The sequence below is a fragment of the Dromiciops gliroides genome, chromosome 5 (genome assembly GCF_019393635.1).
Source record: "Dromiciops gliroides isolate mDroGli1 chromosome 5, mDroGli1.pri, whole genome shotgun sequence".
Classification (NCBI taxonomy): domain Eukaryota; kingdom Metazoa; phylum Chordata; class Mammalia; order Microbiotheria; family Microbiotheriidae; genus Dromiciops; species Dromiciops gliroides.
In genome coordinates, this window is record NC_057865.1 from 185,713,568 (window position 1) to 185,785,656 (window position 72,089).

At 36.6% G+C, this 72,089-nt stretch overlaps 1 protein-coding gene across 3 annotated transcripts; it reads right to left on the bottom strand.

Moving 5' to 3' along the window:
• Positions 1–22,659: 22,659 nt before the first annotated feature.
• Positions 22,660–55,790, bottom strand: MGST1 (microsomal glutathione S-transferase 1). Of its 3 annotated transcripts, XM_043969058.1 has the most exons (6): positions 55,710–55,753; positions 55,073–55,171; positions 53,057–53,110; positions 46,211–46,362; positions 40,778–40,872; positions 22,660–23,274 (listed from the first exon to the last, which is right to left on the bottom strand). In XM_043969058.1, exons 4-6 carry the CDS (start codon positions 46,334–46,336, stop codon positions 23,028–23,030), a joined length of 468 nt encoding a protein of 155 aa, XP_043824993.1. In that variant the 5' UTR covers positions 46,337–46,362; positions 53,057–53,110; positions 55,073–55,171; positions 55,710–55,753; the 3' UTR covers positions 22,660–23,027. The 3 variants fall into 3 exon arrangements, with proteins under 3 accessions (XP_043824993.1, XP_043824994.1, XP_043824995.1); XM_043969059.1 differs by lacking the exon at positions 55,073–55,171 and having other exon boundaries at positions 55,710–55,790; XM_043969060.1 differs by lacking the exons at positions 53,057–53,110; positions 55,073–55,171 and having other exon boundaries at positions 55,710–55,784.
• Positions 55,791–72,089: the final 16,299 nt, after the last annotated feature.

Below are 72,089 nucleotides of genomic sequence, written 5' to 3' on the forward strand. Positions count from 1 at the left end.
AATTACCCTTACTTCTTATAATTTTATTGTTTTGTTGTATAAAGGAAATATTTAATGTGTCTGCTTTTCTGTATGTATTTGTGAATTTCCTAGGTGCCAGTATTTGGTCAATTTTTATAAAGTTAACATGAAAAGCCCAGAAATATGTAAGTGTTCTTTATGATTCCCATTCAATAGTTATAAGAGTTCTGGAACAGCTAAGTTTTCTAAAATTCTATTCGGTTATTAACTTTCTTATTAGATTTGTCTAACTCTGAAAAGGATAATATTTAATCATTAATAATAATTAAGATCACCAATATTATTGTATTTCTATCAATTTTTCTCTGTATTTCAATTAGCTTTGACTTTTCATATGTGAATGCTTTGTCATTCAGTATATGTATTTAGTATATTTTTAATCATAAAAGTATTTACTATTTTTCCAGTTACATGTAAAGATAATTTTCAACATTTGTTTGTATAACATTTTGAGTTCCAAATTTTTCTCTTTGAAATGGGGCTTTTCAAGTCTTTTATATCCTCTTCTGTTAATATGGACAATTTATATTTTTGTAAATATTCATCCATTTCATTTAGATTGTCAAATTTATTAGCATACAGTTGGGTAAAATAGTTCCTAATTATTGCTTTAATTTCCAATTCATTAGTATTGAATTCACTCCTTTCATTTTTGACACTGGTAATTTGGTTTTCTTCTTTCTTTATTTTAATCAAATTAACCAAAAGTTTATCTATTTTATTGATGTTTTCATAAAACCAGCTGTTAGTTTTGTTCAATAATACTATAGTTTTCTTACTTTCAATTTTATTAATTTCTCCTTTGATTTTCAGAATTTCTAATTTAGTATTTAATTGCATATTGTAAGCTTAATTAATTGATCTCTTTTTCTATTTTATTCATGTAAGCATTTAAAGATATGAAATTGCCCCTAAGCACTGCTTTGGCTGTATCCCATAGGTTTTGGTATGTTATCTCATTCTTGTCATTCTCTTGGATGAAGTTATTGATCGTTCCTATGATTTGCTGTTTGACCCACTCATTCTTTAGGATGAGATTGTTTAGTTTCCAATTAATTTTCAGTCTATCTTTCCATGGCTCTTTATTGCAAGTAATTTTTATTGCATCATGATCTGAAAAGGATGCATTTACTATTTCTGCCTTTCTACATTTGATTGTCAGGCTTTTGTGCCATAGTGCATGGTCAGAGGCAGCTAGGTGATACAGTGGATAAAGCACCAACCCCGGATTCAGGAGGAACCAAGTTCAAATTTGGCCTCAGACACTTGACACTTACTAGCTATGTGACCCTGGGCAAGTCACTTAACTCCCATTGCCCTGCAAAAACAAAACAAAAAAATAATCATCATAGTACATGGTCAATTTTTGTGTAGGTGCCATGTAGAACTGAGAAAAGTATATTCCTTTCTATCCCCATTCAATTTTCTCCAGAGGTCTATCATATCTAACTTTTCTAAAATTATATTCATCTCTTTAACTTCTTTCTTATTTATTTTGTGGTTAGATTTATCTAGTTCTGAGAGGGGAAGGTTAAGATCCCCCACTAGTATAGTTTTGCTCTATATTTCCTCCTGTAACTCATTTAACTTCTCCTCTAAGAATTTGGATGCTATACCAATTGGTGCATATATATTTAGTATTGATATTGCTTCATTGTCAATGGTACCTTTTAGTAAGATATAGTTTGCTTCCTTATCTCTTTTAATAGAACTATTTTTTCTTTTGCTTTATCTGAGATAAGGACTGCTACCCCTGCTTTTTTTTATTTCAGCTGAAGTAAAAAATATATTCTGCTCCAACCTTTTACCTTCAGTCTGTATGTATCTCTGTGCTTCATATGAGTTTCTTATAACAAATATATTGTAGGATTTTAGTTTTTAATCCACTTTGCTATTCACTTCTGTTTTATGGGAGAGTTCATCCTATTCACATTCACACTTATGATTACTGTCTATTTCCCTCCATCCTTTTTTCCCTTTTGTTTGTACTTTTTTTATACTTTTACCCTATTTCTCCTCACCAGCAATTTGCTTCTGACCACTGTGTCCCTCAATCTGCCCTCCCTTTTATCAGCTGCCCTCTCTTTTCTTCCCCCTTTCCTCCCCCGCTTCTGGCCTTCCTTCTATCAATGCCCCCTCTTTTCCCCTTACCATTTTACTTTTCTAAATGGTAAGCTAAATTTCTTTATCCAAATTAGTGGATATGTTATTCCCTCCTTGAACCAAATCTGATGAGAGTAAGGTTGAAGCAATGCTCACTCCCTCCCTCTTCCCCTCTATTGGAACAGATTTTTTAGCTCCTCTTCATATGATGTAATTAATCTCATTCCACTTCCCCTCTCCTCTTTTCCCTGTTTATTCCCTTTTTCTCACCCCTTAATTTTCTTTATATCATCACATCAAAGGCAATTATACCTATACCTTCTATGTATATTCCTTCTATCTGCCTAAGTAGAGATACAGTTCTCAAGAGTTATAAGTATTACATTCCCATATAGGGATGTAAGCTGTTTAATCTTTTTTTTTCCTTTTCTTTTCTTTCTTTCCCTCTTTTTTTCAGGTCAATGAGGGTTAAGTGACTTGCCTAGCATCACACAGCTAGTAAAGATAAAGTGTCTGAGGCCAGATTTGAACTCAGATTCTCCTGAATCCAGGTAGTACAGTGTTTTATCCACTGTACCACCTAGCTGACCCCAAAATAGTTTAAACTCATTGAATAACTATTTTTCTCCTATTTACCTTTTTATGCTTCTCCTGAGTCTTATATTTGAAGATCAATAATCTGTTCAGTTCTGGTGTTATGAGGAAACCTTGAAAGTCCCCTATTTCATTGAATGTCCATCTTTTACCCTGAAAGATAAAGCTCAGTTTTACTGGGTAGTTGATTCTTGGTTGCAATCCAAGCTCCTTTGCCTCCTGGAATATCATATTCCAAGCCTTCTGATCCTTTAATATTGAAGCTGCCAGGTCTGTGTAATCCTGTCTGTGGCTCCAGGATATTTAAATTGTTTCTTTATGGTTGCTTGCAGTATTTTCTTCTTCACTTTATAATTCCGGAATTTAGCTATAATATTCCTTGGAGTTTTTCTTTTGTGGTCTCTTTCAGGATGTGATCAATGGATTCTTTCAATGACTATTTTATCTACAATATCAGGGAAGTTCTCCTTGTTAATTTTCTGGAGTATAGTAACTAGACTCTTTTTTTTTTTTTTTGATCATGACTTTCAGGTAGTCAAATATTTCTTAGATCATCCATCCTGGATCTATTTTCCAGGTCAGTTTTCTTTCTTATGAAAGGCATTTCAAATTTTCTTCTATTTTTTCATTTTTAAAAAATTGTTTGATGGATTTTTGGCCTAGTAGTGCTTGTTCTTTGGGTGGTTCCATAGTTGACAGTTGGCCTTCTCAGAAAGGGCTGGAGGGTCTCAAAAATGTCCTGTTGCATGATCAGCCTGCTGAGCCAGGAACAAGGTGCTGTGAGGTGGCCAGGAGCCTCCTGCTGACTTGCCCAGACACCCTGTGTGCTGTGCTGAGCTGTGCTGTGCTCTTGTTTCACCCAAGTGAGACTGACCTCTCCTGAAGATTGTGTCTCTGTCTTTTTGTAGGTTCTGTAATTCCAGAATCTGTTTTGAGGCTTGATTTAACGTTGTTTTGAGGGAAACTCAGTTGAGCTCAGCTTGGCTCTGCCCGCCATATATTTAGTATTAATATAATGTTATTACCTATGTTACCTTTAAGCAAAATGTATTTTCCCTGCTTATCTCTTTTATTGTTTTTATTTTGTTTTGTTTTGTTTTGTTTTTGGTGAGGCATTTGGGGTTAAGTGACTTGCCCAGGGTCTCACAGCTAGAAAGTGTTAAGTGTCTGAGGCTGGATTTGAATTCAGGTCCTTCTGAATCCAGGGCTGGTGCTCTATCCGCTCTGCCACCTTGCTGCCCCTGATTATCTCTTTTAATATTATCTATTGGGAGGGGGGAGATAAATAAAGGTGGTAAAATTAAGGAAGTGTGATCAATAATATTAATCTATAATTAAATTGATCTGATCCTACTCTCTTACCCTTCTTCTCTTCCCCCTTCCCAGACTTAACTTGAGGTTCTTGTCTTTTCTGTCTCTCCTTAATCTCCATTTTATTATCTAGCCTCTACTGTTGAAATTTATTTTACTAGTGACAATTCTTTCCCCAATTCTACTCAAATCACCTCTCTGTTGTTAATCTGTATCTCTAAATTATTCTGTATCTCTTTACTAAATTCTTTATTATACCCTTTTTACTTTTAGTATTTTCTATACAAAATTGAGGGTGTGCATGCAAGGGATGGGGTGGTGTTCAACTGTCCTTCTCTGGGGTTAGAAAAGAATGAACTTGGGCAGCTACGTGGTGCAGTGGATAAAGCACTACCCTGAAGTAAGGAGGATCTGAGTTCAAATTTGACCTCAGGCACTTGACACTTACTAGCTGTGTGACCCTGGGCAAGTCACTTAACTCTCATTGCCCTGCAAGGGGGAAAAAAAAAGGAAGGATTGAATAAGAAACTTGTCCTTCCATACATGTTTGTTCAGGCTTATTTTTACACATCTCACTTGTGGGCCTCCATTTTCTTTATCATTTCTTTCCCAATGCATTTCTTTTTTCTATCTGTTCTCTCCTGAGCTAGTTTTTTTTTACTCTCAAATCAAACTGCAAAAATGTAACCCAAAGCTCTGGGTTTGTCTTCTCTTTGTTTCTTCTTTGACACCTAAATTTAGTAGAGTCTCAAAAAACAATTATGTTTTCCCCCCATTAATATGAATGTACTTGATAATTAATTAAGCCCTTTAATTTGCTCAAATATGATTAATTTTTGTTAGGGTCAAGGTGACACCAGAAACCTGTTAGTCTAGGTTCAATTTGGGGATGAAATAAGGCATTCTGAATTATTGAACAGTTATAAAAAAAGATGCTTACTTTGACCTAAACAGTAAGGATATGCAATAAGAACACAGTGGCACTTAACTTCTATATATGTAGCCCCTACTGTCTCCATATTATGTACTTTCTGATCTCCGATTCCTTTTCCTTGTTACCTATACTTAATCCAATTATAGACAGATGAGACCATGAGTTTTATTGTTGGTTTCTTTCTTAAATTTTTGTCTCCTATGAATTTCTGGAGGGTGTCTATAGTTCTTTGTTCTAACTAGAGCCACTCTGTATCATGTTTTGCTTGGTAGATATATGTATCTCTTCATTTTTAGTTTAAAGCTCTTTAAATCAATTTTGCAAGGCTTCAGGCATGTACATTCTAACCAGCTCTTGTTAGACTTATGTCTTCTATTTCTACTACAAACTATGATTCCCAAGAAAAGTGAATTAGAAAGGAGAAACAAACTACATTCCATATTTCATTGGGCCTGGTCTTGTCATCTTTAGGCCCTGGGCAAAAGAGGCCAACACTTGTTTTCATGATTATGATAACTTGTAGTGGAACACGATGCATTTCTTTTAGTAATTCCAAAAGCTACAAAATGTTTTTTATTTATAACTCAATTTTCAAATATTTATAACTTTGGAATAGAAAGATTCTTTATTTGAAATTTCCTGATAGAAGCTAAGGCCAATTTTGATGAAAATTTTAGATGAGATAATTAATGTTATAACCGTCAAAGAATAGTAGAAAGTGCATATAGATTGGGCAAAATTGTGACCAATTTGATAGAGCAGAATGCCTATCCAAATATTTGTTTCTCCCTCCTTCCGCTCTCCTAAGTGAATCATGTAATAAGAAGATATTGCAAGTAATCTGGATAAGGCAAAGTATATATACCCTAGCCAAATTTTGCTGCTATATAACTGAACCTATAATTAACACATTAGTCATGTGAAATAATGATATATTGAAAGAATCACTTTCTTTTAAAAAATTAGTTGCTATGGATGTTTGATCTATCTTAATTAGGGATTAAAAAGTAACATAAAATAATTGTGGTATTAAGCCTGAAGAAAGGAAGCTTTAGAGAGAAGTTAAGAAGAATGTGATTGACAACAGTCTTCAAAAGCTTGAAAGATTATCTCTTATGTGGAAGGATTGGATTTATTTGGCTCAGACTTAGGGGGAGAGCAAAGACCAAGTAACAGAAATTATATGGAGGAAGATGTCAACTTGATATAAGGAAAAAGATTTCTAACAATTAAAGCTGCCCAGAAAAAGAATGACCTGGCTCAAAAGGTTTTCCATTCTTTGAGGGTTTGTTTGTTTTGGGGGTGTTTTTTTGAATTTTTAAACCAAGGAAAGTTGACCATTTGTCAAAGATAACAAAGATAGGTTTCACCATTTGGATAAGAAGGAAGGAAAGAAGAAAGGAAGTATTTATTAAATGTCTATTATTATGCACCTGGTACTGTGCTAAGCAATTTACAATTATTATTTCATTTGTTCTGCACAATAACCCATGGGAGTAGATAGGTCTTATTCTCATTTTTATAGACAAAGCAACTGAGCTAGACAGAGGTTAAATGACTTGCCCAGTCTCACACTGCTGGTAAGTGTCTAAGGCCAGATTTGAATACAGATCTTCCCAACTCTAGGCCCAGTCCTGTATCTGTTACACCATTTAAATAACTTGGGCTAGGCTAGGTTAGGACTACACACCTTCTGAGATCCCTTCTATAAAGAAGATTCTATAAAGAATTTGGTAAATAATATAAAACAGCATAGTACAATGAAAAGATGTTGGATTTGGGGTCAAAAGATGAAGGTTTGAATAAGAAACTCAACTATTTCATACCCATATAATTTGAGGTGAATCATTTCCCAACCCTGGACCTCAGTTACCTTATCTGTAAAAGGAGGGAGTTAGATTTGCAGATCTCAAGGGTCCATTTGAGATTTGAATCCTATGATAATAAGGTCCTACTTCTTATCTCTTGCTTTTCACTTTAATTTTGCCGTAATCTAAAGTATTAGGATCTTTGTTTCCTTAAAAATAGTATGCCCTACTTAGATCCATAGTTCCTCTCCATTTTACTGCTAACATTTTATATGGCACTATCAAGGCTTTCTGAATTATATCTCCCTTAGGGTCTGTGTCTGCTGACTAAGAAGACTCATAGGTCCAATAGCTTATTCACAGTCCTGCACTTGGACTTTCAAACATGGGAGATTGAGGACAAATTCAGCCTAACTTCCTAACTTCCTTCCTAAAGCTACTTTTTTTTTTTCTACTCTGCTTATTATACTCCTTTCTCTGTCAGATTCAACAATTGCAGAAAGTACTTAGGGAATAAAATGCCCTGAGAAGCTGTGAATACAGTGTAAAGATTGGAATGACACCACCTGCTAGAGACTTACTGTAGAAAAGCTCCCCATGAAGTGAAGGTCTTTGAGGGCAAGATCAGGAGTCTTTTCTTTGACGTCAGGAAGTGACGTCTGCTTGTGGGAGGAAGAAGGGGGGAGCCTGGCACTCTGACTGGGGCTATTTTCCTGAGGACACTGGTGGAGAAGGGAGCTAGAAATGTGCTCTCCCTTTAATAAATAGGAATCTAGGCCTTTTCTTCTCTCTTTACCAAATTCTTATTCTCCTTCATAAATGCTTAAAAGTCTAACTCTTGTTAAAGCTTATAATTTATTGGTGACTACTCATTAGATATTTTAGACCGTTTAGCTAGAATTTTAGCCCTTAACAATAGGGAGGGTCAAAGGGTCAGCTGAACATAAAATCAGCCAAATACTTCCCACAATGTTCCCATATTTCTGGAGAGACACAAAAAGGAACTGATAGCAGCAATAGGATTACTTACATTATAATGCACTATAGAGCTTGAACTTATGCCATTGTCTCAAAAGTAATGTGTGCCAGAGAATAAAATTTGAATCTCCCAGAATTATTTCAGTATTTCTTGGCTTGTACCACTTCCTATTTACTAGCCATCCTCACTGAGGCCCTTCAGTCATTATCATCTAAGAACAACTTTTCAACATTTTACAGAGTATGAATAGTTGAATGAAAATGCATTTGGAATCATGTTAAGTGACAAGGATTAAAAAAAAATACAAGTCCTTGCTTTAGAGAAACGTATTTTCTAATAGTGAGAGACAATGTGTGTGTGTGTGTGTGTGTGTGTGTGTGTGTGTGTGTGTGTGTGTGTGTGTGTGTGTATAAGTATTTATGAAGCTAGGTGACAGTGCATAGAGGACCAGGCCTGGAGTCAGGAAAAACCTGAATTCAAATCTAGCCTCAGATACTTTCTAGCCAAGTTATCTGAGCAAATTACTTTAATTCTTATTTCCCTCAGTTTTATCATCTCTAAAATGGGGATAATAGCACCTACCTCTCAGGGTGGTTATGAGGATCACATGAAACAATAATTGTAAAGCACTTAGCACAGTACCTAGTACATAGTAAGTATTATATAAATGTTAGCTATTCTATTTCCTTAAGATACATTAGTAAATAAATAAAAGGAAAACAAAACAAAACACATTTTTAAAAAGATACATTAGTGATTTTACATTTACCAAATTAAAATGACTTTTTAAAAATTAGGTAATAAAATCAACAAATATGAACAGTTTTATATACAAAAAGAAAAGGAAAGAGAATTATATATGAAATGATAAATATACTACATATAACTTTTAATATATATGTTATATGTATGTATGTATATGATATAATTAACATGGTAGTAATACCAATAGTGTTTTCTTACCTCAGGACTTTTGTTCTTCTTTTTTCTTTTATATCACTATCACTATTCCCCTTCTCTTACATCATTCTCCTGTTTACCAGAAAAAGAAATGACAAATACATTTAGTGAAAGAAAACTAATTTGTGTTATATCTGTCTGAAAATGTGTCTCATTCTATACCCCCAATCTACTACTTCTCTACATATGTTCCATCATTTATGTTCTGGAATCATGATTGAATATTACATTAATCAGAGTTCTTAATTCTTTCAAAGCTGTTTATGGCCTTTGCAAAAATAGTTACACTGGTATTGTTCACTTCACTCTGCATCAGTTCACAAAAATATTCCCAGGTTCCTCTGAATTTATCTTCTCATCATTCTGTTTCCACCTTTTGTGGGAGAAGTTTATATGAGAAGGAGCAGGAGAACAATGAAGGATATGAAATAAATGAAAAGGAAAGGGCTATTATGAAAGATGTGGAAGGACATAGTGCAGTGAAATGTCAGTGTTTGAATTTGGGAGAAATTGAAGGAAATTTAAAAGAGAAGAATCTATAAGCTCAGATTCCAGGTCCAGATTCCAAATTTGGAGGGGAAGGTAAATATGGCATTAGAGTTAGTTAGACAAAGGAAATTAATTTAAATGGGATTGATAATTGATTAAAAGGTAATAATTGGTTTTAAAATTTTTAAATCAGTGCTCGGGATTAAGGCACAAACATCTACAAATAGTTCAAAGAAACAAGGCTGAAAATCTCAATGATTAATGATTATAGAAGAAATTGTGCAGTGACTTCCATCTGTATTTATTTATGCTGTATTTAAATTATTGTTATCTGTGTTCCAAGTGTAGGCTGGTCTCCCTTTTTGAAGAGAAGGTCAAGGGACTGAAAGAATGCCTCTCCATATTCCTCTCTATATTCCCTTTCCAAGGGAGAATGAAATGTTCTTAAAGGAAACAGAAACAAAGCTTCAAAGGGAGAAAAAGTGAATCTAAGTGACCATTGTCTGAGTGCTAGAGAATAAAATATTATAAAACAGAGGAGAAAATGAAGGAAAATGATAGCTATACAATTTGAGCTTATAAATAGGTTTGAGGCTCTTCCCAAACAGGGCATTGCCGGATACTCTAAGGAAGAAAAAACTGTTTGTCCTCTAAAGATTGATGTTGTTGAGCCACAAAAACTCTTAGATGATTTTTCTTTAAGAGTCAGAGGAGGGGGCAGCTAGGTGGTGCAGTGGATAAAGCACCAGCCCTGGATTCAGGAGGATCTAGTTCAAATCCGGCCTCACTCAGACACTTGACACTTACTAACTGTGTGGCCCTGGGCAAGTCACTTAACCCTCATCATTCCCCACCCCCACCAAAAAAAAAAGAGTCAGAGGAAGAAGAAAGTAGCAGAACTAATTGGTGATTTCTTCTTTCTCAGTATTGAGGCAACTATTTGTTGATTTAGTAAAACAATAGAGAAGTCTGATGTCTTCCCAGGGTAAGAAATAACAGACAACCTTCCAAGATTAGTCAAAATGAATGACAATTACCAATTTCTGTTGATTTCATATTAGCACAGATGATACTTCCAGAAGAAACCTAAAAACTTATGCCTACATTTATGAATCTTGGGAAAGTTGCTAAAGATCATCAGAGCAAAGTTTGAGTATCCCTCATTATTTTCCATTGAAGGCAAAGTATGCAGAAGAGAAACAAATTAGAAATTAACAACTGGATGAAAGCTGATACCTGAAATTGATTGGAATTTCTATTCTGAACTATGACATAAAAGAAAAAAGAGTTGACTGATTCTCTTCAGAAATGAAGTAAAGGCTGCATGGATTGGCACAGGCCTGTAATCACCAGCACTTGGGAGGCTGAGACTGGCACACTGCTTGAGATAGAGATTTTTCTGAGCTCCAAAGGGCAAGGCTGATTGTGCATCTGCACTAATTTCTAATACACTAAGTGCATTATGGCCACTAGGTTGCATAAGCTGGGTTGAACCGGCAGCAAATTGGAAATTGAGCAGACCAAAGCTCCACAGTTGCCAAAATGGAAGCCAGGCTGTGGACAGCTACTGTACTTCCAACCTGGGTTGAGATAGGAACAACCACTCTGAAAAGTGGTGGGGTATATTAACAAAGCTCAGTCAAAATACATTTTTCCAGGTACCTTCTAAATCTGATTAAGAGGATTATAAGCTTAAAATGGTCAGGAAAGGAGAAGGTGGCCATGTATGTTCCTTAAGGTAGATACATAAGAGTAGCCACAAAGAAGTTTCCAAGAAATCCAGACAGCTAAGATACCCAAATATCCCACAAGAGACAAATCCAAGAAATGAAATTGTAATAAAAACCCATGACCTCAAATGGACTTACATAAACAACAACAAAAAAGTTTTAATTTGGCAAACTAGATTAACTAGAGGTTAATGCAAAGAAGCAGTTTGACCTCTAGTTGTCACTATGACTTGGTAGGTTGAAACTCATGACTGGATCTTGACTACATAGGTATGCATTATTCAAAAGAAGAAAAAGTAGGCAAAGGGGATGTTACAATAATAATTATGACAAAAAGCTCTTCTCTGTTAAGAAAATACAGGAACTACCAGGAGAAAATATGAAAGGGAATATTTGTGCAGAGATGAAAGGAAAAAACAAAAGTGATTTTGACAATGGAATATACAAAGGTCACCTGGCCAAGAAGAAACAAATTGAATTCAGGAAATCCATCACAAGCCTTGCTTAGAGGTATGTTATAGTAGTGATAGGAACTTCAGTTATCTAAAACATCTACTAGAGATCTTTCTGATAATAGCTGAGTAGCTAATAACTACTTAACTTGCTGTATGTCAATTCCATCTTTCAAAAGATAGAGGAAAGTAGAAGCACTAACAGGGAGGAAGTAGCTTTTATAATGGAAAATGATGGGAACTTTGGAGAAATTAATATATCATCCTCAGTTTGTGAAGAAAGGGAAGGGAAGATATGGGTATAATCTGTCATGACACTGAATTTTGGGAAATCAGATTTAAAAGGATTCAAAGGAAAGATAGCTAGGATCTATTGACTAAAATAATTCAAAGAGAAGTCATACAAAGAGTTTGTAGATACTTAACAATAAATTCTAGAGTGCAAAAAATGAAACTATTGTAATGAAAGAGAAAATGGGATTTTTTTTCTGAAAAGACTGATATGGATACAAAGGAAATTCACCAACCAATATAGAATTAAAAAAAATAATGTCTAGAGTTTTGGAACAAAACTCAGTATTTGACAAAAACTGCTGAAAAAAACCTGTAAAACAGCATGGCAGAAACTTGGTATACACCAAACATCTCAAACAGTATACAAAGATAGGATCAAATGAGTACATGATTTACACATAAAAAATGATACCATAAGCAAATAAAGAGACCGTGGAATAGTTTATCTGTCAGTTTATAGAAATGGGAAGAATTAGGACCAACGAAGATATAGAGAGCATTACAAGATATACAATAGATAATTTTGATTATATAAATTAAAAAGCTTTTGCACAAATAAAATTAATGTACCAAGATTATAAGGAAAGCAGAAAACTGGAAAATAATTTTTGCAACAAGTATCTCTGATAAAGGCTTCATTTCTCAAAAATATAGAGACCATGAATCAAATTTATAAAATATAAGTCATTCCCCAATTGATAATTGGTCAAAGGATGTAAACAGGCATTTTTCAGACAACAGTATCAAAACTATAGACATATGAAAAAAATTCTTTAAGTCACTATTAATCAGAGAGATACAAATTAAAACTCTGATGTACCACTTCAAGCCTATCAGAGTAGCAAATATGACAAAAAAAAAAAAGGAAAATACTGAATGTTTGAGGGAATGTGGGAAAACTGGAAATCTACTTTTGGTGGAGTTGTAAACTGATTCAACCATTCTGGAGAATAATTTGGAATTATGCCCAAAGGGCTACAAATCTGTGTATACTCTTTGATCCAGCAATACCACTGTTAGTTTTATATCCCCAAAGACATCTCAAAAAAAGAGAACAATACCTCTTTGTACAAAAATATTTATAGCAGCTCTTTTTGTGGTGGCTAAGAATTGGAAATCAAAGGAATGCTCTTCATTTGGAGAATGGCTAAACAAACTGTGTTATATGATTGTAATGGAATATTATTGTGCTATATAAGGCATATATAATGACAAGCAGGATGATTTCAGAAAGGCATGGAAAGACTTATGAACTGATATGAACTGATGCATAGTGAAATGAATAGAACTAGGAAAACATTGTGCACAGGGACAGTATATTGTTTGATGAAGAACTGTGAATGACAACAATTCTCAGCAATAGAATGATCTAAGAACATCCCAAAGGACTAATGATGAAGCATACTATCCACCACTAAAGAAAGAACTGATTGATATTGATGGAACACAGACTGAAGCATACTATTTTTCACTTTCTTTCATTTTTTCTTTTATTTGTTTTCTTATACAAAATCACTAATATAGTCATGTTTTACATAATTATATATGTATAACCCATATCTGATTACTTATTGCCTCAGGGAGGAGGGATGGAAGAGAGGGAAGGGATAGAATTTGGAAACCAAAATTTAAATAAAATTGTTTATTCCTAATAAAACAAAGAGCTATAAAAATAACGTCTAGATAATGGAAGTAAGGCCAAGTAATATAACCCAGATTCTACCAATAGAGAATGAATGTAAGAAGGTATAGTCTTCAAAATAATGTGAGGTTTGCTAAATTTCAGAATAAACTGAAACTGGTGAGAGAAGCTAAGTACCACAAAAAAAAGAAGTTCCTCCCTAACACATGTACTATATTGAGAGAAAAAGTAGGATAGTACCTTTACTTGAGAAGAATAGAATAATGATAACTGATGACAAAGAAGAACAACTTCTCAACTGTTGCAGCCTGTTATCTTATATAATGCTTGTCTTGAAAATTCAGATTTATTTCAATATTACTGATATGTTAAGGAACAATTAGAGCACATGAATTTTAGGTTTGTCAATGTATAATATTGACTTTGGGAAATGTTAAGAATGAAGAAAACTCGGGGCAGCTAGGTGGCATAGTGGACAGAGCACCAGCCCTGGAGTCAGGAGGACCTGAGTTCAAATCTGGCCTCAGACACTTAACACTTACTAGCTGTGTGACCCTGGGCAAGTCACTTAACCCCAATTGCCTCACACACACACAAAAAAGAATGAAGAAAACTCCACAGCTTCATAATAACTTACAAGCTACAAACTATCCTTTTGATACATTCAAAAACTGACTAGATCTTTTAAATGGCAAAGTGGTATACTTACTGTATCTTTTTTTTGGGGGGGGGGGTTGCAATAGGAGCTAAGGGTGAAGGAGGGCTGGTCCACATCTACATATTCCACCTCCCTTCACTTTCAGTCGCGGTCATAGATCTGGCCCCACCCCATCACAACTTGTGTTAGCTCTGTAGCCATCCAGCTTAGGCCCTCTTGGAACCCAGGTGCAGGCATCAGCTTGAGGCAGTAGTAGCAGCCACTATTTATTCAAGTATGCTTTTTTAAACTATTTGACATGTATAAAATTGTGCTACCATTTTAAAAGGTTTCTATCTTTTAAAATATACCTTACAAAAATGCAAAAGAAAATATAAATAAAAAATCATTTTTTGTCATTGATATGGTTTTGAGTGTTATGCTCCTAACCCCATTTCCCCCATTAACCCTGTGGTTTTAAGGGTGATTTTGCATAGTGCAATGGTATTTACAAATGAATATATTGCTTTATAGCAGAACTGACTGCATATAGTTTTTGTTTTCTCTGTAAAGAATCTTCCTTGCACTGGAAATAATAGAACAAAAATGACTGATAGAGTTGTATGGGGACCAATTTTTAATTGGGGAGTGTTAGCTAAGTGGCTTGCCGCAATATTGGGGCAAGGAAGGAGACCGGCAGCCTTCCTCAAAACAGAACAGGATTCATTTTAACAAGAACGAACTTAAAAAAGAAAACAAAACACAAACATGATCAGTAGGATCAAGGGAAAGGAAAGAAAATGGGGAAAGGGAAATTATACAACCTGAAAAAAATACCACCTCCCAGGAATCAGGTGAGAATAGACAGCAGAGCTCCTGTCGCCTTCCAGTGTCCAGCTAGAATGCCGGAAAAAAATCCCTTCTCCCAGCACCCACACAGAGTCCCCAGTCAATTAGCTGCCTCTCTGACAGTCACATGACTGCCCTCACTAGGCTTCCAATCATTATAATTTTGCCAGGCGCATGTAGGTGTCAGCAAGTGGTGATGACGTGAGCTGCCAGCTCCATGGCAACAGCTACAGCCAGTGGGTGGAGCACCGTGCGGTTTATGGAGCCCCAGGCCAGTGCACACCAAGGTTTTTCTTTCATATTCTAGCCAAAAGATGGGGTCATAAAAACCTCAAATAACAATTAATTCTTTTTTTTAAAATTTTTTTAATGTGTTTCATCAGTTTTCAGATACTATCAGTTCTTTCTCTGCAGATGGGCTGCAATCTTCATAAGTCCCTTAGGGTTACATTGGATCATTGCTTTGCTGAAAACAACCACATGCTTCCCAGCAGATCATCCCCCACTATTGCTGTTATTTTGTATACAGTACATTTCACTCTGCTTCAGCTCATGTAGGTCTCTCCAGGTTTTCCCGATAGCATTCTATTCATCACAACCTCTATATAGTACCTTAAGCTTGACAGAGAATCTTCTTCACAAAAGCCCAGCAAAGTAGGTACCATACATTTTGCCATTATAATCAATCATCATAAATATTTCCCTCCATCACACTCCCTTCCCATGACATTTACTCTGTCTTCTTTTTACCTATTCCTCCTCAGAGGTGCCTTACTTCTGACTATCTTCTCCCTCACTCTGCACACCCTTTTATCACCCTTCCTTCCTTGTCCACTTCTCCTCTTATTTTCCTGCAGATTTCTCCTCCCAATTGGGTATGAAAGCTATTCCCTCTAGGAGCCCACTCCAATGAGATCAGGGTCCCTGAGCTAATTCTGTGTTCTAAATTTTTCTTCCTCCCTCCCTCCTCAACCCTCCCTATGAGATCAAGCAATTCAATATGTCATACTGGTGCAGTCATGCAGAACATCTTCATCTTCCTTGAAAGTGTTTTGCTTTTTACTGCTCTCTCCCCCAATCTGTCCTTTCCTCCTTCCTTCTCCCTCCCCTTTTCTCCCTCCCCCCCCGCAAAAGTATATTACTATACCTACTTGTGTATGTATGTTAGTCCTTCTTTGAGCCAATTCTGAGGATATTAAGGTTCACTCACTCCCCAACTCCTTCCCTCTCTTCTACTCTCCTCCATAAGCTTTCTTCTTGTTTCCTTCATGTGAAATACCTCTCCCAGACCATCTCTCCCTTCTCCCTCCCCCAGTTTATTCCTCCTACACCTCAAACCTATTTTAATGATGTCATCATGGATTAGCTAGGTGGCACAGTGGACAAAGCACCAGCCCTGGACCCAGGAGGCCCCCCAAGCTCAAATCCAGCCCTAGACATAAGACACCCCTCCCCGTCTGCCCTACAAAGAACAAAACATAAATGCTTCACAGATATCATCCCTTCATATTCAGTTCAGCCCTGTCTTCTGTGAATTTCTTGTGAAGAATTTTTGTTTTGTTTTGTTTTGTTTTTTGGTGAGGCAACTGGGACCGAGCAACTTGCCCAGGGTCACACAGATATTAATTGTCAAGTGTCTGAGGTCACACCTGAACTCAGGTTCTCCTGAGTCCAGGGCTGGTGCTCCATCCACTGCACTACCCAGCAGCCCCTGAATTTCTTATTGAGATAGTTCTTATGATTTCAAAGTATTATCTTCCCATGTAGGAATGTAAACTGTTTGATCTTTTAATATCCCTCATGAAGTCTTTTTCCTGTTTATCTTTCTATGCTTCTCCAGGATCTTGTATTTGAAAGTCAAATTTTCTATTCAGTTCAGGTTTTTTCATCACAAATGCTTGAAAGACCTCTTTCTCATTGAAATCCCATTTTTGCCTCTGAAAAATTATACTCAGTTTTGCTGGGTACGTGATTTTTGGCTGAAGTCCCAATTCCTTTGCCCTCTGGAATATCATATTCCATGCCCTTCAGTCCTTTAATGTAGAAGCTGCTAGATCTTGCTTTATCCTTATTGAAGCTCCACAGTATTTTAATTCCTTTTTTCTAGCTGCTTGCAGTATTTTCTCCTTGACCTGGGAGTTCTGGAATTTGGCTATAATATTCCTGGAGGTTTTCCTTTTGGGATCTCTTTCAGGAGGTGATTGGTGGATTCTTTCAATTTCTATTTTAGCTTCTGCTTCTAGAATATCAGGGCAATTTTCCCTCACAATCTCTTGGAGGATGGTGTCTAAGCTTTTGTTTTGGTCATGGTTTTCAGGTAGTCCAATGATTTTCAAATTATCTGTCCTAGATTTATTTTCTAAGCCAGCTGTTTTTCCAAGGAGGTATTTCACACTGCCCTCTATTTTTTCATTCAATTGGAATTGCTTTACTGTGTCTTGGTTTCTCAAAGCCACTAGCTTCCATTTGTTCAATCCTAATTCTTAGGCAGTTATTTTCATCAGACAGTTTTATAATCTCCTTTTCCATTTGGCTTTTCAAACTCTTGACTTTTTTCTCACAACTCTCCTGCATCGCTCTCATTTACCTTTCCATTCTTCCCTCCTTTTCTCTACATCTTCTGTCTATTTCTCCTACTTTCTATTCAAAATCCCTTTTGACAGCTTCCATGACCTGAGACCAGTTCATATTTTTCTTGGAAGCTTTGGATGTTGGAGCTTTGACCCTGTTATTATCTTCTTCTTCTGAGGTTGTATTGTAGTCTACCTTGCCCCCAAAGAAGTTTCCGTTGGTCATCTGCTTTCTCTGCTTACTCATCCTGGCTTACTAATTCTGGGCTTTTAACTCCTTCTTTAAGTGTGGTGCTGCTTCCAGGACAGACCATTCAAGCTACAGCATGGCCTGGGGGATGATTGGGCTTCTTCTCAGCCTGCCTGGCCTCGCTTTCACTTGATTTTAAAGTCTCCACTGGGGGGTGGGTGGGGGGGCTGCTTATCGGTTCCACTCCTGTTCTCAGCTTCAGAGGGTCCCAGGTGTTTTGGGTTGAGGCTGGGCAGGCTTTAATCTCACCTGACCTGTTCTCAGGTCCGGAGATAACCTCAGGCCTATTTACTAAGAAACCAACCAGCAAAGCTTTCTGTGGTGTGGTTCTCAGCTTCCGATGAGACTGCTCCCCTGCTCCCCTCCCCCACCTGGGTCTCCTGCCATTCAGGATTTCTTCCTGTTTGCCCATTGGGGTGGGACAGTCGAATCCTTTCCCCCAAATCCACTGGTACCCCTGCACTTACCACCTTCAGGCCAGCCATTCAGTACAACCGCGCGCTCGGTTCCAGAAGATGCCAGTGCTGCAGCCAATTCAGAGGCACTGGGGCAAATTCCTCTGGTGGGTGTCTGGTGTGTTGGCCTGATTGCGGGGATAGGCTTTATTCGTGGCCCAGCACGGACCCCTGAAATCTATCTATAGCTGTAGAAAACTCTCAGCCCATATTTTTGTGTGTTTTTCTGCCCCAAGGGTTCTTTTATTGCTATTTTGGGGGTTATTGTATCAGGAGCCCTGTGAGCTTAATGTCTTTCCTCCGCCATGTTGGCTCCACCCTCTCTCCTTCACCGACAATTAACTCTTTACAGTTGATACCCATTATAACTAAAGAAATAATAAGAAAACGCTTCCTTCCCTTTGATTCAATTGAAATAAACTCTCCCCGAACTACATTTTTGAGTACTGAAAGAGCTGACACACATGACTGCTGAGCCATTGTCAATAATACTTCAAAGGTCATGAAAACAGGATAGGTACCAGAGGTTTGGAGAAGAGCAAGTGTCTCAATTCTTTTTAAAAAGGAGTTACATGGTTTGGAAGTACTTACAAATCATTGAGATTGACTTTGCTTCCTGAAATCTAGAATGGTTCTTTTTTAACAAATTTGAAGAAAACCCTTACATATTTAGATTTGAGATTTTAATCAGAGAAACATGCTACAAAATCTTTTCCAGTTAACTATCTCCTAATTTGAACTTCATTTTTGCTTTATAATGTAAAAAATATGTAAAATAAGACATATAAATTTTAACTTCTATAATTCACTTTTTATGCATGAACTCTTCTCATACCCATAACCATGAAGGAAATTTTTGCTTATGCATCAAAATTTGTTAACCTTCTTTACCAGTCATGTATCCATTTAAAGCATATATTTCTTCATAATGTTAGGTGCTAGCCTATATCTAACTTCTCTCAGGCTACTTTCCAGTTTTCCTAGTAGTTTTTGTGGAATAGGAAACTTTTATCTAAGTGGCTGGGGTCAAAAACTATACTGCTGGAAGTCATATACTTAAGCTGTTCATTGATTTCTTTGACTTTTCTATATTCCAACCAGTTTCAAATTGTTTGGATGATTACTGGCTGTGGTATAGTGATATCTAGTACTATTAGGATGTGTTCTTTATTCCCCCTGAGATTCTTAACCTTTTGTTATTCCAGATGAAATCCTTTATTATTTTTAATAGCTCTATTAAAATAATTCTCAGGTAGTTTGATTGCCATGACACTGAAGTAAATTGATTTAGGTGATACTGATCAATTAATAGTTTTCTGATTACTTATATCTATCATTACTACCATGATGTTTAAAATGTAATGTGTGGTCACCTCATTCCTGTCCCAAGTGTAGGGAAAACCAGCTAGGGTTTACTTATAAATTATAATCTTAGCACCAAGTTTTTGGCATTAAGCATTTATTAGTAAAAAGAGAACACCTGGGTCAGAAAGTCAAGAAAAACCCTATCTAGCCTAGAGTCCTCAATTCGTTCACCACCAGCATGTTTGAGTAATGAACTTCCCCAGGATCCTTCTTCTGCATCTTGAGGAGAGGCAGTCCTTCCACCCTGCTTCAAGCTAATTGGATAGCATCTCCGAAATCCATTGGTTCACTGGACTTGTGGATGGTCCCATGTTGAGGTCAGAGTCCACAGCTTCTGAGAACAATACCCTCTTGAGGGCCAGGCAGGTGTGGTTTCAAGTGAATTAATTTTAACTATGTTAATCACTGAAGTCAGTCAATCTAATCAATCTGAGGCATTTGGGGGTTGGCAAAGCCCATTATTTTCTTACACTACCATATTCTTTTGAAGTCATAATTGAATAGTTGCTGCATGTACCTTGTTATAAAGGCTCTGAAACATTTATTCATTCTGTAATTCTTTTTTTTCTTTCTTTCTTTTTGTTTTTGCAGGGCAATGGGAGTTAAGTGACTTGCCCAGGGTCACACAGCCAGTAAGTGTCAAGTGTCTGAGGCTGGATTTGAACTCAGGAACTCCTGAATCCAGGGCTGGTGCTTTATCCACTGCGCCACCTAGCTGCCCCCTGTAATTATTTTGAATGAGATTTCTTTCTATGAATTCCTGTTTTCTGTTGTTTGTAATATATAGAAATGTCTGATGTCCTAGGCAGATTTATTTTACATCCTGTTATTTGATGAGATTATTAGGTTTTTTTTTTAATTAATTATACTTCACTCATACATTGTCCATAAGGATCATCAAATCATCCACCAAAAACAAAATAAAGCAAACCAAAAAACAAACATCTGATCCAACCATTTTGGAGAGCAATTTGGAACCCTACCCAAAGAGCAATCAAACTGTGCATACCCTTTGATTCATTAATACCACCTCTTAGTCTATATCCTAAAGAGATCATAAAAAAGTGAAAAGGATCTATAATAACCAAAAATATTTATAGCTGCTCTTTTTGTAGTGAAAAAATTGAGGAGGTGTGCATCAATCGGGGAATGGCTAAACAAGCTGTGGTATATTAATATAATGAAATACTATTGAGCTAAAAGAAATGATGAGTAGGTAGACTCCAGTAAAACCTAGAAAGACTTACAAGAAAAGATACAAAGTAAAACGAGCAGAACCAGGACAACATTGTATACAATAAGAATAACATTGTTATGATCAACTGTGAATGACAGCTTCTCTCAGCAGTATAATCATCGAAGAAAATTGTAAAGGACTCCTGATGGAAAATGCTATCTACATCCAGAGAAAGAACTAATGGAGTCTGAATGCAGATTGAAGCATACTATTTTTACTTTATTTTTGTGTTTTTTTTTTCTTTTTGCTCTCTTCTTTCACAACATGACTAATATAGAAATATGGTTTACATGATTGCATATATATATATATATATATGCATAGTATTCCCAGAAACTTTTCTGAATTTTTTGTTCTCCACTATGCAATTTTTATAAAGTTCCCAAAGATAAGTGAGAAATATGGGAATATGTTTCTGTTCCATTCAGTAATTATTGTAATTCTATCAGTCATCTTTCCTAAAATTTTATTCACGTCTTGGGTTTGTTTCTTATCTCATTATTAGCTTTATTTACAACTAAGGGGAATACATTTATATCCCCGCAATCATATACTTTTACTGTCTATGTCTCCCTTCAATTTGATTAACATTTCCTTTAAGTATTTAAGTTTTCCTTTAAGTATCCTATGCAATTCAACACACTATATAATATATAGGTATTCATATGTATTAAATATTGATATTGACTCATTATCTTAACTTTAAACATATTCAGTTTCTCTTTATGATAGGTCTCTTTTTACTTTCAATTTATCAAAAATAATGATTGTAAATTATTTGAATTTATAAGAAACATTATACATTCCTCTGTGCAACCTTTTATACTTTCTTGTGTTTCTTGTAAACAATGTACTATTAAATTCTTTCTAATCCTTTCTGCTCTCTCTAATATGTTGTTGATACCATCTATGTCAATGGTTATGGTTGATAGTTGTGCATTTCCCTCTTGTACATTTTAATTTCTTTATCTCTCTCTTTTTAACAAAAATTTGAAAAAAGAATTTGCTTAATATGAGGATCTTGATGGAGTGATCGATTTCCATTCCTTTTCCCTTCTTTACTATTGCCTATCTCTTACTCATGGATGATTATCCTTCCTTCCTTCCATCTCTTTCTTTCTTCCTCTTTCTTTTCTCTCACACCTTTATACTACATTTTTGACTGTTAGAATTTTTTTTTTGCTTATAGATTCTGCCTCTTCTATCTTTTCCTTCCCCTTAAGCCTTCTTCTTCCTTTTCCCTATCTCCTCATACTTCCTCAATGAGTTAAATGTATTTTTACACCATGTTCTTTGTGTGTGAGAGCAGAAGTTTGTGTGTGTGTGTGTGTGTGAATGATAGTGTTTGTATTTGACCTTCTTTTGTCATATATGCGTGTGTGTGTGTGTGTGCACACGTGTATGTGTCCTTCAAAAGTTTATCATAACAGAACAAAACCACCCTCCACCCCCAGCCCCATAGGACCTCTGCCTTTCTTATTTAGCCTCATGATTCTTGAGGGCATAAAGATTCTGAGAGAACACTTTTTTTCTCTCTCCCTATTGGAATGTAAACAATTCATCATTATCATTTAATGCCTTCCAATTGAACAAATGTATTTATGTTTCTCTTGACTCTTGTGTTTACAATTAAAAGAGATTTTCCTTGGTTATGGCCTTTTCATTAGGAAGTCTTCTAGTTAATTAAAGGCCTATTTCCCCCACCCCCATCCCCTGCATGGTAATATTTAGTATTGCAAGATATTTTGGGGGGGAATCTTATATTTTAGGTTCTTCTCTTATTTATATTACCTGTAGGTAAGTCTTATATAATCTTTATTGTGGTTCATTGGCACTTTTTTGCCTCTTTAAATTATTTTTCTTTGATGTGTAAGCTCTAAATTTTAGTTATGATATTCCTAGGAGTTTTCATTTTGAGGTTTCTTTTAAGGTTATCTTATTAGATTTTTACCACCATAGTATCAAGAAAAACAAGTTAATCCATTGTTTTAGTCCTTTATTGGCATACATTGGCTTTAACAACCATGGCACTCAAACCAAAACCATTACATTGTAAGTGTAAAAGTTTGAAAAATTGAAAGTCCTGTAAAACATTCAATGTTTTAAATTCTTAATCTGATAATAAGGCAAAATAGAAAAAGAAAAAGGAAAAGAAAAGGTCATTATGGAGAATCTCCAATAAAATGCTAATTTAGAGTCAAAGATGCCATTAATGGTAGCATTCAAAATCATTCTCTCCTCTGTCATTACTTTTAAATCCAAAGTAAAAATGATTCATTTAAGAGTAAGAAGAAACAAAATTCTTATTAAAGTTTAACCTAAAGGTTGAATGTTATGATGTTGTCTGTTACAAGTATAATTTATTCTTCAACAATCTGTATGCCATTGAAAAAGTAACTATAAAGCCAATCATCCAACTTAATCCACGGTTTGGCTGTGGAAGAGGGGTCAAATATGCAATTGAGTGGTAGATTCTAGTTGCAACAAAGATTCTGAAGTGCCATAAGGCTGTAGAAAGATCTGGAGCACTCAGAGAATACAGGAGGCCAATACAAAAGAAGGGGATGATATTTTCAATGTCGTTCAGGTGTGCTCTATGGAGAAAAAAGAGTAAAGCCTTAAAAACCATAATTTTGGGAGGTGGGAATATAGCAAATAGAAAAGAAAGACTCATCATTCTAGACCCAAAGTAGTTAATGTTGCTACTTATGAGATCTATAGATTTCAAATAAGATATGATTTATGCTTTCACATTTCACTGAATCATTATATTCATTTGATTCATTATACTATCTCATTAATTTTAATTTCCTATTTTTGGTTATAACATATAAAAGATGTATTAGTAATTTCTTAGTAATGTGATAATTTTGAAGAGCCACAAAATAACAACATAAAATATTATCTATATGTTTTCTTTCTAAAGTAAGAAAAAAATATTCACCATCCTCTCCAAATTCTGCCCTCAGTGATGCATTTTTACATTTTTCTCTCATCAGGAGATAAACTCATTATAATTTTATTAAAGGGATATGGGGTAATTCATAATCTCTAACCAGAAGTTTACAGTGTTTGGTAAATAAAATAGTGCCATATCAAGAAATTTCAAGTAATAAAACTACATATTGGTTGAGAAGATGAAGGGAAAACAATTGCAAACATAATTTTTAAAAGGACTAGGGGGGCACCTAGGTGGTTCAGTGGATAGAATACTGGCCCTGGATTCAGGAAAACCTGAGTTCAAATCCAGCCTCAGACACTTGACACTTACTACCTGTGTGACCCTGGGCAAGTCACTTAACCCCAATTACCTCACCAAAATAAATAAATAAATAAATAAAATAAAAAGAACTAGAGAGGGGTTTATAAGACCTAGGTAGCCACTGATTTTGTAGTTTTGCTTTTTGAAATGCCAGGGATGATTTGGGAGGGACTCTACTGATAAAAGGATATCATATGAATTAAGAGGAATGTCAGTCTATAACTCAGATAAGAGCTTAGAGATACCAAGAGGAGGAACAGGAAAGAAAGGAATTGAAAAGACATATTAAAACATAAAAGGCCTTCTCAAATTAACTAGCTAAGTCTAGCTATAACATTTGCATTATAAAAGAGCTAAAGATGACCTCTGTAGTTATCAAGCTAAAAACTTGGCAGCCCTCTTTCCAATACCTTATGGTATTTGAAGAGTAAGTATGGTACAATGGAAATGGACCAAACTCTGGATACAGAAAACTTGGATTCAAATACCATCTCTGAAGCTTAAAATCTTGGTTAATTTGGATAAGTCCTTAAGCTCCTTGAATCCCAATTTCTTTATCTGTGAAAAAAGCATGTTGGCCAAGATAGTACATGGGGTTCCTTCTAGTTATAAATCTAGAAACATGTAAAATCAAAAAGATAAAATATTCTTTTTAATAGCTAGACTGTCCATAAGTTGGAGGTGGTAGATAGTCCCAGTGTTACAAGAACCATATTTTTGGGAGAGTCAGGGGAGAAGACATTAACAAACCATAGAGCATCCAGGAGAATAATGAATGGTGTTAAAGAGATTCAAACAATTCCAAATTATTTCTAAAAGATGATTTAGGAAGGGGGTGGTATGATCACTGTCTGTAAATGTAAATGTCTATAAATGTAAATATCAGCATAGAATAGTGGAAAAAAAAACTTTACCCTAAAAGAAGGAAACATGAATTCAAGTCTTGGATTTGTTACTGATTGCTTAAATAACCTTGAGCAACTAACTTAACCCTACTATACCTCCATTTCCTTAACTTAGGTATCAGGATAAAATTCTCCCTAAATTTTCCACTTGGAAATGTCCATGACTCTCTGAATATATGTTAAGTTGTTTCATAGAAGAAAAATTATATTTGTTCAGATTGACCTTAGAAGGCAGAAAGTTGGTACAGTCTCCCTCTCACCCTCTACCACAAATTGAAACCAACTTTAACATAAAGTTGAAAATCAAGAAATAATGTGGAAAATGAACAAAGAACAAAAGAAAAACCTGACCATAAAAATCTACTACTGTGAGAGGGAAAATCAAGACACAAACTCAGAAGACATTTAAATCAAAATAGTTACAAGCAAAGCCTCAAAGAAAAAATACAAATTAGATTCACAACAAGAATTCCTGGAAGAGCTAAAAAATTATTTTCATAATCAAATAAGAGTGGTAGAAGAAAAATTAGGTAAAGAAATGAGAGGAAAGGAAGACAATTATGATAAGATAATTAACAGATTGATAAGAGACACACAAATCAATTGGGTAGAGATAATTTAAGAATTATTGAACTACCTGAAAGTCATGTTCAAAGAAAGATCCTAGACATCATATTTTGGGAAATTATGAAGTTAAACTGCCCCGAATATCCTTGAATCTGAAGGTAAAATAGAAATTGAAAGAGTCCACAGATCACCACATGAAGGAAATTCCAAAATGAAAATTCCTAGGAATTTTTGAGTCAAATTCCAGAGTTCCCACACAAAAAAGAAAATACTTCAAACACAAGCTAGAAAAATCAAGCAGAAAAAAAATATTCAGATATTGTGGAGCCATAGTCAAGTAAAGATCATACAAAATTTAGCAGCTTCCATACTAAAGGAGTAGAGAGTTTGGAATAAAATATTCTTGAAGACAAAAGAGATAGGATTACTACCAAAAATAACCTACCCAGGAAGACTTAATATAATCCTTCAAGGGAAAAAAATGAGTATTTAATGAAATAGAGGAATGTCAAGCATTCCTGATTAAAAGATGGGAGCTGAATAGAAAATCTGACTTTCAGATACAAGAGTCAAGAGAAGCATAGAAAAGTAAAAATGAAAGAGACATCTTAAGGCACCCAATAAGGTTAAACTATTTACATTTCTCTATGGGGAGATGATACATATGACTTTTTTTTTTTGTTGGGCAATCGGGATTAAGTGACGTGCTCTGGGTCATACATCTAGTAAGTGTCAATTGTCTGAGAACTGATTTGAACCAGGTCCTCCTGAATCTAGAGCTGGTGCTTTATCTACTGCACCACTTAGCTGCCCCAATACATATAACTTCTAAGACATTTTTCATTATTAGGGCAGTTAAAATAATTCTACATAGACAGAGGTTGTGGGAGTGAGTGGATTATGTTTTGATGATGTTTTAAAAAATGTGGATGGGCAAGAAGGAAGAATGCCTCAGAATAAGGGAAAGGGGAGAAGAAAGGGGGAAATTATATCCCATAAAAAGGTGCACTAGTAAGAGTTTTTATAGTAAATGGGGAAATGATGGTAAAGTATAAATGGGATGAACTCACTAATAAAATAGAAGTAGGTAATATAATGGATGGGAAATCAGAAATCAACAATATGTTGTTTACAAGAAACATACTTGAAAAAGACAGATACATGTATAGTTTAAAAAGGGTGTCGGTGGGGCCAGGTAAGTGGCACAGTGGATAAAGCACTGGCCCTGGAATCAGGAGGACACTTACTAGCTGTATGAACCTGGCCAAGTGACTTAATCCTCATTGCCCCACAAACAAACAAACAAACAAACAAATAAATAAATAGGGTGTTGGTAGAGCAGAATCTCTTAGGCTTCTGCTGACATAAAAAAGGTAGTGGTAGCAAAATAACCCCAACAACACAAAAACAAAAAATGACCTAATTAAAAGGCATGAGCCAAAAAACTACATCTTTCTAAAAGGCACCACAGAAAGTGAATTAATATCAATAATAAACACATATTCCCCAAATGGAGTAACATACAAATACTTAAAGGAAAAGTTAAATGAAGTATAGGAGGAAACAGAGTAAAACTATACTAGTTGAAAACCTCAACTTTCCCCTCTCAGAACTAGATAAATCTAACCACGAAAAAAATAATAAAAATTTTAAAGATATGAATAGAATCTTAGAAAAGTTAGATATGATAAGCCTCTGGAGAAAACTTGAATGAGAATAGTGTACATGGCACTTTAACAAAATTGACAATTTATTAGTGTATAAGAACATCAAAACCAAATGCAAAAAAGCAGAAATATAAAATGCACCATTTCCACAACATAATGCAATAAAAATTACATTAAGTAAAGGGTTGTGGAATCATAGATTAAAGATAAATAGTAAACTGAATTATCCATTCCTAAAGAATAAGTGCATCAAAGTACAAGTCATTAAAACAATCAGTCTTTTAATTAAAGAAAATAAAGATATCAAGACCACATATTAAAATTTGTGGAATGCCACCAAAGCAGCCTCTTGGGGAAATCTTATGTCTCCAAACATGTACATTAAAAAAAGAGAAAGAACAGATCAATAAATTGGACATGCAACTTAAGAAGTCTAGAAAAATTACAAATTAAAAATCACCAATTGAACATCAAAATGGAAATCCTGAAACTCAAAGAAGAGATCAATAAAACTAAAAGTTAAAAAATAATAAATAAAATAAAATGAAATTAAAAAAATAAATCAATAAATAGAGGCTGTTAAAAATAACAATACAATAAACCATTTAATTTGATTTTTTAAATAATGAAAGAAAATCAAATTACTAGTATCGAAAATGAAAAGAGTGAATGAACTACCAAGAAAGATGAAACTAAACAATTATTAGGAATTATTTTGCCCAATTACAGGGCAATAAAACTGATACCCTAAGTAAATTACATGAGCTAGAAAAAATTTTAAAATTCATCTGGAAGAACAAAAGGTCAAAAATATTCATGGAATCAATGAAAAAAGGTGAATGAAGGAAGTCTAACAATTCCCAGACTTAAAACTATATTACACAGCATTAATCATCAAAACAATTTGGTACTGGCTAAGAAATGGAGTGGGAGATTGGTAGAACAGATTTGGTATGCGATACAAAATAGTAAATGACCATAATAATATAGTGTTTGATCATCTCAAAGACTCAAGATTTTAGGGTAAGAACTTACCCTTTGGCAAAAAAAAAAATTGCTGGAAAAACAGAAAAGCAGTTTGTCAGAAATGAGGCAAAGACAAAGATCTCATTCTGTATACCAAGATAGGTTAAAATGGATAAATGATTAAGACATAAGTAAATTTGGGGAGCATGGTGAAATGAACCTGTCAAGTCTATGGATAAGAGAAGAATTTATGACCAAATAAGAGATAAGAGAAAATATCCAAGAAAAGAATCAAAAATAAAACTGATAGCCTCTGATGTATGTATATAAATGAACATAGAACTCTATAAATCAATAATCCTGTATTAAGATCACAATTCCCGATAACTATTCCAGGTGCTGGGAATGAAAATACAAAAATGAAATATTTCCTACTCTCAAGGACTTCATGTTCTATCTGGGGCATTCATTCATTCATGCATGTATGTGTGTGTATGTTTATATATGTGTATACGCATACACAAATACAGAGTGTCTCCAGATACATACATATTATTGTATGTATGTACATGCATATATATGTGTGTATGTATGTATGTATGTATGTATGTATGTATGTATGTATACACATATACTATGGGGACACTATGTGTATATACATACACGTGTATGTATAAATATGCATTCATGTATACATAAGTATGTAGTGTTCCAATATATACACACGTGTGTATATATGTATACACATGTATGTATACATGTATATGCATGGGGGTATGTATGAATCATATACAAAATAAATTCAAGGTACTTTGTGGAAGGGTGAACATTATGAATTAGGGGCAAGGGAGTCATGAAAGATTTCATGTAGATTTTATTCTTGAGCGTGAAGAGTCTTGAAGTAGACAAAAGAAATCTAAGGTAGAAGTAAGAAGGAAGTGTCTTCCTGAAATAGGGGAAAGCCAGTGAAAAGTCATGGAAACAGAAGATGAAATATCACATGTAAAGAATAGTCCCCCCAAAATGGCTAGTTTAACTGGACCATGGGATATAGGAAGGGCTGTAATACATGAGGTTGGAAAGATAGATTAAGTCTCCATTGTAAAGAGCTCTAAATCCTCAATATAAGAGCTTATATTTTATTCCAGAGGCTAGATAGAGGGATAGATTTTTAAGGGGATTGGCATAAAGTAATATTAAATATGATCTATAATAATGTCACTTTGGCAGCTCTGCGGCCGATTACAGAGGAGAGACACTTGATGCAGAAACATTACTTAGAAGACTATTGTGATAAACCAGCAATTCTAGGTCCAGGTGAGAAGCGATGAGTGTCTGAACTGGAGTGCCCATTTAAGAAGAGAGAAAGGGTGAGATATGTAGAAATTTATTTTGATTTGGGGACCCTACCTTTGGGCTGAGATTAGAAAGCCTTAGGCCCTCAGGTTTTTCTTCTCTTTGTGGGAGGGGCTGGTGACCCTCCCCCTCCGCTTCAGCTGAGCCAAAAAAGCCCCATGAGCTGTACAAGACGCTAGGTCAGACAGCTGGGGGAAAAAGTCCCAGCTCCCTCTGCCCTGAGTGGATCTATCCGAGAGATCCCAGGCTCATCCAGGCCGGCATCTGGTGTAGCACATGCAGAAGTCCCTGGGCAGAGCAGGGGGCATGGGCCCCTGGAACCCTGGGTGTGGTAAGCATGGGATGCTCAAGTGTCCGCCCCCCAGGCGCAGCCCTATTATGGCTGGTGGATTAGCTTGGTGTGTGGCGGAGCACAGGTAGCCCCGAGGTTTGAGTGGAGAGAAGGAAGATATATGTACTGGAGAGTTAGATGCTGAGGGGGCGGCAGACTGATGGAGCAGACAGACAGAATAGGAAATGGTACAGAAGGTTGGAGAAAGCTGAGGAGAGGTGGCAGAGAGCACAGAAGTGGTCAGCACAGAGTACAGGTTGGAGAAAGTGAAGATTAAGAGAACAGAAAGGCTGGAGCACTAAGAGACAGGGGAAGGAGAAAAAGCTAAGAGCAAGAAGGGATGGAGGCCAATATGGAGCAGGGGTCTTTTCAGTGAGAGGAACACTAGAAGAAGGTCCGTTGGTACGCAGATGGCTAAAAATGTTCCAGGCACAGCTGGTGGAAAGAGATGCACTGGAATGCAGTCAGGTTGTACATTTTATTTCCCTGTATTCTTAATCTTAAATTGTATCTCATAAATAAACCCTCTGCTGTTAAAATGGAAGAGACTTCTTAATCTTTTCAATTTTGGGAGTGGAGCAGTGTAGTGGAACTTTATATACAGCCCATATTAAATTAATAGCAGTCAGATAGCCAGTGAGTCAAGAGGCCACAGTTTAGTATCCCAGTCAGATTAGGCCCCCCAAATTAGGCCCAACTAGTTAAAATATTTTTACATTTGAATGGCGATCATGAAGGGACTTAGGACCCAATTATAATTTGTTATAAACTTATAATTTTTCATATAATCATAATTTCTCATATAAGTCCTGTTATATAATTTTTCCAGATTAGATTAGCTAATAATAATAATTATTTTATTTTTTACAGATGCAAGAACTATTATGGAGACAGAAATGGGAGAGAAAAACGCAACTCTATATATAACAGATGAGAGAAAGTAAAGAGTCAAGGATAATGCCATGGTTGCAAACCTGAGAGACTGGAGGATGGTAGCACCTTTAACAGAAAAATAGACTTTAGAGAAGAGATGGGCTTTGAGGAAAATATAATTAGTTTGTTTGGGACATGTTGAGTTTGAGATGTCCATGGGATATCTAATTTGAAATGCCCAAAATGCAGTTGGTGATATAGGAATAAGGTCAGATGAGAGCTGGGGAATATATAGGTGTGAGAAGTATCTTTATAAAAAATGATCATTAAACCCATGTGAGCCGATAAAGTATGTCATCATGTGACAGAGTACAGAAGTTTATCTAAATATAAAGAAGAAAATATAACCTTATAGTTATTACAGAGACTTGATAGGATAAAACTTATGGGAATTTAGCAAAAGGAGGGTGGAACAGAATTGCATTTTGAGAATACATACTTATGAGAAGAAACATAGGATGCTTGGAGTAGAAAAAAATGGAGAGTATTTGTGTGAGTCTCAATATTAGTAGAAAAAGAGGTGATATTATTTCAGAACCACAGTGTACATAGATCACCTGAATAGGTGTAATAAGATGAGGGTATGGGGTCCAAAATTGTCCAATCTACAAGAAAAACCCACTGAGGCAGAGCCCCAAGCCAATAGCAATTTATTAAAGGGTCCATGATGCTCTCTAATGAATTGGACCTCAGATCTTCTTCATGATCTGAGATGCCTCCTTTCCCCAAAGCTTTACTTTTATAGGGCCTGATGTCCAAACACTCAGGAGAGACAAAGTAAAATCCAAAATCTCATTGGTTGATAGACTTGGCTCTTGAGAGCCAAAAAATTATGTATCAACAGATGGGTTGTGGGTTGGGCAAAGTACCAGACACCTCTGTTAACTAAGTAGTCATAAGATGGTCACCTGCTCATGTTGGCCAAGAGGGTGGGATGGAGGTACAAAAATAAGTTGGAAGACTTTCCATATCACATTAGGACATTACACCTTTGCTGGGTTTGGCCATTAGCATTCTTATAGTTAGGTAAGTAAAATTCATAACTGGTAAACGCGTGGTGAAGAGTAGATAATTTGAGGCCCACTACAAGAACCTTGCTTATCTAATGATAACTATATGATCTATATAAAATATGTATTAGTACATGTTTATTCTTGTACTATTGTTAGATAACTGACTGTATATTACTATGTGAGTATATCACTAATAATTGCTAATAATCATTACCCCCTTATGGAATCACACTGAACTGATTAACTGATTGTAATGGATTAGGGATCCAAATGAATCATTTCTCATAAAGGCTTGACAAACTAGATGACTAACTACACATCAATGCCTGATACTATCCCAAATAGACATTCCTAGTATCCAGTCTATCTCAGTTTCTCTGTGTCTCTGTTTCTCTGCCTCTGCCTTTCTTTTTTTCTGTCTCTGTCTCTCTCTGCCAAAGGCAGAATAATTGATAATTTTATAAATTCTCTTAATGATACATTCATCCTTGAAAACTAAGAAGTGACAAGTTGAAGTTATATTTGGGCCTGATTTTGACCAACAAAGAAGAACTGCTTGCTGAAGGAGAGAAAAAAAAAAGAACCTTGAAAAAAAAATGAGAATATCATCTTCCCTGAAAAACTTGCTTCCTATATCACCTCTCTTATTTCCATCAACATCAGTAATATTTTAGTCTCTCAAACTTTCAGCTTCATTTCTGATTCTTCCTTTACCTTCAACTCTTATATCTAACCTATCACCATATTCTATTTCTGCTTTTTTTATAATGTCATTCATAGACTTCTATTCCTTTCTATTCCTACTACTCTTACCACAATGCAGACATTTACTACCTTAATAGTAGTAGTAGTAATAGTAGGCCTCCACCAGTCACAGTCGACCATGGATCAGCACCTTGAAGAGCCACAGGCCACAGTGTGGCTGTGCAGTCTGATGTGGGAGCCGCAGCTCCTGAGTGACTTATAACTACCCCATGAGGAGTAGCTGGAGTGTCCTCTCCAGGGCGCTGGCCTGGGTGGATCAATATCAAAAACAAGCTGTTGCCCATGCAGCAGGTTTTCCTTCTCCACAACATTGGTGGATCCAAAGGAGAGTCAGAGCCAATATAGTCTGGCACAAGTGCCACCACAGGAGTTGCCAAAGGGATGTGATGTCCAATATCCAACTGCCTAAGGGATTCCTGATTTTTCCTTAGGGTTGACTCCGAAGCCTTTCCCATATATGGGTATAGCCGCAAGGCAGCGGAGGTTTAAAATCAGGGTTTCCTTCCTCTAGGCAGGTTGCCTGCCAAGGCTAACAAGCCCCACCTGCCCGAAAACAATTTCCTACCTCCTTTGACTTTAGTCAATCCTAGTCTCAAACTATTATTCATATGCCTCAAAAGTTAATGTCCATTTGTCTATCTATCTATCTATTTGGGGGAAGACTAATATGTAGTAACTCCCTTAACCAATTGAAACTGATAACTTTCCTGTAACATATTCTTATTTGCCTAGGAAAATAAGAGATAAAGTATGTATATTTAGTCACATGGTTGATATGTAGGAATTGAGATCAGGTATTCCTTTCTCCCAGACTGTCCCAGTATTCTCCATATCACATTGCCTCTAGTTAATCTCTACATTCTTCACTCAAACACCCTTTCTCATCCCATTCACCTCAAAAATTCAACAAGATGACTGAGAGGTCACCTCAACCTCTGACAAGAATCCATTAGCTAGAGAAGAAAGTTCAAATTCACTTTCTAGGCACCCTCCTCCACACTAAAACCTATGTTCAATGCTTCTCTCTTTGTTTCAGCCAATAGAGTCTACTAACTATCCCGCAAATCATCATGATCATTATTGACTTCAAGTCTTGGGTTCACGTTGTACCATTTACCTAGAATGCTTTGTGTCTTTCTCTTTATTTGTCCAAAATATCTAAAAGACTAAGCCATTCCATTTTGCTCTTGAATGTCCAACCCAATGATTGTTCTCACACAAGGGCAACATAGATAATATTAATCTGTGGTTTTCTAAGTGAATATGCAACATGTAAGGATCTGTTTCTATTGAAGTTCAACATTACTACTCTAAAACATTCAAGCCTCCAGCCTCCAATAGAAGAAATCTGGTCAACTGAAACCTACTACCTCATCAGACAGCCTATTCCTACTTCTTAAAAAAGCTTTTCCATATATAATTCTTAAATCTGACTATTTGAAACTTCCATACATTGTATCTAAATACTGGCACTTATACTTTCTCCTTGTGCAGCTTTATGCAAGTCACTGTTTCCCTGGACCTCACATTCCTTGTATGTAAAATTATAAGGTTGGACTGGATAGTGTGTCAGATCCCTTCTAGCTCTAGGTCATTGATTCTATGTTTGTTTTTTGTTTTTTAGTTGTTGTTTATCTCAGACATCTCTTAAACCATAATACTTCTTGATAATATTTAGTGTCTTCTGTTTACACATATTTCCAGTTTCCTTTCCTGATTTTGAACTTGGTACCAGGCTCTGCTATTTTCACACCTGTGAATGAGGGGAAGATGAGGAGGTGAGAGACCCTGTTTAATCCAGATCTCAATTTTCTTGGCTCCTGTTTCTGGTTTCTAACTTCTGTGGTATGTCTGTGCTCAGACCATCAGAGTTCAAGACCTATGAATTGCCCAGGTTCAGAATATCATAGTCATCAGGACCTCCTAAAATATCTCATTTTGAAGTGCTGAAAGTGACATCTACCCCTTCCTATAAGATCTCCTTTTTCAAACACTCTGGGCTTCCTAATCCCCCCAGAACAGAGTGCTTTGGGAAACTGCAATCTGAATTGGTTACCCTTTCAGAGAAGGTTACCCTTTTCTGTTATCAATCCAGCCTTTTAATGTTCTTCCTCAAATATGGTATCCATGACAAATTAAACAAGATAATGTGATCAAACCTAGATGGAGAAGAATGGGACTTTTATCTCCTTCACTTTGGATAGTATATACTTCTCTTATTTCAACATCAAATCATATTAAGTTTTCTAAGTGACACATCACATTTTTTCACACATACTGAGCTTGAGCTCCATCAAAACCACTTCTCTGGGGCAGCCAGGTGCCACAGTGGATAGAACACCTTCCCTGGAATCAGGAGGACCTGAGTTCAAATCTGGCCTCAGACACTTAACATTTACTAGCTGTGTGACCCTAGGCAAGTCACTTAACCTCAATTGCCTCACCAAAAACAAACAAACAAAAAATAATAAAAAGAAAAAGAAAAAAGGAAAACAAAACTCTTAAGGGGCAGCTTGGTGGTACAGTGGATAGAGCACTGGCCCTGGATTCAGGAGGACCTGAGTTCAAATCCAGCCTTAGACCCTTGACATTTACTAGCTTCATTAACCTAGGCAAGTCACTTAACCCCAATTGCCTCACCAAAACAACAACAACAACCAAAAAAACCAAAAAAACCATCAACCACTTCTCTGAATATTTCTAACACTCAAACACACCCCTGATGTGTCAACGTGTAATGCTTGATATTATTGCTTAATTGTCTCCTATGTGTCTTTTCCAACCACCAAGATTTTAAATTCAGAGATAATCGGGGTTGTGTTCTGCATTTCTTATATATTCACTTCAGTACTGACACAATATTTTGGACTTGCTGGTGTCCAATAAAAATTTATTGAATGATTAAGTGAATTCCATAATTAAGTGGGTTTAAATTTGAAATTGGGGATTAGGGAAATGCCTTCCAAAATGGTTTCCCAAAAGAAATAGCTAATCAGGACTTTATAAAGGCATATATGCAAATGCCCAGCCTGTTCTAGTATCCTACTATCTGGTGTTTGTGTGTGAGGTGAGTGTGTATGTGTTTGTGTGTGTGTGTGTGTGTTGGAGGGGGGAGGATTGTATGTATATGTATACAACCCCTTCAAATCAGTCTTTAGCTATTATATGTTTACCTTCTTTCCCTTAGATTTTTCTAGATTTCAAAAATCAAAGAAACATACTTTTAGAAGGAAATATTGTAGAAAAAGGATTGGGGAAGGAACTGAAAAGGGCAGTTACCTGCTGTCATACTCATCTCTCTGGCAGGATTTTTAAAAAGCAAGACAAAATACCTTGTCACTGTACCTTTCTTGGGCTTCCAGGTTTCTGGGAGTCCAGGTGCTTAAGTGCCAAACAACAGGTTTTGGCTGGTTTATGGCAGCATAAATAGGAGCATCATGATGGTATGAGGTGACTGCAGTATTAAGTCCACTCCCTTTTGACCTTTCATCCCTCAAATGCTACTCTTCAAATTACCTTTAGGCATATATATTTTCATGGTAAAAATGAGTGTCAAGATAGTGAAAATGGAACCAGATAGTTGGAATTCAAATGTTAAAAGGAGGGCCTAGATAGAGCCACTTAAGAATTTGATATTGCTAATGCTTTACTTTTGTTTTTACTGTAGTAAATGAATTTAGTGTATATGCCAAATGCTATTGTTGGGACTCAATAAATGCACATTGAATGAATGACTAGATGAATGTCCAGTTCAAAGAGAGAGGGAAAAACTGAAGCTTTGAGGGCCACCTGGTGACTCACACAGGTATGACATCATTAGCATCTACTCTAAGACACTCATTACTAACTACACTGTCCACGTGGTACCAAAAATGTTTCCTGTCTGTAGTGTTAGACTCAGATCCTTTTTATTTCTGTAATACTAAAAACAGATTTCTCAGCATCAGAGTACATTATGCATAAAACCAGAAGGCTCTTCACTTACCACCTCCTTGAAAAAGATGGAAAGCAACTGCTGTGTGTATGTGTGTGTGTGTGTGTGTGTGTGTGTGTGTGTGTGTTGAATATTCACTCGACTAAATGATCAGCTGGAATCCTGTCTCTTTTATCAGGAACACAGATAATGGACCTCAAATTCCCATGAGAGGAGAATGACAGTGGTGAATAATATTTATAACATAACTATTATAACATTTTCAGTGTCAATTATTTCAGCTTAGAGAGAAAGAAAGCAGTAGATCTGCTAGGCAGCTACACAAACCTGAGGCTATAGGAGAATAATTTTCTCTTTATTTTATTAATAAATTACTCTATAGGAGAGAAAAGATGATAAGGAGAGGCACAAAAGTATTTTGGTTCCTCAGACGTTCAATTCAGTTTTTAAAAATATTTTGCTCCTGGAATACACAAAAATTAAAACAGTAAAAGATAGAATTGGACCTTCTAAAAATAAAGCAGATTTTCAAGTTCCATGGGAGAATAAAAAAGATATGTATAGTTGTCAACCAAGAGTGGGAACATCTGCTATTGGTCCAAGAAAGAAAAGATATATCATGGTCGAAGGTAATACTTGAAAGAAAGAAAGAAAGAAAGGAAGGAAGAAAGAAAGGAAGAAAGAAAGGAAGAAAGAAAAGAAAAGAAAAAAAGAAAAAAGGAAAGAAAGAAAATAAAGCAGGAAGGTTGTTGGGGGAAACTTACAACTTTCCCCTCTGGATTTAGCTTTTTCTTTATGACTTGATTTTCTCAAATGTGGTAAAAATTATTTGTGGTAAAGATTAATATTCCTGTTTTTAGCTAACTCATTTGGGAAGGGCCACACCTGGCCCACCCCGAGGTTACATATGCTACTAAACTCAGAAGGAGAACACTCCATAGGCAGTTTTTGAAGGACCTCCCCTTTTGGGGAAGGAAAGATTGAACGCTCCCTGAAGGGAGAGGGAAGGCTATTTCCAAGAACACTAGGCTTCTTCTGGAATGCAAGCTCACTCTCGGCTCTCTCTGTCTGGCAACTCCCTTTGTGGTGGCGCGTGTTCATTCTGTCTTGGCGTGGTGTGAGAGACTGTAGACTGTTTGGGATTGGTGAGTTAATTACAGAAAACCCTAAATTCCTTTGAACTAGCTTAATTGGAAATGGTCTGGGGTTGCATAAGTTAAGTTTAGAGTTAAGAGCATTTATCTGTATTTCTATTTTCCTATTTCCTTATCTTTCATTCTTATTAGTTTCACCTTTGTTGTTTAATTAATTCCCAAGTAATAAAATCTGATCCTTTAGTGAACTAAAGCTTAGAGGTTCCTTTCTTATTGGCCTGGGAGAAATATCTAAAAAGGGCAGTTCAGAGGGGAGGGTAAGCCTGAAAGGTCCCTCATATTTCCAGGACCCCAATATTAAGGCGAGTCACACAAATAATGTTCTGTATATCAAATTTTGGCCCTCACACTACCCACCTACTGATATGCATGGAAAGGCAGAAGACTGGGGGATCATGGGATCCTAAGAGACCTAGAAGTTTTGTCAGTAGACTACATTCTAGAGCAGAGGTTAATTTTTTTTTTTTTTTTGGTGAGGCAATTTGGGTTAAGTGACTTGCCCAGGGTCACACAGCTAGTAAGTGTCAAGTGTCTGAGGCCGGATTTGAACTCAGGTCCTCCTGAATCTAGGGCCGGTGCTTTATCCACTGTGCCACTTAGCTGCCTACACAGAGGTTAATTAAATGTAGTCTTGCCATTCAAGCACTGAGAATGCTTATCCTAAGATAGAGTGAGGTTTCCGAGGGAAAATACAAAGTTGGTGACCAATAATTTTTCCTTAAATGAAAAAAAATTAAGACCAAGGGCACTAAATAGACAGCATAGAAGACTTCTGTGCTCTACAGAGCTTTCTAGCCAAGACTATGGAAAAAATAAGACAAAGCTGACCTCATGCGGGAGAAGTGGAAAGGGTTTTGAATTTTGTTCCCCCTTTTTTGGTGCATGAATGAGTGGAAGGGATACTGACCTAAAAGAGCTGTGAAAGCTATGGAGCTTTAAACCAAACCCAGATGGCAAAGCCCATTCTATATGAGAGGAAGAGAAAACACTGAAGTCCAAGCTGAAGCCAAAAGCTGAAAACAGAGAAAATCTCCAAAAACAACCATGCCTGGAATTAGTGAGGAGACATCTTTTACTTCCAGGCATAGACTACATGTCCAGCAGAGACAAAGTATGTGGTTGAGACAAGAAGGTTATACACCCAGGGGAAGTAATACTTTGACTTCACCAGAATTTATTGGAGGGGAGGGCCTGCATCCTCAAAAACTGAGGTAATAATTGTCCCTATATATGTGGCCCCTGGCCACATGTTTTCAACGTATAACTCCAGCTAAAGGGTTCACAACATGTATGCCTCTCCCCATGCATTTTTTATCTGTGTGTCCTCCCACAATATGGCTGGAATGGGTGACATATGTTTTCAAGACATTTACCCTATATATGTGTATATCTTCCATGCATATGCTTTGGCACACGTTTACTATGTTTACACTGCCATGTATGATCTGTGAATGTGTCCACTCTTCCCACTGGTAGTATACTAGGATTGTGTGGCCTACATATGTAGGGAAAATACATTTTTGCTTATATTAATATTTATTAACCATGTTCATTTCAAATGTGTCTAGATATGGATAGGGGCTCATGAACTAATCTTTTGAAGAAATGTATACCACTATTTTCTTTCTTTATTATCTACAAAACTAAATGGGTTTTATTATATTGATGCATATAAAACATCTTAAAAGTCCAAATATGTAAATAAAACAACCACATTAAATTCTAAATGTATCTCAACTACTTTCATAAATGTGTATGAATTAGAAGAAATAAAAGACAGAACAGGAGGAAGAGGAGAAAAAGTTGACTTTGATGTTCCCTAAAGAATAAGAAATTAGGATGTATCCTTACCACTACAATCTGTATGCATTTAAATGTAAAGATTGGAGCCCTTCAAGTAATATTCAATATATTTTTAAAAATAAGAATAGTGATTATATTTTTAATGACTAAAGCACTCTTCCAAAGCCACGGAAGTAATTGCTGTCAGTGTTTTAAGCTTGTATTGAATTAAATAACCAGAGGGGAGGCAGGAGAAGAGTGCATTTCCTTACTCAACTATAAAGCCATTGAATGTGGCAAAATTAGACACTTTTGATTCCCAAGAAAAATATTCTAAATAGCTTCCCTTTTGGTTTGTAAACTGTGGAAAACAAACAAAAAACTCTCTATTCTCCATCTCCTTGCAAAACTTAGTATTTCCACTTCCAACTTGGAATGGAAAAAGCAAGCGGGTTAGAGAAGCTAACTGCATTTTTCCTAATCTGGTTTCCTTCTCATTGCCTTTCATGTATTCCGTATGAAAACCAGCATCTTATAACTCTTAAAAGATTGCCTTTGCAAATTTTGCTGAAATACATACTAACTGTAATTGTACTATGGCACAGAGATAATGGAAAGGTACATGATGGACATGAGTAGGCTACTACACATTACCAGCCAAGAATTCTATGAGACAAATGGTGTAAAGGGTGGTATCAGAGAGATATGTTCAAGTCCAGAGTCTCACTTTCTTCATTAATAAAATTTGAAGGTTTTACCATATGGCCTCTGAAGTCCCTTCAAGCTTTACATCTATATTTTTGAGTCTATGTATTACTGAATTAAAGCTAAGTGGCACAGTAGATCGAATGTCAAGTCTGAAGTCAGAAAGGCCTCAGTTCAAATCTAGCCTCAGACACTTACCAGCTGTTTGACCTTGGGCAAGTCACAACCCTGTTTGCCTCAGTTCCTCATCAGTAAAATGAATTGGAGAAGGAAATGGAAAACCACTTCCGGATCTTTGCCAAGGAAATCCCAAAATGGGGTCACAAAAAGTCAGATATGACCAAAACAATGGAACGAGAACAATTACCGGATAAGAAGGTAGGGTAATTATAAGGCAACAGTGAGTAATAGTTGTGATAGAGAATCTAAATGTTCAATTGATAGCCATATGCTATCAAGAGAACTAGAGGGAGGCCCCAAACATTTTGGATGCATTCCCCATGAAAAGTTTACAGAAGGTCAAAGACAAGAATGAATGGCACAAAATCAAACAGAGTATCCACAGAATTGATATAAGAGATTCATTAAGTTTATAAAAAATATGGAGACTTTCAGGTTTCTAACACCACGATTTACTACTCTGAATTAACAACCTTAAAGTAGGTGATGTACAGTCTCTAGGCTGCAAAGCCTTGCAGGATTCAATTACGATTGTAGTGTTTTTATGACAGTAACAGTTTTCAAGAGAGTAACTTACCTGCGTACACGTTCAACTTTTTCATCTGTCCGAAGATACTTCTTAGCATTCTCCCCTTTGCCTGAACTCAGAGCATCTTCTGGGTTGGAAAAAGCCTATTCCAAATACACATATAAACACATATGATATCAAACATGGAGAAATATTTAATTAAAATGAGAATTTTGATCACTATAAAAAATAAAACACCATCGCATTAGATGAAAAAGGTCAGTGCCGCAAATGTAAGTTTATAAGAAAATATTCAAAGAACAAAAACAAGGAAACAAAAATGTCTAAAAGGATGCAAAAAATTAAGGACTACATTTTAGAGACCTCACAGCTTACATAGAATACTTTATTATATGCATTAGACAAAACTCAAGTTCGAGCAATTCAGTGAAAACTGAATAAAATTCCCCTATATCTCAAATGGAATTTTGTTGTTATTCCGTTGTGTCTAACTCTTCATGACCCTCTTTGGGGTTTTCTTGTCAAAAATAATTTGCCATTTCCTTCTCCAGCTCATTTTATAGATGAGGAAACTGAGGCAAAGAGGGTTAACTGATTTGCCCAGGGTTTCATAGCTACTAAGTATCTGAGGTAAGATTTGAACTCAGGTCTTCCTGACTAAACTTTATCTACTGCACCACAGACAATTACACACTTGCTCCTCCCTGAATGTATAAAGTTACAGCATGAAGTGATATTCCCTATTCCTTGAAATTTGAGAGTGCACAAACATTTTAATAGACATTTACTAATTAACTAGTATGTGAAAGGCATTGTAATAGGGACTGGGAATCTCATGGAGGAGGGTAGACAGTCTCAACCCTCAAGCAATTTATATTCTACTAAGGGATACAGTATCTACACAGAAAAAGGGAAGAGTATGTGGGGGGGGGATGGTTAATAATGGAAACATCAAAAGGCAGAGAAAGATTTAAGAAGAAAGGAAGGATATGAAGAATTGCAGGAATTAGAGAAGGCTTTATGGAGGAGATAGAATATGAAGTGAATGTTGAAGGAAGAAAATGATTATGAAATGTGGAAATGAGGAGGCAAAACTTTCCAGATAGTGGTGAAGTCCTATGTAAGTTTATGGAAACAAGAGATGAAATACCAAATTCAGGGAGCAGCCAGAACAATGCTAAGATGTAGAGTTTATGATAGGGAATAAAGGGAAATATGGCTGGAAAGCTAGATTGGAGCCAGGTTGTGAGAGACCAGTTTCCTGATTTAAGATATGTTTGGACTGAATTCTAGTACCTTCCTTTTGTTAATAATTTATAGATATAGATATATAGATACATATATATATATATATATATGTGTGTGTGTTATATATACTTGCCTTGTAAATATTTGTTTCCATGTTGTCTCACCCATTAGATTGTAAGCACCTTGTGCAAGATTTATATTTTGTCCTAGAAACTACTAGAAGGAGTCCCTGAAAACTGTCAGCAAAGGAGTGACATGGTCAACTCTTGTGCCTTAAGAAGATTATTTTGGCACCTATTCAAAGAATGAATTGAAGAGGGGAGAGACTGGAGGTGGGCAGAGAAATCAGAGGTTTATTTCAATAGTCCTGCTGAGTGGTATTGAGATCTGAAGTAGTGGTGGCCCCTTGAGTATGCATTTACGAAGACCAATTAGATTATATAATGTGAGGGACAAGGAAGCATTAAGGAAGACTCTAAGGTTGTGGAAATTTATGACTTAGAAGATGGTGGTATCCTCACACAAAAGGGAAATTTGGAGGCAAAATATATTTGGGAACTGGGGAAGGGAAAAGAGATAAATTCAATTTTGAACATGTTCACAAAATGACAATCCTCAAAGTTGGGAGGGATGATCTGTCTAGTTTATCTAGTTCAACCCACACATGAAAAAGTATCTCATCCACAGAGTTACTTCACAAATATGCTTCTCTGTACATTCTACTCATTGCTTATAGTTCTGCTCTAGAGGACTAAGCAAAACGAGCTTAATCCATCTCTCACATGGTAGCTTTTCAAATACTTGAAGAGAGATCGAAATGCTGCCCCACCCCAACACATTCTTCTCATATCTGTGCTAAGCTTTCTCAATTTCTTCACGCAATCCTCATATGGCATGATCTTGGGGCCATTTACCCTGATCCTCCTCCGGATGCATTTCAACTTCCAATGTCTTTCCAAAAATGTGATGTCTAGAACTGAATATAAAGAGACTGAAGTGTGTTATATGTGTATTGGCAGAGGATAGTAAGATGACCTCTTTACTCCTGTATAACATGTCTTTCTCAGTTCAGTCTAATATTGTATTTATTTTCTTGATTGCTACATTATACTGTTAACTTTTTTTCAGACAAATAACATCTGACCACTGCCCTCATCCTTTACTTGCTAGATTGATTCTTGAACCCAAATGTAATACCTTGTGTTCATCAACATTTGATATTGTTTTTTCTTCTGACCCTAATCCTCACCTTGGAACATCATCCATCATCCTTCCTTGGAGAACAAGTAGGTTCTTCATCCTCAAAGAGCTCTGCTCCCTCTTCTTCAGTAAAAACCCCAGAGCTGGAACTTAGCTCCAACTTGTTCAGTTGCTCTTTTTCTTCCCTTTCTTTTCCAAGGTACATTATTCCAGCCTCCAACTCATTGAAGCATATCAGGATTACCTTCAACTTCTTTATATCATTTCTTATCACATTGAAGCCCTTCTGTCTCTCTGCATGTTCATGCATGCAACACAATTCTCCTTGATAATCTGGGGTTGTTCCAAGCTATTCCAAGAGTGGAAATTCATTCTTTGAACCCCCATTACCATTTCTTCTAAAATAAATAACAGCTTGTACTGAGACTAAATAACAATTACCTGGCTACAACAGAAATGTGCCCTAGATGTGCAAAACTGATCCAGTGAAAAAATTTTCCCTACTTTGCATACATTCTGAAACCAATATCCTCAGTCCCTTGTTGACCTTTCTAGTACTTCTTGTGACCTCATTCCTCTCTTGGCTACACTCCAGATTTCTTCTACCATGCCCCAGATCTTCCATCTAAATCCTCATTCCAGCTCTGGAATTCAGATGTATATGTGTGAGAATGTATAAGGTGCATGTATTCATGTATGTGTGTAGATGACCTATTATGCATTGTGTTGTGTGTGCACATGGACCAAACCCATGCTTTCATAAGTATAGGGAGCTGCCAGAAAGAGTATATGTCTATGTCTATATACATGTGTTTATATGTGTGTGTGTGTATATATATATACATATATACACACATGTGTGTTTGAACATACGGATGGGCATAGACATATACATACACATGCACACACACAGAGCTTCTCTCAAAAACTCCATATAAAGAGGGCACCCAAGCCAGCCATCTCTGATTCCTCTCCTGGCTTTACTCTAGACTTCCTCTACCATGCTTAAGCCAGGTACCTTTTTTCCACCTCCAAGTCTCACCCATGTTCAGCTTCCATTTTTGTGTTGTCTTCTTCCACTAGAATTAAAGCTCCTTAAGGGCAAAGATTATTTTTCTTTCTAGCTTTATTTTCTCAGTGCTTAGCATAGTGCCTGGAACATAGTAGGTGTTTAATAGAAGACTATTGACTGACTGACCAATTTTTCCCCTTGGTAACTCCTTTTTTCTATGGTAGTACCACAGCCAGTCAATTCCTTTCCATTGTTTCACTATTTCCTTTCACCTGTTCCTCTAATTTCTCTTTCTCTCATTCCTCATCTTCAAGTCTTCCTCCTTCTCTTCCTTCATTCAAGTACTGCTTCTTTTTTCTCTCCTTCTTAGCCAGCTATTTCTTCCTAGCTATCTAACTCTTTCTGTACTATACTCCTACATATGTATATACATATATAAACACACATAATATGAACATAGGTATATATATATTCATATACAGAGAGGAGAATATATATGTATATATAATATACACATATATGTAAATATTATAGTCCTATGTATAGCATTCAAGTTAGGGAACATAACAGCTGACTAAGAGTAGAGCCCTAACGTGAGAGGATGTAAGGCAATTGCACCATGAGGGAAAACAGCCAAAGAGTGAGGAAAGTGAATGCTAAGAAAGCTAGTACACAAAACAAACATTTCACATTTCACATTTTCGAAAGAGGCATGCCCAATAAAAGATCCTATAAACAAAAAACATTTCTCTACTTTATAAAATAATAGAAAATGTCACTTGTATTTATTGGTTATGCTATACAAAAATTTTAGTCCCACTTAAAAGGACCCACAAGAGTCTAGGCTGGTCTAGAAGTCAAACAATTTGCTCAGGTCACAGGATGATATGAACAGTATAATGGAAAAAGCAACTATATTTGGCATCATAGTATCATACTGTAGATTTAGAGCTAAAAGTCACATCAGAGGCCAGCTAGTCATCATCTATGTAGTAAATCAGTTATTCAGGATTCATACTGAAATCTCTTTTTTTTTTTTTTTTTTTTTTTTACTGAGGCAATTGGGGTTAAGTGACTTGCCCAGGGTCACACAGCTAGCAAGTGTTAAGTGTCTGAGGCCACATTTGAACTCAGGTCCTCCTGACTCCAGGGTTGGTGCTCTATCCACTGCACCACCTAGCTGCCCCCCCTTTTTTTTTTACTGAGGCAATTGGGGTTAAGTGACTTGCCCAGGGTCACACAGCTAGTAAGTGTTAAGTGTCTGAGGCCGGATTTGAACTTCTGACTCAATATTCTGTAGCCTTTCCATTGTTACTTGGATCAGAAGACCTGGAGTCAAATCCTGCTGCTGACATTTAGTACTGGAATGAAGCTTTAGTGAACCAGTTGCTGCAAATAGGGCCAAATGACAGAGGTTGAAGAACCAGTAGACCAAAGCAGCCACTATGCTACTTATGTGATTTGTAACAATCACTTACAACTCTGATGGGTCTCGGTCTCCCCATCTGTACAATGAGAGGTTTAGATTAGATGATCTCTAGCTTATCCTTCAAATTCATATTCATGCCAATACTGAAAATGACTATCTTTTTTCCCCCTAATTTCTAATTTGCTAAACTTGGCTCTTGAATCACAAGATTCTTGCTTGTTAAATTGGATATTCCCAGGGCTGAGAGTTCTGTGCAGCATGACAAAAGGTGAAAGCTACAATGGGGGTGGTTGAGGGGGTGGGTGGAGGAAGCATTTCTAAGAAAATTTACAAGTTTCAGGAACAGAGCAGTAGTACTATAACAATATCAGATCCAGCTGTACAAAAATGACTGCCTCATAATTAGGGGGGGAATATATTCCATTTGTGACATTAAACAAAGAACTACTGGGCTAAGAAAAGTAACTGAAGATCATTATTTCAAGAAACTCAGCATTTGAAAGCAGGAAAAGGGAAAAAATCACTTTTGATATCTTCATATTTTAATGTGCATTTCAGTTGGTTCTGCCACATTACTTTCCTTATTTCTTACCTTTCTTGTTAATCTGAAGAATGATGTTATAGTACTCATTAGCATCATTTTTAAAAGGACAATGGTTGCATAGGTGGTAAAAGCCCAGAAAACCTCATTGTCACTCAGCCGGGGAAATTCAGCCATTTTGTTGCTTGAATTCTACTGACTTCCTAAAAAAATAATTTATTTATTTTAAAAATGACAATAACCAAAATAACATTCATTAGTCACTTGATTCTTTTGAATGGCAGCAAAAATAATGTAGCTTAAAAGAAAAAATAAACAATAACCCCATTCTGGATTACTTGGAGAAAAACCATACATCTTGGGTTCAAACAAGAATGTATTTTTTTTTTAATTTCAAAATATTGATTCTACACTTTCAGACACAAGTATACCTAGACCATTTCTGTATGTACTAAAGTGGGAAAACTGTAAGCAAAAAAAGAGTTATAAAATTTACTAGCAATTAAGCCTCTCCAACAATGGAATAGACCAAAAGGTAGGGAGTTCCCCATCAGAAGAGTCTGAACAGTTACTTGTTGGCATTATTGTAAAGAGGATTCCTCTTGTGAAGAGCAGTACTAAGGGACCTCAGAACTACTTTCCAGCTTCAAGATCATGAGGTTATATGAAATTCTGTGGAGCCATTTTAAAAGTAAAATCTAAACCAATATCCAAGAAATACTTATTAACTACCCACTGTGAGCAAGGCTCAGTATAGAATGACAAATTTAAAAATCTGATATGTCATGGATTATTCAATTGACTTACAAAAACACATCAAAGAATACTATTGTCATTTGATCTTTAATGCAAATGATAAAAATATATGTAAGTCTTCTTGCCAGGAAAGTCTCTAAGTCCATAAGCCTAACTCATGAGCTTCAAGAGCTCTCTGTATACCTACCAAGAAGATCAAAGATACAAGGAAAAGACCTATATATACAAAAATATTTCTATCTGCTCTTTTGTAAAGGCAAAGAAATAGAAACCAGGGGTCATGCCTTAATTGGGGAATGGCTGAAAAAATATGATATATGAAAGCAACAAAAGAGGGATAGTTTCTGTGAAACCTGGGAAGACGTGGAAGAACTGATGCAGAGTGAAGTGAATAAAAGAACACTAACAACAATACTGTACAAACAACTTTGAAAGAACTAATGACCTTTACAGGGATTCATGATAAAGCACATTACCCATCTCTTCATAGGGACTGCAGGGTGCAGGGTAAGACATATTTTTTGAAAGTGCCAAAATCTGAATTGTTTTACATAATTATGCATATTTGTTATGAAAGTATAGTCAGTCAATAATTCTTTCTTAAGTACCTACTATATGTCAGGCACTATGCTAAGCATTGTGAATACAAAGAAACACAAAAACCAGTCTCTGCTTTCAAGGAGCTCATGGTCTTCTAATGTGGGAGACAACATTCCAATTATGTACAATCAAGCTTCATATAGGATAAATTGGAATAATCCACAGAAGAAAATCAATAGAATTAACTGGGAAAGGTTTCTTATAAAAGGGGAAATTTTATCTGTGACTTGATGGAAATCAGGGAAGAGGAGAAGTAGGAGGGAAAGTATTGAAGACATGAGAGCTAGCCAGTGAAAATGCCCAGAGTTGGAAATTTCTGTGTCTTGTTTGAGGAACACCAAGGAGGCCAATGTCACTGGATTGTAGAATATGTGAAGAAGAGTAGAAATGTTGAGGAAACAATTTCATGAAGGGTTTTGAATGCCAGACAGAGGGTTTTATACTTGATCCTGGATGTGATAGGGAACTATTAGAGTTTATTTAATGGGGGGGGTGATAATATGATCAAACCATCATTTTAGAAGATGACTTTTGACAACTGAGTGGAAGATGGAGTGGCATGGGAAAAGACTTCTATCAAGGAGATCAACTATCAGGCTGTTACAGCATTCTGGGCATGAGGTAATAAAGGCCTTAAATAGGGGATATCAGTGCTAGAGAAAAGAGGGATTATTTGAGAGAAGTTATAAAGGCAGAATCAATAGGCCTTGGCAACAAATTGGTTATAGAAGGTGAGAAATAGTAAGGAGTTAAGGATGATACCTAAGTTGCAAGCCTTGGATGACTAGTGGAATGGTGTTACCCTCAATGGTAATAAGGAAGCTGGGGGCAAAGCCAAGATGGCTGGAAAAAGTTCTCCCAAATTTCCCTCCAAACAGTTTTAAATAATACCTCAAAATGAATTCTGGAGAAGGAGAACACACCAAAGAATGGGGTAAAACAATTTTCCAGCCCAAGACAACTTAGAAGGACAACAAGAAAGTCCTTGGATCTCAGTCCAGCTCTGGTAGGCTGAGTCCCCAGAAACTACCAACTAGCCTTAGTGGTTTCCAGTGCTCTTAGGCCACAGACAGCAAGGGGGTCTGACAACTAGTTAGAATGAAATTACAGGGATTCCCTTACTGGCACTGGGTGCAGAACTCTGTTACATTGCCCATACATGGATCCAGATTAAAGTTCTGGGTTGTAGGGGGCAGAGCCAAGATGGTGGAGGAGAGGCTGTGACTCCCACGAGCTCCCAATAAACCTGTCCACTCACTCGGAAATAAAGCCATAAAAAACACTCAGAGCAGCCTCACATAAAAAGAGAGTGAGATTATTTTCCAGCCAAAGACAGCAACTGGGGTCACCTGCTGATCAGGCTGAGAGAGGAGCTCAGCATGTGGTCCAAACCCAGCCAGGAAGAGACCATGCCTCCAGCACCTTGGAGTCTTAGGTGCCAGCGGCTTCTTCTGAAGCTCAGCAACATTGTGTGATGAAGAATGGTGATAGACTTGGCTCTTTTTAGCAATGCAGTAGTCCAAAACAATTTCAAAGAACTTCATGATAGGAAATGTTCTCAACATCCAGAAAAAAGTACTGTGGTTTATGAATGCAGATTGAACCATATTGTTTCTTCCTTTGGGCTGTTTTCTTTTTCCTTCTTTGTTGATATTTTTCCCTTGTGCTCTGACTCTTCTTTCACAATATGACTAATGCAGAAATATGTTTAATGTCATTGTACATATATAACCTATATTAGATTGCTTTCTGTCTTGGGGAGGAGGTTGCGAAGGGAGGGAGGGAGAAAAAATTGGAACTAAAAATCCTATGAAAACAAATGTTGAAAACTGTCCTTATATGTAACTGTAAAACAATAAAATACTGAACTATACAAAAAAAGTCATGGGTTATAATCGTAATGCGAGGAGGAACACTAATACATTAGAACTTGGAGCCACAGGGGAGCTGAAATCCTGTTCATAGTTCCAGGGTGGAAAAGAATAATTGTGGTCACTTGCAGACCCGAGCACAAGCCAGGAGAACAGGAACCACCTTTCTTTAGATTACTTTGGAAGAACTGAAAACTTAAAGACACCCCCCCCCTCCAGAGTTAGCTTTGAAATCAACATCAAGAAAGGCTGGAAAATTGGAACAGTGCCTCCTCTACCCTGGCAGCAGAGCCCCACTTTAACAGAGTTAGCAGTTAAGAAACAGGCTAGAAAAATTAGCAAACAACTAAAAAAAATAACCTGACCATAGAAAGTTATTGTAATGACAGGGAAGAGCAAAACACAAACTCAGAAGAATACAACAAAGTCAAAATTGCTAGAGTTCCTTTCCTCAAGGAGATCACATCATAATAGAATTAACAACAAACACAAATGCACACATACACGTATACAAATATGTGTATTTACATACATATAAGTCTATATAGAATATATAATATACAAACCAAAAACCAATTAACCTTAGAGAGGAAGGTACTAGTTGCTAAGAACTCCTTAAAATATTTCCTAAAATGTGTGGTACTTGAGATGAGTTTTGGAGGCAACAAAAAATTCTAGGAGATGGACATGAAGAGGAAGAGGAAATCTCTATACTAGAATTAGTTATATTTAGTGAGTACAAAAACACACAGACAGGAGATGGAGCATTATGTGTAAAAAAACAAAACCAAATAAAACAAGCTGATCAGTACACCTAGATCATAGAGTGTGGAGGGAAATCATGTGAAAGTCTGCTGGAAAGTATGGAGGAACCAGGTTATCACGAGTTTTACATGCCAAACAAAGGAGTTTATCTTTGGTCCAGAGGTAATAGGGAGTTACTTAGCCTTTGCAGTGGTTAGTGTTCTGAGCTGAAAACGATGAGACTGACCATCTTTAGGTTATAAGAAAACCAAAGGGCAGTGAAGAAGTACATGGTGATCATGAGTAATAGATACTTTTTTTTTTGGTGGCGGGGGGGGGGGGAGCAGGGCAATGAGGGTTAAGGGACTTGCCCAGGGTCACACTGTTAGTAAGTGTCAAGTGTCTGAGCCCGGATTTGAACTCAGCTCCTCCTGACTCCAGGGCCAATGCTTTATCCACTGTGCCAGAGTAATAGATACTTAAAAAATGCATGCTGATTGACAAGGGAAAAAAACCTAAGATCAATATTCATGAAAATTGGAAAACAGAAATTAAGTTATAGAAAATAAAATATTAATTCCTACTCTGGAGGCTCAACATGGGGTGAAGGCAACCCTGGATTGTTTAATGTCATTGAAGTAAAGCTTAAGCTCTAATAGATTGCACTGTGCTTAGAAGTCTTTGAATATCTGGCAAGAGATTGAGTCTTCTTTCCAAAGATCAACCTAGTGAAGTATAGAAAGGTTCACCACCCCTAGGCTGACCACATGGTGATGAATTCTTTGGTCAGGGTAATCATGAAACAATATAAAATATACAATGGCCTTTAGTCATCTGTACGCTCTTCTCCTCCTGCTTCTATTGTTTTAGAGTTAAGAATAACAGGAAAATAGGGCAGAGGGTAGTGAAAATCACAGTTTTAAATAATCTATTACATAGAATCACTAATTGATTCTACATTATAGACTAGAGAATAGAGACTCTATAAATTTTAACTTAGCACCTATTCTAAATGTGAGATTCTATTCTATTGATAAATAAATGGATGGTGCAAATCAATTTATTGATCTTGATATTCTCATTGTAAATGAAATTAGATGACAGAAGAAAGTTGCAGTTAAATTGATATTATCAAAGAAATGTGTGATCAAAATAGAAGATTGTATGGTCTGTGGTAAAAGCAAAAATGGATAGCCTGTGTGCTCCACTGGTATAAAAATAATGTAAAGAAAAAGTGAGGAAAGACTCCAGTAAATCGTATAGAACTTTTGCTAAATGTATAAGATGGCATGAAGGAAAGTCACAGGATGAGCATGAATAGATGGGTGTTGAACTTCATGATTGGTGAGAACATACATATTAATGGGATCATAAATTCATGTATTTTAAGGAAAATAATAATGATACTTTATAACTAAAGAATGCTTTACAATTTTCAAAGCACTCATATATAATATAATTTAATCTTTATAAGAACCCTATGAGGTATCATGATATATCACTTAACAAAAAAGGAAAATGTAGCTCAAGGATGTTATGTAATTTGCCTAGTTTCACAAAGGTTCCTAGTGATGAGGCCAAAATGAATTATACAAAAATTGAATGATAAAAATCAAGATAGTTTAGATTTTCAATGGAGGCAATCAAGTATAGACTAGATGACCACTTGTCAGCAGTGTTGTATAAGGGATTTTTTTACAGGTGTGGGTTGGATTAAATGACCTTTAAGGCTCCTTCAACACTCAAATACTGATATCTTATGAGATAATCAAGTCTCCTGACTTCTACACTAATTCTACACTAATATCCAGAATAAAAAAATACAGGATTCTAGCATTGATGTTCTCCCACTGATGCTTTATGTTCATTATAGTTAATGATTATCAACAGCAAACACAATTTATTGAAGCTCTATCCTGTGCATCGTACTGGGCTAAACATTTTCTGAGGTACAAGACATAAAACTTATGCACCACTTTCAAGAAGTACACAGTCTGGTTGAGGAGTGAGGATGTTAATACATGAAAAAATTACTTCACTCTAATATTAACTGTCTTATGGTGTAGCAGGCATTCAGAGGAGGGACCTTTTCAAATGGAGCAGATGGAAGGCTTCACAGAAGAGGTATAATCTGTGCTGAGCTTTGAAGGTACACAGGCTTTTGATGGACAGGAAAATATATTCAGAAGACAACAGCAAACATGCCTTTTCATCCAGTCTTGGCTATCCACATTGATTGGAATAGGCATTGACTTTCTTTTGTATATCCCCCACATCTCTGGGGCAGTGTTCAGCATACAATGGGGACTGACTAGATATTTTTATTATTTTTTTTAATGTTTTAAGTTCCAAATTCTATTCCTACCTCCTTAATGCCCCCCCAGGTAAGTAATCAAATATAGGTTCTACATGTGCAATTATGTAAAACATTAAATATTACTGACAGAGTACTTATCTTTCTAGAAGATTGAATGTTCAAGATTCTCTCGTAGATCTTGCTCCTTTCCTGTTTCCCCATAGTATCTATTACAGTAGATTTTTAATCTCTTGTTTAAAGAGTCTAAAGATGATTCTGGAGGAGAGAAGCTATTTTTCTACTTCTGTAATTACAGAATCTTTTGTGAAATACAGGGACAGTCCAAGGACATATCTTAAGGGCCATGACTCAGCATTTTCCCACAAAGTACTTTTTTATACTAGCACATTATTGAGGAACTGCCCTAGTGCATAAGGAAAAGAATTTATGTTACTAGTTTACATATTAATGATTTAGGACTTTTGTCAGTGTATAATATCATGAACCCCTAGACACCCTAAACCATCATCATCATCAACAACAACTACAAAATAATTTGCATTCACTAAATTGTGGTGTAAAGAATATTAGGGAAGGAGACAATGGGTTGTCAGTTTCACCTCTTGTTACCTGTGTGACTTTGGAGAAGTCTCTTTACTTTTGGGGGGGTCTTGGTTTCCTCAACTGTAAAATAAAAGGAATAAACAAAAAAGAAAGTCTCAGAGAGCTTAATGAGTTGACTATAGTCATAAAAGCTATTAAATGGAAGGATGGACACTTAAACCCTGACTACTCAGGGCTTTCATTGTTTTCACTTTAAATGCATAATATTGTTAGTGCTTCAAGAGCCTTACATTTTATCCAGTATGGGGATGTTGTCTATTGTGTTTCTCATCAACCTAATGGAAAAGAGATATCAAACCACATAATCTTTCCAGAGATGGCCTTCTCTGAAAGAGAGGAGATTTACATCCAAAGCAGCTAGAAGGAAAAATAGCCTGCCATTTGCTCTTGGAGGGTATCACATGAAGAATACCAGTGTTAATTTAAGAAGGAAAAGGGTTGATTTTGAGAGGGCAATTGTGATACATACTTCCTACTTTTTGGGGGAGGAAAGGGGTGGGTCTGGACCTGTGATTTCATGGGTACAAGGAGTCTTCTAGAGCTCTGTAGAAGTATACTTCTACATAGGTATTCTATAAAAGCAGATTAAGAATTGTTCTATAATTTACAATTTTAGAGTTTCTTGCAGTACTAATAGGTTGAGATTTGTTGAGTGATAGCCAAGAAATTTGTAGCAGCTGATTTACAAGAGACTTCAATTTCCATGTGAGAAAACTGGGACCCAATGAGTCTAAGTAACTATACTCAACTCATACAAGTAGTAAGCATCAGAGCTAGGATTTAAACCCAAATTGACTAATTCCAGAATAAGTGCTATTTTGCCCCCTCTTAAAAAAAAAAAAAAGATAAAGGTCCTTTACCAAAGGTCCATTCTCTATTCCCATTCATGTAAAGGGTAGGAATAGAGATTAGATCTGTGATTTCATGGATAGAAGGAATTCCCAGTTTAACAGGGCTCCCTATACTCACATAGGTTGGTATCCTCTCTGAAACACATATTCCTGGGATTGCTAGGTGACCCAGTGGATAGAGTGCCTGGCCATCTTCCTGAGTTCAAATCTGACCTTCAGACACTTCCTAGCTGTATGAGCCTGAACAAGTCACTTAACCCTGTTGTCCTCAGTTCCTCACCTGTAAAATGAACTAGAGAAGGAAATGGCAAACCGCTTCAGTATCTCTGCCAGGAAAACCCCAAATGGGGATCACAAAGAGTTGGCCACAACTGAACAAGAACAACAAACACTGTAGCACCTGCAATAGTGCATTTACACCAGCCCCTCCCTCCCCCACTTATGAGGTTGGCTCTCTAGTCACTCTGACACACTACTTACCTTATCTGAATAAGAACTTTAGATTAATTTACTTCACCAGAGTGGAGTACTTTAATCTTGTTCAAACTGCAATTTATAAAGTTAGATTAAGGGTTCTCCCCTCTTATCCAGAAGGGCACAGAAGCAGGTAGCATTAACCACCAGCCCTTCCCAAACAACACAGAACTGTATAACCTGCCTCAGGGTTTTAAAGAAGTTGTCTCTACCACAAGGAGGATAGAATATGAGGGTGAGGAGATAACGATTTCAATATTAATAATTTAAATAATGTCAACTGGTGATCTTGAAAGTACATTCTGGCAAACACTAAGGGTACAACTTTACCCACTGTAATCATCTCTTCAGAAACTGGGGTGAAAGGAGGAAAATAATCTTTTTACTTGTAACATTGCCCCAGGACTCCTTCAGAGAAGCTGAGTCAAGTGCAAAAGCTCTGCCCCCCCCCCCAATAAATTATCCAGAGATAACAGGATAGGACAGTTAATGGCTCAAACTGGTTGTTACAAAGAGGGGATTTAGGCTTTTGCATTCTTTTCTCTTACCTAGCTTCTCCCTCCCAACAATAAAGATATGACGAGAGAGTGCACCTTGCCCCACCATTAAGCTATCCTGGATTTCCTGGTGTGTGAAGGCAGTGAGCATGGGTCTTCTTATAATCTTTTAATTTACACAGGCTGCTGATATCACTTACCGCTTATCAAAGAGAGCAAGCAAGGCCAGAGCAGATTTCAGATCCTTGGAATACAAAAGATACCTCCTAGCTTCAGGGTCACAGAAGCAGCCCAGCTTCCTGTCATTTATCCCAAAGGTGAAAATGCCCCATGCGTTATGCAACAAAGACAAAACGTTTAGCTGTGGTTTTCTATGACAATCATAAGCAATTTTTTTTTCAGGTGGATATCGTTTTAGTTAGAAAATGAAGGTCTGATTCACCACACAGGCATGTAAATATTGAAATTCTTAAGAAGCCTTTATCTTGCTTTATGGAACTTGAAAAATTGAAAAACTTAAGTAAGGGGTGGAGGAAATCCATGTCCCACAGAATACAGGTTTGTTCCAAAAAATTTAAAATTTTAGTCACTAATTGTAACATGATCTAGGCAGGGTTGCAGTTCCCTTCCCCCTCCCCCCCATTCCCACCCCAAACACCCCCACAAAGAAGCAAAGAGCAGCATTCAACAGGAAGTTTCAACCCTTTTCCCTTGCAGTCTTAGTATCTGCCCCTTACCACCACCGATGCTCCCAGCACACAAACACAACTTTAAATATTGTCTGGTTTCTACACCCAATAAGGAATTGTAAAACACTGAAAAGACAAAATAACCAACCTTTCTCCAGCAAGTTTCACCAACTTTGTGCCTGTCCCTTGACAGAGTTTCACAATACTCTTGCAATTGGTTGACTCCTCCCCTTATTCAGAACAGTCTGGAAGCCAGATTTTCTGCCTTCTATTTGCTTAGGAACCAGGTTTTGCCTAGTCATGCCTTTCCTCTCCATTCAGGACCTTTTCTCCACGTTAGGCATAGTCCAGATCCCACTAGAAAGCCCTTCTTTCTGCATCTATTATTTGGTTTTTAGGAAACTTCCTTTCTGCAACCAAAATTCTCCCTTCTCAGAATTCCATAAGTGGAAATCTATATCATTTTCTTGTAGCTATAGCATTTTAATAGTACTTGGGGGGAAGGGATAAGGAAAAAGAAGGCTGGCCTTAATTCAGCTGGGTGTTCTGCTAAAAGTTCAAAGAATCACATAATCACATAATCTCAGAGTTGGAAGGGGGCCTTACATATGAATAAAATCTCCTATACAATGTAACTGGTAAAGTCAGCCCTTGTTTCAAGATCTCAATTGTGATCAAGATCCTTAAGTCCCAAGATAATGAACTTCCCTTCTGGATAATTCTGAGGATTGGGAAGTTTTTCCTTTTTATAATGTCTAAATTTCCCTCGTTGCAAACTCCCCAAATTGCTCCTAATTATGTCTTTTAAAGACATCAAGTGACTTGCCTTCTGGACACTCTATCTCATCAGTGTCCTGAGTAAAAGTTGCTGCAGAGAAATGAACATGATTATTTCAGACATGTTCTGACCAGGGCAGAGAACAGAGACACTATAAAAACTCTTTATACCTGGAAACTCTGCCTTGCAGGATATTCTAAGAGTGCATTAGTGGGATTTCTTGTTGTTGTTGTTTTGGTTTGTCTTTTGTTTTGTTTTGTTTTGTTTTATTTGGGAAGGTTTTTGTTGATTCATTTTGAGCTTGTAGTCCCTTAAATAAAAATTCATATTTTTAATATAAACTGCTGTCTAGTAACATTTCTCCCATCTGGTACTTATAAAGTCAATTTGTTGAACCCAAGGGTAAAGAATTTATATTTATCTCTATTAAATTACATCTTACTCATTTAGGCCCAATACTCTAGACTGTCAAGATCTTAAGCTATCCTTCCCAGCTATGCATTATCTGAAAATTTGATAATTCTGTCATCCATGTCTTTCTCCAAGTCATTGATAAAAAATGTTAAATAGAACAGAACCAAGCACAGGTCCCTGAAACACTTCACAAAAAACCTCCTTCCAGGTTGAAATGGAAATATTAAGAAATACTCTTTGGGTCCAGTCACTCAACAAGTTTGGAATCTCCTTACCTGCTTCATTATCTTGACCAATGGCCTCTCAAATTTTAATTGTGCACTCCTAACTGCAAGATTTTTTTTAGCACACATACCCAATAATATGTCCATTTATTTAACTACAAATTATATATTGAACTATATTATGGACATTATAAATATACACAAAATCAGAATGTTAAAAAATGAGATAAAGATAAAATGAATGATATTTTAAAATTTCTATATGGATGGTATAAAAAACATTTTAATATTGAAAATAATGCGATCGAAAAAATAAAATTTAAAACATTTAAAAAGAAAAAAAGAAAAGAAGAGAATGTGATTGTGCCTCATTAAAAAAAGTCTCTATGTTTGTCCTGGGGGATAAAGGGATAGGGGATAGGACAGATTTGTCAACTCCAGTTGATTTGTAGTGATTAATTATTTAGTTAATTTAATCAATGTGGCTAGGCAAGTAGATTAATTTATTTTTTAAGACTTTTATTGAAAAATACACAACACAACAAGCAAATAACAGGTTCACAATTAGTGAACATAACTATTTCTTAGCAAGAGTTATGTTTCTGTGGAGATATTTGTAGTAAAAAAAACAAGAAGCAAAAATGAATTGCCTTTTGATTTCAAATCAGCAAAAATATTTTAATATACATTCATTCCTATTTCTTCTTGTGGATGTGTTTAATGTATGGCATTATACTTTAATTTTCTATTCATATTGGCTGTTTTTGTGTGTATATGTGAATATGTGTGAAGGTATTTTAATGTTTGTGAGGAACAGCAAGAAGTTCAGTTTGACTAAAAGAGCAACAATATATGAGGTTGGAAAAGTAAAAAGGGCCCAGACTATGAAGGGCCTTAGATAATGAGCAGAAGATTTTATATTTGATTACAGATGTAATAGGGAATCACTGAAGTTAATTGAGTGGGAAGTAGAAAGTGGGGTACCTGTTCAAACTTTCATTTTAGGAAAATTCATTTGTCAATGAGTCCCATCCCTCTCCAGACTACACTTCAGACTTCTTCTACTCTCTCCCAGATCTTCATCATGAAGCTCATTCTCACCCTGAATTTCACACATTGCAAGTAGCCTCCATCCCTGAAGCCTCTCCCACTGATTAGATAGCTCTTTCCAAAACCTATATTTAAGGAGGATGCCCAGACCAGTCATGTTTCATTCTTTTCCACCATATATCAGCTTCCTTTTATGTGTTGTTTTGTCCCTTAGAATGTAAGCCCCTTGGGGGCACCTTGGTGGCACAGTGGATAGAGCACTGGCTCTGGATTCAGGAGGATCTGAGTTCAAACTTGGCCTCAAACACTTAACACTTACTAGCTGTGTGACCCTGGGCAAGTCACTTAACTCCAATTGCCTCACCAAAAAAAAAAAAAAGAATGTAAGCCCCTTGGAGGGAGCCTGCCACTTTCTTTCTTCTTATAATTATATTCCCATCATTTAATACAATTCCTGATACATAGTGAATGCTCAATAAATGCCTTTTGACTGACTATATGAAGAATGGGTTGGAATTGTTGTGTGTCCTTCATTCTTGAAGACCATGACAGATGTCAGGACTTACAATGAACTGGATTTAAGTGAGGAAGGGCTGTGGAAAGTCATGCCTCATTCTCTTCTCTGGAGTCATCTTGGTCCAGTGGCAAAATATATTATCAGCATGACTAAAGAAGGCCCCAGATGTTTAAGGCAACGGGTTAAGTGACTTGCCCAGGGTCACACAGCTAGTAAGAATCTGAGGTAAAATTTGAACTCAGATCTTTTCACCTTCAGAGCCAGTGCTCTATCCACTGTGCAACCTAGCTGTGGGAAGAGACTGGATGCAGGACGACCATTTAGGAGGCCACTGCAATAGCCCAGGTGTAAAATGGTGATGTTCTGAATTGGAGTGGTAAGAAGGTAATGGCTGTCAGAGATGTTGCACAGATAAATGATAAAACTTGGCAATTGATTTGGATGAAAAAAATAAGGATAATACAATGGTGATGAAGCTTAGTGATCAGAAGGATTGTAGTTCCCTTGACAAAATTAGCTAAGTTTAAGAGAGCAGTCAGTTTGGGGATAAAGATAATTTAATAAGATCTGCCTATTCTTGCCTCCTCGTTCTGTGCAAGTTGCTGTCCCCCATCCAAAAATAAAAGAGGGGAGAGTGTCAAGGCTCTTACTCACCATTCTTTTCCCCTGAGTTTGAAGTCTGCCCTCTAAGGGATAACTGCTTTAACCTCAATGTAATCTGGGAGAAGTAGGGAGGTATTAAGCAACAGGATGTGGTAGTACAATGGGAGAATTTAGGACTGTAATGGGTGATGAACAAATGTGGTTTTATTTGAGACAAACCCCGTTACTGTCTATCACAAGAAGGGTGAGATATGACCTATCTTCCTACCATCAGATGTACTTTGGAATCTTGCTTCCATTTGCCTGTTGTTCAATTGTTCTTCAATCATGTCCAATTATTTGTGGCCCTATCTTACTTCTTATTCTATAAGAAGTCAATGTGTCTTGTGTGGTATCATAGAAAGAATTCTGGGCTGGAATTAAGGAGACCTAATTTTATTCCCAGATCTCCCCAGTTCTGACCACAGGCAAATTTGGGGGAAGATTTTTAGAAGGGATTGGGAAAATATAATCATGACTTTCAAATATTTGAAGGGTTATTATATGAATTAGAGATTAACTTTGGATAGATATTTATTGGGATTATTGGAATTGATAGATGCTCTCCATGCCTCAATATTTTTATCTACAAAATAACAATAATAATAATTGCCTTAGAAATCTTCTATAATTGTGAGAATCAGATGAGGCAATGGATACAACACTGCTATTCAAAAGTAAGGAATAAGAGCATTAATTCCACTACTACTGGTCTGCACTTGAATGCTTGTCAGTGGAAACCTGCTTGATGTAGCTCTGAGAAAGATGTTTTAAAAAATCAAAATCATATCTATTTCTCTGTCTATTTATTTTTATTAAACCCTGTACCTGTTTGCCTCAATAATAATCAGAGTGGTGCTCCTAGGTTTTGGGAAATGATGAGAGACCTCTGATCTAGACATATGGTATTTCTTGGATGAAGAGTTTAATTGAGCTTAAATTGGCAATTACTAAGAAGTTTTCTTGGATGGTTGCACAGATGTCCAACTGAGCTGAATCAAGTCAGTCCTATTTTAATTTTGAGTAAGATACTCTTTGTCCAACATAAAAACTACCCTTCTCACATATATTTAATACAACTAATACCTGTTTCTCCTTCCCCAACACCTGTGACATTCCTCAGCTTGATTTAAGAAATTGCATTATTGCTACTACTAATATATCTATTCTAGAAAGAAATAGATTTGAGTTTTTAGGACTGTCAAATCAGAAACTTTTGTAAGAGTAAGATGATTCATTCCATTATTGTGCATCTTAGAACTTGTACATAGAACTATAATTTGAGAAAGAAGTATTTGGTATAAGCATTCCCTTGTTTGACAATTCTGTTCTAAATTTTGAAGGTAGTGCTCCTGTTAAGTGCATATCTGACAATGGTATGCCAGGGCTCAGTCATGCAAAATAATTATTGTTCACGGTCCTTTGGCTTAAGTCAATAGCTCTATGCGAAATGCAACATAATGCTGAGATCTAAAGTTTCTAAATCAAAACTAAGGAAAAGGTGACTTTTTAAACAGGTGTGTGGGAACATCCTCAAAGTTTCTACAGTAAATAGCTAGTGATTTCCTTGAGCCCACAAGAAATGTAATATTTCTAGCAGCAAATCCTTCACAGGAATTATGTTAACTTGGATTTGTACAGTTTGATAATTGCTTCTGGTAAAACAATATAAAACAAAAAAGCAAATTATGTTATTGAAGAATAACTAATAATGTACACCATTTGTTCTGTAGATTATGCTAGATGAAAAAGTGAATAGAGCATCAGATATAGAATCAGAAAGACGTGAGTTCAAATTTGGCCTCAGATACCTAATAGCTGTGTGATCCTGAGCCAGTCATTTAACTCCTGTTAGCCTCAGTTTCCTCATCTGTTAAATGAAGCTATAATAGCACCTACTTACCAGGGTTGTTGTGAGGATCAAAAGAAAATATATTTCAAAGCACTTAGCACATTGCCTGGAACACAGCCAGCATTATATGAATATTAGCTGTTTTTATTAAAGCTGTATATTTTCAGTTTTTCTTATGTGATGAGTATTAATTTCCCCCTCTCAAATTTGCTAAAAGAAAGTGGTAAACTTAATCAAGCTAACATGTTAAGTAAATGCTTAGGATTATTTTAGTGGCTTGGTAATTCTGACCTTCCCAGAGAGAACCATGCATGGCATGATATCAGCTCACTGAAGAATAGGCAATGATTCTACCAAAGAAATCTCTGTATTGTCTAAGTACCCCAAGGATTCTTTTCCAGGACATGTAAAGTGCTAGTAACATCTTAGATCCTGAATAAATACTTGGCATTGCTTAGTAACACTAAACCTGGCATGTAGTAGGCACTTAATAAATGCTTGGTGATTTCACTTACTGATAGAATGAATGAATGAAAAGGAAGATATTATCAACTTCTAGTTGAAAATCCATAAATCATTGACCTATTGACTGAGAGTCCCCTAAGACTTATACTATAGGCAAAAGGTAAATGTTGTCACAAGAACTTGTTTTAGAAGTTGTTGTTTGGTACACACTATTTTGCATCTGTGTTTTATGTACTTAGAGGCAGCTAGGTGGCTCAGTAGAAAGAGAGCTGACTCTGGAAGTCCAGAGTTCAATTTTGGCCTCTGACACTTACTAGCTATGTGACTCTGGGCAAGTTACTTAATCTCTGTTTGCCTTAATCCACTGCAAAGGGAAATGGCAGCATGTTTACCCAACAAAACTCCACGAACAGTATTGACCTGCTATGGTTCACAGAGTCTTGAAGAGTCAGATATGAGGGAAAGACAGAACAACAAGAAAAATTATGTGCTTAATAAAAATTTAAGGGTAATTCTCAATTTAGATTACTATGATTCACTTGTCTATCTTATGAAGTAATAGTTATATCTAGTCATAATTAATTATTAAGATTAATTTGGCTCTTTTGCAACATGGCTAATATGGAAATATATTTTACATGACTTCATATGTATAATTGATATCATATTACTTGCCTTCTCAAGGAATGGGGGAGGGAGGATAGAGGGAGAAAATTTGAAAACCAATTTTTTTAAAAAAGAATGTTAATTTTTTTTACACGTAATTGGAAAATACTTAATGAAATGAGAATATGTAAAATGTAAATGCTTTTTCAAAAAAGAATCATTTGGCTTCTTCACAAAGTCTTACTACAATGCTTTATCTTGGAATAAAAGTGAGCTGAGGTTCTTAAAGGCTATGCCAGCACATCATGTTGTAAAGATTTCAAGTACATAAAGTGGAAAGGAAAAGGAATAAACATTTATATAGTACCTACTATGTTCCAGGCACTGTGCTAAGTGTTTTACAAATATAATATCATTTGACTCAAGATGGCAGAGTAGCAGCAAGAAGAAAAGCCTAGCTATTCCAACAAACCACCACAAAGATCTTAAAAATGCACCATACCAAATTCTGACTGGGAAATCCAGGAAAAAGTCACAGTGAGTCATTTTTCCAACTAAGGAGAGCTTAGGAATACAGAGAGGTCTACCAATTTCAGGTGGCTAGGAGAGTGCTCCTGGAGTGCCATGTGCAGAGCATTTCTGTACCCAAGGACTGAAAGAGGTCTAAGACTGTAGCATAGCAAGAAGTTCTTCATCCTTTGTTTTTCAAAGAGCAATGACATTATGATGTTAGGGTCTGGGTACAAAATGTTCATCTGTGGCTGATCAGTCAAATGCAAGTTTGGAAAGTACTATCAAAGATCAATCACAAGTTGTCCATTAGAACATTTAGAATAGAGGTGGCTCAGGATTTACACAGCTCATGTTTCCTATGTGCTTCTACAGTTCTGCTTTGCTCGTGGAGTATAGGGCCTTCTTTGATGCTAGGCAGTTCTGTGTCAGTCTTTCTCATACACCAGATACCATGGCAGGAAGAAATTGCAGAGGACACCTGATATAGCACAGGGGAAAGGAATGGGTGTCATCTGGAAGCTCTGTCTCCCACTAATTACCCAATTCCAGGGTAGACTGAGGAGAAGATCTGCAATAGGAGTTGCTAGAGAGGAGAGGTCACTAGAAAGCCCTAGATGTGTACTGAGCAAGGAACAGAGTCAGAAGTAATAGTAGCTATGTGAATCTGATCTCAGAAGCAGAGCAAAATTCAGTTACAGCTTCCAGGGCACAGTGGAAGTTTGTGTTAGAATAACCAGGGGAGGAATCTCAGACCAAAGTCATTCTGAGTTTCTATCTCCCAGCAGCCTAATGTATCTGTCTGGTAGCAGGCTACAACAACTTTCAACAAGAGACAAGCTGACAGCCCCAAACCTGTTTAAGGAACTTGCAGAGCTCAGGACAAAACGGTACAGGTTACTGAAAGCTTGCAGGTCCCAGCCTGAACTTTGGAAGTAGGAGAAGGATTGAAGAGAATAAAAGCTCAGGCCAGACATTCCCTGGAGAAATGCTGAGAGCCCAGCACTAACATAGAGTTCTAAGTTAAGAAGTGATATGGAATAATGAGTAAATCAAATATGGTCCCAATAATATAGCATGTCTCATATCAAAAACAAGTCTTATGTTTAACAGTCACCCTTTCATGTCATGTCTTGTGAAGAGGCTCCTCATCAGTGGGTTGATCACTAGGTGATGAACTGCTTGATCATTGTAACTCATAGAGGGAAGGAAAGAGAATAAGCACTTATATAGTGCCTACTATATAGTCAGATACTGCACTAAGTGCTTTTTACAAATATCATCCCAATTGATCCTTACAACAATCCTGGGAGATAGGTGCTATTATTATCCTTATTTTATAGTTGAGGAACCTGAGGCAGAGGTGAACTGGCTTGCCCAAGGTCACCCATCTAGTGTCTGTATCTGGATTTGAACGCAGAACTTCCTGACAGCAAAGCCCAGCAGTCTATAATCACTACATCACCAGCTGTTTCTAATGAAAAAAAGAAATATGCAAAATTATTTTTCATACTTGTGTTAGCCCTTCTTTCCATTCTACCTTTGCAGTAATGATGACGAGTGGGCTTTAAGGGAGGCAAAAGTACTATAAGTCATTTTATTCAACTTAACCATTGGTACTCTATTTTGAGATTCTTACCTTGACCAACTACTAGGCATGGTACTATCAATCATATCAATTCAACCTTTTTGCAATAAATGACACCAGAAGATATAATAAAGTTATAATTGTATCTAATCACTAAACATAAACATAAGTTCTCCTAAAAAAGACAAAAGAGTTGATACAATTGGTTTTATTGGGGACATTTATTCAACTTGTATTTAAGTGCTTATGATAAATATTAGCAAAAGAGATTACCACAAAAATAATTGCAGCTTAGGTACCCCAAACTGTTGCAAATAATGAAGAGAGATAAATTCTATGATGAACTCTGTAGAGTCAATTATATTTAATCAATGTATACTTTTATATTCAATGACTTTGTTGCAATGGTGACCCTAAAGGATGACTGCAAAATTCCTGATGGAAAAATGTGGTGCAGTAGTAAGAAATGAGAGAGACAAAAGGCTTATAGATCACACACAAACCTCTTGTCTATGTATCCTGATCCTGTATCCTGATCTCTTTCAGGAATAATCAGTGGATTCTTTCAATTTCTATTTTGCCTTCTGCTTCTAGAATAACATGGCAATTTTCCCTCACAATCTCTTGGAGCATGGTGTCTAAGCTCTTGTTTTGGTCATGGTTTTCAGGTAGTCCAATGATTTTCAAATTATCTCTCCTGGATTTTTTTTCCAGGTCAGCTCTTTTTCCAAAGAGATATTTCACATTGTCCTCTATTTTTTCATTCAATTGGATTTGCTCTACTGTGTCTTGGTTTCTTATAAGGTCATTTGTTCAATGCTAATTCTTAGGCAATTTTTTTCATCAGACAGTTTTTTAATCTCCTTTTCCATTTGGCTTTTAAACTGTCAACTTTTTTCTCATGACTCTCTTGCATCACTCTCATTTCTCTTTCCATTCTTTCCTCCCTATCTCTACATATTCCTTCTATCTCTCCTATTTACTATTCAAAGTCCCTTTTGAGAGCTTCCATGGCCTGAGACCAGATCATATTTTTCTTGGAAGCTTTGGATGTTGGAGCTTTGACTCTGTTATTATCTTCTTCTGAGGGTTTATTGTGGTCTACCTTTTCCCCAAAGAAGTTTTTGATTATCTTCTGCTTTCTCTGCCTACTCATCCTGACTTAATATTTCTTGGCTTTTAACTCCTTAAAGTGTAGTGCTGCTTCCAGGACACACTGTTCGAGCTACAGTTTGTCCCAGGGGTGACTGGGCTTTTTCTCAGCCTGCCTAGACTGTGAGTAACCACGGCCCCTTTCTCTTTGACCTGGAAACAGAAGTCTGATTGAACTCTGATTCTCTATGGTTGGAAGCTTGGCGTGCCTATGCCCCTCCCCCACTGGGTCATGACTACTTGATTCAGCCCACTTGTTCAGATCCAGGGCACTTTGCCCCAACTCCAGCAAAGACTGCCTCCACTTCACCCAGGCTTATCACGGAACCCCCTCACCAGTCCATGATCAGAGCCTCAGAAGCTGCTAGTGCTGAAAACTCTGACAGGCACTGGAAGCAATGTCTTTTCCTGGCTAGGTCTGGACTGCACACTGAGCTGTTCAGCCTGATCAGTAGGTGATCAGAATTACCCTCTTTTGCTGAGAAATAGTCTCACTCTGTTCTTATGTGCATTAGGCTGCTCTGTTTTTTTGTTTGTTTTTTTACTGCATTATTTGGGCATGAGTGGACGGGTTTATCTAGAGCTTGTGGGAGTCACAGCCTCTCCTCCACTATCTTCAGTCTTTTTTTCTTGCTATTTCCCTTTATGATTTCATTAACTCATTCACCATCACTCCCTCTATTCTTGACCATATTGTTACACAATCCAAATCTTTCCTGTCCTCTAATCTCAATTCTTTGTACCCTTGTCCTAGCAATACATCTCTTAAAACACTATAGTGTTGGATTACTCCCACAATCTGCTTCCTCTAATCTTACGCGCTCGTGAAGGAAGTCGTACAACTATGCCAACTCAGTACATTATAAATTAATGTTATCCAACTCGAAATGGGGTCCTCATTTCAGCAAGGCTTTTTTATTCCTTTCCAAGGTTTTCATTATATAATTCCCTACAAAAACTTTTACAATCATTTTTATCTTTCCTTAAGTCTCCCACACATTCTCCTTTCTCCAATTCCTCTCTTTTCATCTACTGGTTCTTTATCTACTGCCTTCAAATATGTCCAAGCTTCTCCATCCTTAAAAACTTTCTCTAGATCCTACCACCCCCTGAACATGCATTTTATTTGTCCTCCTTCTATTAACCAAAGTGTTAGAAAAAGTAGTCTCCATTAACCAACTACACTTTCTTGCCTTGCACTGACTTCTTGCCCCTTTGCAATTTACCTTTTTTATGAACTAGAAGAAATATTTATTTTATCTTCTTAATAAACATTTTTATTTAAAGTTTTGAGTTCCAAATTTTATCTTTCCCTCCCTTCTTCCCTTCTTCCCTCACTGAGGTGGTAAGCAATCAGATACATGTTATATGTGTGGGATTATGTAAACATTTCCATATTAGTAATTTTGTATAAGAAGACTAGAATAAAAGGGAAAAATGGAAGGAAGGAAGGAAGGAAGGAAAAAAGAAAGAAAGAAAGAAAGAAAGAAAGAAAGAAAGAAAGAAAGAAAGAAAGAAAGAAAGAAAGAAAGAAAGAAAGAAAGAAAGAAAGAGAGGAAGGAAGGAAGGAAGGAAGGAAGGAAGGAAGGAAGGAAGGAAGGAAGGAAGGAAGGAAGGAAGGAAGGAAGGAAGGAAGGAAGAGAAAAATAGCATGTTTCAGTCTGTGTTTGATTAATATCAGTTCTTTCTCTGGAGGGGGAATAGTATGTTTCATCATTAGTACTTTGGGATTGTCTTAGATCCTTGTATTTCTGAGAATAGCTAAGTCATTCACTGTTCTGTTCTCCTGATTCTGTTCGCTTCACTGTACATCAGTTAATATAAGTCTTTCCAGGCATTTCTGAAATCATCCTGCTTACACAATAACATTCCGTTATGATCATTTAGCCATTCCCCAACTGATGGACATTCCTTTGATTTCCAATTCTTAGGCACCACAAAAAAGCTGCTCTAAATATTTTGTACAAATATGTCCTTTTCTCTTTTTTGATGTTGTTAGGATATAGACCTAGCAGTGGTATTGCTGGATCAAAGGATATGCACAGTTTTATAGCCCTTTGGGCATAGTTCCAAATAGTTCTCCAGAATGATAGGATCAGTTTGCAACTCCACCAACAATGAATTAGCATCCCAGTTTTCCCACATCCCCTCCAACACCCAACATTTTCCTTTTTTGTCATATTAGCTACTCTGATAGGTGTGAGGTAGTACCTCAGAGTTGTTTTAATTGTAATCTGCCTTTTAACCAAATGACTCAACTGAAACTACTTTCTCCAAAGTTACTAATGATTTTAGTTGCCAAGTTGGATGGTGGCAAGTTGTTGCTCTTTTTCTACCCATCTTTCTCGATGTACTATTTTGGGTATTGTTGATCACCATATCCTTATAGATATATTTTTTCTCTCTATCTGGGATTTTAGAACACTATTCTCTCTTGTTTTTCCTCTACCTGCCTTGACATCTACCTGCCTGACCACTTATTCTCTGTCTCCTTTGGGTTCACCATTCATATCATGGCCCTCACTGGTGGTATTGACCAAGATTCTGCCTTATACCCCCTACTCTTTTATCCTTTGTCCATCTTTCTGTCTCTGCCTCTCCCCCTTCTCTCTCTCTCTCTCTCTCTCTCTCTCTCTCTCTCTCTCTCTCTCTCTCTCTCTCTCTCACCAGTTCCCATGGATTTAATTATCAACCCTATGGAGATGACTGTCAGATTGATATATTTACTTTCTCTGTCTCTCTGTCTCTCTGTCTTTGTCTCTCTCTGTCTCTCTGTTTTTGTCTCTATGTCTCTCTCTGTCTCTGTCTCTCTCTGTCCTCATTCCTGGATCACCAATTGCCTAACAACTTCCCTATTTCTGTCAGATACCACTATCTCATCAATGTCTCAAATTAATAATCTTGACATTATCCTGGATTTCTTGTCATTTTTCCAGAATAATATCTATTGCATTGACTCCTTCCCTCTATTCACAGTTACCATCTTAGTTAAGAACCACAGTGCCTTCTGAATAAATTATTGTAATGGCCTCCTATTCAGTCTTCATGCCTCAAGTCGCTTCCCCTCCAATTTATCTTCCATAGTGCTGGCCAAAGTGATTTTCCTTAAGTGCTAATCTGACCTTGTCACTCTACTCAATCAACTCCAGTGGCTGACTATTACCTTGAAGATAAACATATCCTCTTGTTTTGAATTTTAAAGCCCTTTACAACCTGAACACAAACCATCTGTTGTTATTATTTAGTCATTTCAGTCATGCCCAACTCTTCATGACCCCATTTGGAGTCATGAAGATACTGGAGGAATTTGCCATTTCCTTCCCCAGCTCATTTTACAAAGGAGGAAACTGAGGCAAACAGAGATAACTGACTTGTCCAGCTAGTAATTATCTGAGGCCTGATTTAAACTCAGGTTGTCTGGAGTCCAGGTCTGGTACTCTATTCATTGTTCCACCTAATTGTCCTCATATTATCTAGTCATCCTCATTATACATTACTACCCTTTGCACTCTGCAATTCAGTCAAACTGGATTTCTTTTAATTTTTCATGTAAGGGATATTTGATTTCTCATCTGTATATTTCCACTGAATGTTCCCCATTTCTGGAAGGTATTCTCTCTTCTTTCACCTCATAGATTCTCTTTCTTCCTTCAAGACATAGTTCTGCGACCTGAACACGTGAGACTTACTCAAAAGCAGTAAGGCATTTTTTAAAGATGGTTGAATGTCTCCAGAGTTGCAGTGACTACATTATCAATCTTCCAAGGGCAAAATTCTTAAATTATGACCTATGATTTCAAAATTGAAGTACCTCCTAATGTTTAGCAGCAAAGAATATAGATTGGAGTTTCCGGTGAGGTCTTTTTTTATCCCAGTAATCTTTAATGTTTCTTTCCTCATTGGCATAGAATAAGAGATTCTCGGCCTGACAATGAAAGTCTTCACATGGAAAATCAATATTTGACATAAACTTAAATATTTATCATACTCAAACATATAAAAGTAGTCTGCTATTTCATTATTTTACCCTATTCCTCAATTTTAATATGGTTGGCATATGGGACAAAAAAAGAACTTGAAAGAATTTACCACATAGTTTAAAATTTGTGTCATAATTTAAGGGGGGAAATGATCTACAACGTACAATAAATAAAGATTGTCCAGTTATTTTCCAAATATTCAATATTACTACAACTACTACTACTATTACTACTACTAAATCGTTGATTACAAACCATATAGTCCCTAATCCATAACTGATAATAGTACTTTCTGTGCTAAATTACTTTCAAGCAATGTTCATAATAAACAGGTATAGAATTGTCATCATCCTATTTGAAAGACCAAGGGTGAGAAGATATAGGTGAGTGCAAGATAACTTAGATGTGCTGCATGGAGAAAAATAAATATACATTATGCATAGATATATAAGTATGTGTGTATATGCATATACAATCCCTTTAGCATTTGGTAATATAACATTAATTTTAAACTTTGAAAACTAATAGCTGGCTTCCTAATTAAGATGGTATGTATTTTTCAGCTCAGAAATTCATTAAAACTTGTTTATTCCCACATATACTTCTTTTTTGTTTGCTTGTTTTTTTGTTTTGTTTTTTTAAGTGAGGCAATTGAGGTTAAGTGACTTGCCCAGGGTCACACAGCTAGTAAGTGTTAAGTGTCTGAGGCTGGATTTGAACTCAGGTATTCCTTTTTTTTTTTTTTTTTTAGTGAGGCAATTGGGGTTAAGTGACTTGCCCAGGGTCACACAGCTAGTTAAGTATTAACTTTCTGAGGCCGGATTTGAACTCAGGTACTCCTGACTCCAGGGCCGGTGCTCTATCCACTGCGCCATCTAGCTACCCCTGAACTCAGGTACTCCTGACTCCAGGGCCAGTGCTCTATCCACTTTGCCACCTAGCTGCCCCCCCACATATGCTTCTGTAACAGTTAATGTTTCTTTTTCTTTTCCTTCTCAGTGAGCTGGTAGAGTTGTATCCAACTCCAAAAATTTATCAGGGCTGCTTTTCTCTTATAAAACCTCTCTTATAAATGCATCATATGCAGGCTTATCTCAAGGTCTTATCTACTTTGACTAAAACCAAGCTAACTCTTAACAAATTGGGGTATCTGTGAAATAAAACATTTTTTAAATCATCAAAAAAAGAAAAACAAAAAAAACCCCAACAAAACAAAAAGAAAAATCCTCTTGAAACCTCTGATAGTGATCTGAGTCTAGGTGGATGAGGAGTACTTCAGTGGAAGTTCTTACAAATGTTCCGGTCATAAATCATGCCCTAATATAGTGCAACGATAAACAATTTTCATTTGCAAGGAAAGTAGATAGAATGAAAAATGGTGAAAAAGTAAGGGAAAAGAAGGAGGGTGGGCAGGGTGGTGGAGGTAAGAGCTTTCTCTTGCCCGCCTCTGGGCATATTTGTATAAGAGTTCCAGAAAATCTCCAAACTCATTTTTAGAATTCCTAGAAGACTTTATCCAGAGGAACTCCAGTAGGAAATTCAATATATAAAGAAGTCAAAAAAGTCTCAATGACAATTTCAAATCTACATTGAAAAAGTTCATGTGTGACTCATTATTGACATGGGGTTAAGGATATGTCTTTTGGGGTTTTGGGGTCTTTTTTTTCAGGGCAATGAGGGTTAAGTAACTTTCCCAGGGTCACACAGCTAGTAAGTGTCAAGTGTCTGAGACCAGATTTGAACTGAGATCCTCCTGAATCCAGGGCCAGTGCTTTATCCACTATACCACCTAGCTGCCCCCTAGGACATGTCAAGGAATTAAGAAACTATTCAAGTTTAGTTTGGCCAACTGGATAAAAGGACTGACACACCTAAGAAGTTAGGGGGGATAAGTCAATTAGGCATGACCACCACCCCTCATTCAAGATTTTCCCACACCACCCCCAAAAAGAACTTTCCATTGTCAGGTGGTCACCCCATCTATCCTCTATAAAAGCTTTGGCCTTTCTTCTGTTTGAGGAGAACGTTTCTAAGTCATCTCCTTCTCTTGAGGCAAGTCTTAGACTTTCCTCTCCCTCACTTTCTCTAGCACCCAAATAAAAGACCATTTTATTCTAGTTGAACTGTGTGCGAGTTGTAATTCTTTACAGAGGAATACCTAAGGACCCCCACTACCTATTTCCCTGTGACATATTTCATATCAGAATTTTAGTCCCTTTTTTAGTTTCCAATGGGACAAATCTTGGAAACAGTAGGGAGAGACCACATATTGTCTTACTTCCTTTCTCTCCCCTTCCCTCAGGGTAAAGTGAGAAAGATAATACTCTTCAAAGAATTCAGTCAGATAAATTTATAGAAGTTCCTTTACTGAAAAAAAAAAAAAAGAAAAACCCTTTCTTAAAGGAACTCTACAGAATTAGGGTGTGAGGGTTAACTTATTACTAGGTCCTAGTTGACAGAAGTGACTGGAGGTTTGAGCACTGGTTAATCCATCTATATACCAGGAAGTTCCTATGTTAACCAACAACCGGTTTGTTCAGCTACATTTATGTTTAGGAATGTAAGGTTCAAATCTATCAGCTTAGCAAACTTCATTTAATCCAAATATGTAATATTACTAATCAAGATGTCCATATGGCTGATAAAGGAGTTTGGGAGAGTCAAAGGCCAAAGTACTCACCGACTGATTGCTGAGAATGTCTCACTCTCCTTCATTCCTTGTTGATCTGCCCAGGAACAAGAACCAGATA

What these genes read in the sequence shown, in the direction of transcription:
- MGST1 (XM_043969059.1), bottom strand. Translation starts at nt 46,336, where the DNA reads ATGGCTGAATTTCCCCGGCTGAGTGACAATGAGGTTTTCTGGGCTTTT. An exon ending in TCTTCAGATTAACAAGAAAG is followed by an intron (nt 40,873 to 46,210) that starts GTAAGAAATAAG and finishes TATTTGGAATAG; the next exon opens with GCTTTTTCCAACCCAGAAGA. An exon ending in AAAGTTGAACGTGTACGCAG is followed by an intron (nt 23,275 to 40,777) that starts GTAAGTTACTCT and finishes TTTTCTCCATAG; the next exon opens with AGCACACCTGAACGACATTG.